We start from the raw sequence: 72,089 nt of genomic DNA, 5'->3' as shown, positions 1-72,089 counted from the left end.
GTCGATAATGTCGTTGATTGGAAGAAGCGAAAATTTTTGTTTTGGGGTTCCTTGAAACACCTTCATCTCCTCCATCTGGCAGTTGTCTTTGTCGTATGTACGAAAAACTCCCGGGGAGGCTGTTGTTACCAGTAAGCCCGTCTTAGTGAGCCTGTAGCTGAACGGCAAACGGGGGCCTCCACCCTGCAGCCCGATATCCAACCTCCACAGCTCGTAACCCCGACTGCATAGCAAAGAAGAGATATATCAGAGGGTAAGAAGAAGAGGAATTCCAAACAGCTCTGTCATTTGGGAATTTGGTTTTTATCATCGCAACCTCAAAGAGTTACCTTTGTACGCTATTCACGTTGTCTAACTTTATCTCGATATTCATCGCTGGCACGATCCCAGCGGTGACACTTGGCAATTTCACCTTGATTGTCCTATCTGAGGAAGGAGAAGAAAAGATATGAACTGTCTTTTCTGCTTCAACATTGATGAGGGGGCTGTGACCCGTAATTCTATGAAATACTCACACGTCACTTTGAGGTCCACCGTGCAGTCCGAGGTCCACCGTGCAGTCGTCTAAACGATAAATCCCAGTGGTCTGGCAGGTGGGATTCTTGATTGCTAGAGATTTCAAACCCGACGACAATTTGTAATTCTCTCCCAAGAAAGAGCTTTCTTGGTCGTTTATTGTCATCCGTGTGACACTGGTCACGCGATCATAATTTTTGGGCCGTATGTAGCGTAATACTCTTTACCCCTATAAACGGGCAGATCCATGGTGACACACAGACAATACCCTGTGAGGGTAGATATTGATGGGAGATATGGTTAGAAACATTACCCTCTAGCGGTACCATGATACATGATCAAGTAACACCACCTTATCAATGAACCTCATGGGTATCAGTTACCAGCTCCCTCTAGCGACCCGAATAGATATACAAATATATTCCAGACCCAACCCCACACATATTTTGTAAAATGTGTAAGATTTTGCTGTTCGGTCCCGATACATCAAGCGTCATCCGGATCACCCCCCTCCTCTGGCATCATTGTACTAAACATTACCGTAACGAACGTCGTCGGGAGAAGGAGAAGAGGACCAAGGTGCAGCGTGGTAAGTATTCATAATACTTTTAATAAATACGAACACTTGAACAAAAACAACAAAGCGACAAACGAACAGTTCTGGAATACACAAAACAGAAAACAACTACCCACCAAGCACAGGTGGGAATGAGGATACCTAAGTATGGTTCTCAATCAGAGACAACGATAGACAGCTGCCTCTGATTGAGAACCACACCAGGCCAAACACCTAGAAATACCGAACATAGAACAAAACATAGAATGCCCACCCCAACTCACGCCCTGACCAAACCAAAATAGAGACATAAAAAAGGAACTAAGGTCAAGGCGTTACAATTACGCAACAATGCGGAAGCGACCATATACTCATCTATCACTCTGGTTAGTACCAATAGTCCCTACATCGTTGTTGTGATTCTTTATCTTCTGTGGAGGCGGCAGCAAGCGATGTTCCCGGAACAGGCTTCTGGCTGGCTGACTGGCTGCCGCCAAACAGCAACAGCTTTTATCAACGACTTGTTTACTCCCCTTGTTCAACAAAAAAAAAACTTGGTCGATGTAGAAGTTATCAAAACTCGGTCTCTCTACAGGACCTTTATCGAGATGACCAACTAGGAGACAATGAACTTTAAGGAACACACACCCCCTTTCCGGTCTCTAAAGTTGGTTTGTAAGGGAGAACAAAAGAAGAGATCTGGTTGTCTTTTTGCAATTGAGTTTAATGCACATTCAAATTTGTTTTTTAACAAACATATATCAGTTTTCATGTCCGTGTGTGCAGTTACGCAAGCCATCGCCCTCTGAAATAGGACACAGTCAAAGCAAAACTAGGCTACATAAACTAGGCTACATAAACTAGGCTACATAAAATAGTAGCGATACATATACATAAAATAGTAACGATACATATATTTATTTGATAATACACCGAAGGCAGGACATTGATGTCCCGGTGTATCTCTACAGGAAAGGGTTCATAGTTTCTCTTTGGGGAGATTTGCTTTTCCCTCGCATTAAAACAACTGCAAGATGAGTGACAGTTATAGGACACACCTAGTCTGCAAACAGGGTGCAGTGAGTTCTCACTTAGAGTGAGTCCCAGGGGAGTCTGCAGACAGGGACAATGGGTTAATATTCAGGCAGAGTGAATCACAGGACGAATACAGAGCCAAGTATATTTCTCAAGAAATGAAAGTGGGGGGACTTCCCCGGAAACACCACACCCCTCTCAACATAAACATGTAAATATAACAGACATACAGTAATAGACAGAACCATTATTATAATATGATTAATAATGTAAGATTAGAAAATGAAAAACAAATGATATCCAGAATCTAGAATGTAAAAATGTAAAAGTAAAAAAAATAATACCGAGAGTAAAACTAGAATATATTTGTAAAAGTAAAGAGGTAAGGAAAAGTACTCTCAAAAATATAAGTTTAAGTTGGAAAATTCCCTTTATGTTAAAAAAAAGACTTAAAGTGTAAGAAAGAAGTACACACCGAGTGGTGTCCACTCCAAGAGAGACCTTGTTATTCTGAGAATCTTCTGTTGAGGAGGCAACTCCTTAAAAAAGCAGGGACTGACCTCCCAACAGGTGATATTAATCCCTGTTGTCAATTATCTAAATCCCATTTCAGATATTTTTTGTGTTTCTGACTGAAGGGGATAATATAATTACCCTGTTGCTCAGTTCAGTTACAATTGTTCATCTGTCACCATGCCAGCAGGCCTTGTTAGTGAAAGCTTCACTGGAACCTCTCTTATATAAAGCTGAAATGGGTGGAGATGAGATTAATTTGTATAAACCACAAGTTTCAATTATTGTTTAGACACCCCAGCAACATCTGTTGCCGGGATAAGAAGCGACCCCACATCAAAGTAGTTTCGCATCATCTTCCTGGTTTCAATATCCCCCTTCTTATCAAGCAAGTGCATTAGGACCGAGATATAGTTGTCTAATCTCGGTCTTCGTACATAGTATATAAAACTGGGGTATCAATACACACTCTGTCTCGATACACAGGTCCCTATGTATAGCCTAGAAACTCAGTCTCGTTGCATATCCTAGAAACTCGGTCTTGCTGCATATCCTAGAAACTAGGTCTTGATACATATACAAGATATCCTAGAAACTCGGTCTCGATATATATCCAACAGACTCGGTTTTGATACATAGCCAAGACACTCATAGCCAAGAGAATCGATCCCGATACATAGCCTAGAAACTCGGTCTCGATACTGTGGCAGACCAGGGGGTTTGGTCAAGACGTTTACGCAGATCAGACACAGACAGAGTAGGATTAGCTCGGTTTCAAGGGTGTTTATTTAAATAATAAATCAAAAGAAAAGGATAGGTCTCCCCATGAGACCCTCTCCGGGATACCGTCTTTTGGACTCCGGGTCTTGCTGTATCCTGTCAGGCACAAAAACTGAACTCCCTCCTTTTAGCTCGGGCACCGTCGCCAACTATACAGAAGTCACCTTTCTTCCCCCAGTCCCTTTCCTTGTATGCTGCCCTTCTGGCAGCTTTATGGGACTCATACAGCTGGTGAGCAATCAGCTCTTGATTACTCACCAACCACAATCAGCCCCAATTAGTCCTGGCCGGAGAGGCCCGTCGAGACCTGGCACGTCCAGCAGAGGGAGCCATCGCCTCGTGATGTAGACTCCGTCTGCCACCAGGCCTCGACGAATCTCCCCCTGGTGGCTGACCTGCTGTACGCCACAATACATATCCAAGAAGACTCGGGTCTAAAAACCCAATGAGACATGGTACATTCAGTGTTTTGTTTTAATTTGGCTTCATTTACAAATACACACGTTTTAACTTTACATCATTGTGTCTCACAGAGCCCGGCACTAAAAGGATAACAATAGACTTCCAATAACTAACAAAAACCCACCACCCAAGAAAACATACACTTGATATGTATGTGATTATTTTCATTATAATACACGAGCTCATGCATATAGTCCGGAGTTCTTCTTCAACCGATTGAAGGCGACTATAATCCCGGGCGACATGCAGAGCCCGGCGTGTAGGGGCCTGCTGAATTTGGCCTCAACCCAGTGCGCCAGGCGAACACATCACTCGTCTCCCGCGTAGAAAAATAGCAGCCCCTTGGCATGGTCCACGTAGACCCCGAGTCTTGAGGCGTTGAACCCCGAGAACACGGCGGAACATTGTCGTGGACGAACCTGTAGAAAAAACTGCTGCCGTCCTCCGACTCAATGCGTTATTCTGCCCGAATAGGCTTGAGTTCCCGTCTTCTGTACCGCCTGCTTCCTTATTTCCCAGTAGTGAGTAGACTCCATGTTCTCCACGCTTAGTAGCTGGGGGTAGCGTGTAAACCGATCGTCTCGGGGGAGCGCCGGTCCGTGACCACTATGTCGCTAACTGGCGGAGGGCCGGTGACCACTATGTGACTGTGAGCTGTGGCTTGGTCGGGCGTGGGCATAAAGGCGTTCTCTTCCGGTTCTACGATGGAGGGACCCAGCGATCCCAGATACTCCCGTACTTGGACAAGGGTCACGTTTGGCGCCGGTTTAACGTGAGAGGATATGGATTCCCGGCATACTGGGCATCGGAACCACTTGCTTTTTTTCTCGATTAGCTTTAAGTAGGCACACGCGACAAAAGGTATGTCCGCACGGCAGAGTGACAGGGTTCCGGAGACTGTCCAGACACATGCAGCACCTGCAAATGGAGAGGAGAAAATCTGCCATCATCCTGATTGACGAGAACTCCATCTAGCCCTGTCTCCTCTTTTTTTCACATACTCTTTTTTCCTCATACTCCTCGCCTCATATCCCTAGAGTGATTATTTTTTGTAAATGCCTTTTTCCTCCTACAACATACCCATCCTGCATTACTCATACGCCAGAATATGTTTTTATGTTTATACCTCAATTGCACATAATTGGGTTATGTTGGTCGACAATACAAACAATCCCATTTGTTAAAAACCGTAAACCAATTATCTCGAAAATGATGTGTATAAATTCTACCTCCATGTACGGAGACTGAGTTATGGTCAACCCGTGTACGGAGACCAAGTTATGCCCCCCGACGGAGGGAGTTTAAGTGTTATATTATGACCCGTGGTGAGTTTAAGTGGAGAGTTTTAAAGTGATAAATTATCAGGTTAGACCCCCCCAGGGCTAAGCGACGCACATTATTAAATTATCACATACAATAACTTTTAAAAGGCAAAATCCTTGAGTATCTCTATGGGGACCTAGTTTCGGTTGCACAGGTATGAGGACCAGATGTTTGCGCAGAAGTACCACCCCATATTGTCCCTGTCGAGTCACCGCCTCGCGTGTATTTAAGTCTCACTTACGCAGAAGTCTAGATCACGCCAGAATCTCGAAGTTGACTTACATCGTGTTAGGATTTATGTTTATGCACTATAGCCTGCTACCATATTGTATGAAGATGAATATTGTTTTGTTACACACACACAAACAATACAGATGTAGGTGTGTAAAGACTGACCAACATCTGTGTGACAGGCCATAAAAGCTGTGGTCAATCTGGAGAGGGGAGGGGTGCAAATCCCTAGGCCAACCAGGGAGGGTAGGGCACTGGACAATACCATATTAGGAACTGTTTCAGTGTAGAATCGACAGACACAAGACGGATCTAATCTACCCAACAACCAGAGGTGGACAGAGGAGAGCACTAAGGGACTTGGACAAGTCCGAGTGCCAGCAAAGGCGGAGCAAAGTCTAAACCGCGCTCAGCCTCTACTATGATAGGCCAACAGACGCGTTGGAACTACGTCATCATGGTATAAGAACAGCTGTTTACGTACTTCCTGCCAGTTCCCTGTTCTACCCTGCGTGGAGATACAGCGAACCCGTATATACGAAAATTGCATTTGCCATTCATTGCTTGCGGTAATTAAACATAATGAAAGAAAGTTAGCAGACCTTGCTTTTTATTTATCCTGATACAGGATTTGTTACACGCAGCGTTCACATGGTGACCCCGATGTCATCCGGTTTATTAAGGACCTCGCTGGAAATAGACGAGCCAGCTAATTGACTTTTACTGTCGTCGGAGGCGTTTCTCACAAAAAGACCGGTCTAATAAAAAGGTAAGCAGATACCTATTGTATAAAATACTAAAGTTCTGCATATTGGCATTATCCAAATTTATTTTGTGAGACGCTTGTTTGATGTAAGTTACCAAATTCCTTATATCCAATATACGAATAGTCTAAAGTACCGTGGACCAGGTAATGGCAAATGCAATTTTATTTGATCAAAATCATTCAAAGATGCAATGTGTAAGTGAAATGTACTGAATGCATGACGTAAGTTGGGGCTTACAAGTATAAGTGAGGGTAATATCATACAATAACGAAAGTAATGTACTAGGCAGAGCCAAGTGTGTATGACGTAGGTTGGGGCCTACATATGAGGTGAGAATGCAAATAAACGGCAATATAACAGTAATAATAGAGGCCAGGGGCCAGTTATATTGGAAATAAGATAAGTTTATAGAATAAGAGTAGTACATTGAGTTAAGTCGGCGTTACTTATACCAAGTTTGAATGACCTGCGGGTTTTAAAGTGTTTGGGGACACAAAGTTTGTATGGAATAATTTTACCGCGCGAATGAAAGTATATTAGATATTGCAGTCGGGGCTGGTATCTTAGGGGACCCACAGTGCATAGTTGAATGTGTTGAGATTAATTTTGTTTATGTAAAAAAATATATATATAAAAAAAAAATTAAAAAAATATTATACGAGAAATAAGATTTTAGTTATTTTAATTAATTTACACACATACGCGAGTATACACACGGAATATATAATGTCTCCAGAAATAGAAAAGGTTTTGAGGAAGTTGAAATCTGTTCTAGAGATGGATAATGATAAGGAGAGGAGTGAAAGAGACAGAGAGTGGAAGGAGGAGGGGCTCCCAGTCGACGGGGAACCCGGTGGAATGTTTGGGTGAATCTAATGCCCAGGGTAGAGAGGGATGTACGCGTTTGAGAGTATGGATGTAGAAAGATTAGAATTAATGATAAAGTTGATACAGCAGACGGTAGAGAGGCTAGACACCGCTAGAGTGTGGTTGTCTGAAGCCAGAAAAAGAGAGGGAGAGTTACGAAGGGGTAAACTTGCAGATGCTATGGAGAAGGCAAGATAGAGAGGCGCATATAGGGTTGGCTATGACGGAGAAGCTTTTTTGACTGCGGCGCGGGAGACTCGGGTTAGTATCTCAGCCTTGGTACCGAGAGACTAAAATACATTCATGAGATATAAATTTAGCGAGGTACATGGGGTTTTAAAAAGTTGGGAGTGGAGAAAGTTGAAAAGTTGATTTTACTTTTACGACAGTTTTTTTTTTTATATTTTATTTTTGCATTTTCCAATTAACAACATTCAAGACAAACGTGAAAAGATATTAGACAACAATAGGACAAAGTGACAGTGACAGATGAGCGTAACAAAGAAAGAAAAAATAAAACAAATTATAGTTATATATACAAACATACAATAAAAAAAATTATAATGAGACATTGGATCATATGGTCACCTGCTGTAGGCTACATATTATACATTACGTGTGAAACATTATATAAGGATAATATAGAGATTCATTCAATGTGATGTGGGGGGAAATTCTCCATATAGTCAATAAAAGGTTGCCAAATTCTGTAAAATGTATTTAACTTATTCCTCAAGCGGTAAGTAATTTTCTCCAGTGGGATACAACTATTAACTTCTGATAGCCACATTGCAACTGGCAGGGGGGAATCCAATTTCCATTTCAAGGCGATACATTTCTTGGCAATCGCTAGCAATATTTCTGTTAGCTTTATAGTATGGCTTTGCCTAAGATTGGTGTTAGTAAAGTTGCCCAGTAGACAGACCTCCGGGTCTAAAGGGAATGCAACCCCATGAATTGAGGATATGGTATCGCTGAACACTGCCAAGTGGAATGGAGGAATGTTCCTTCATCTGAGCCACATCTAAAACATAGGGAGGAGATATCAGGGTTGAACTTGTGCAGTCTAGATGGGGTGATATAGAGCTGATGGAGGAAATTAAACTGGATCAGTCTGTATCTGGAGTTCAATGTGGATGTAACACCATCCCTGCATAGGTCACTCCATAGACCCTCATCAAGATCAATATCCAGATCTTTTTCCCATCTAAGTCGGGGTTTATCTAGCCCAGGCAGTGTTAGTCCTGACATAAGAGCATCGTAAACACGGGAAATGGTCTTGAACAGTGGTTGGTCTGCGTGGCAGAGTTGTTCAATAGGTGACATCTTAGGTAGGTTCCATTGTCCCTTGAGAGACACCCTAATAAAGTTTCGTAGTTGTAGGTAGCTAAAGAAGTCCCTGCTAGGCAAGTGGTATTTCTGTTTCAGCTGATCAAAAGACATAAGAACTCCCTCCTCGTAACAATGTTCCAGAAGCGTGATCCCCTTATCAGACCATGGTCTAAAGTTACTATTCTGGAAAAACATAGGAATCAATCTATTGTTCCATAAAGGGGTTTTAGGGGAAAGGAATCCCCCTCGTCCGAACAGCTCATGCAGTTTGCACCATGCCAGGACAGAATGTATGATTAAAGGGTTGTCTGTGATGGTTTTTATAGATTTTCTGTCCCATTTGTAAAACAATTCTGCCCCAGTGTCATCATTTACCTCAAGCTTTTCAATGTTCAACCATGAGGGAGAGGGACCCTTGTCAAACCTCTGAGCCAGAAACCTAGACTGTGCTGCCCAGTAGTACATTCTAAAATTGGGGAGGTTTAAGCCCCCTTGACTGTAATCCAGGGTCAGTTTATCCAGGCCAACCCTAGGGGTTTTGCCGTGCCAGATAAACCGTCTGGTGATCTTGTCGAGAGAGGAAAAGAATGCTGCGGGAACAGGGATAGGGAGAGATTGAAACCGATATAGAAATCTGGGCAGGACATTCATTTTAATTACATTGATTCTACCCAGTAGAGTGAGAGGTAAGTCCATCCATTTACAAAGGTCACCCTCCACCTTTTGCAACAAACTGGCCAGATTGAGTTTATAGAGGTTGTTCAGGTTACCATCCACCATTATGCCCAAATATGTGAAGCCCATAGGCGACCATCTAAAAGGAAACTTGTGCTTGATGGTATGATGGTCAAAGACAGACAACGGTAAGATTTCGCTTTTATCTAAATTGACCTTATATCCAGAGAAAGAACTATAACACTGTAGTAGGATCTGCAAGTGAGAGAGGGAGTGTTCTGGGTTTGTTAGAAATAAGATAAGGTCGTCCGCAAAGAGTGATAATTTATGGGTATGTGGGCCCACCTCAAAGCCATGTATGTCAGGGCACGTTCTAATAGCCTCAGCCAACGGTTCGATGGCGAGGGCAAAGAGGTGGGGGCTAATTGGGCAACCTTGTCTGTTCCCCCTATAGAGAGGGAAAGAGGAGGAAGTAATCCCGTTGGTAGCAATCCTAGCTTTAGGAGATTTGTAGAGTGATTTTATCAAATTTCCAAACACGGTACCTAAACCAAACTTTTCCAAGACGCGAAAGAGGTATGGCCATTCAACCCTATCAAAGGCCTTTTCAGCGTCGAGGGAGACTGCGACACTAGGTATTTTGTTTTTGTTAGCAAGGTGAATTATATCAAAGAACCTTCTGAGATTATTGGAGGACAATCTATTAATTATGAAGCCAGTCTGATCTGGGTTGACCAACAGGGGAAGACATGACTCCAGTCTCTTAGATAGCATCTTGGTGACCAGTTTACAATCTGTGTTAAGGAGTTAAGGAGAGAGATTGGTCTATATGAGGCGCACTTTAGTGGATTTTTCCCTTTCTTGTGGATTACAGTAATCACTGCTTGAGAGAAAGACTCTGGAAAGCAGTTGTCTTCCCTGGCTTTTTTAAGTACCTCCATAAGGTAGGGGACCAACAGCTCCCTAAATTCTTTATAGAACTCTGGAGGGAAGCCATCCTCCCCAGGAGATTTATTAGAAGGTAAGGATTTAATGGCCTCCAACAATTCAGGAACTGAGAAGTGTTCACTCAGGCGCTCGCTGTCTTCCCCTGACAGGCATGGGAGGTTGAGAGAGGAGAGAAAGGAGTCGATCTCTGATAGATCATCGCTTGATTGGGAGGTGTAGAGGTCTTCATAGTATTTCTTAAAAGTATTATTAATTTCAGTAGGGTCGAAAGATATCTCATTAGTAAGAGTTTCTATAGCATTAATTGTCCTCTTACTTTCCTCTGCTTTCAGTTGCCATGCCAATACTTTGTGAGCTTTCTCTCCAAGCTCGTAATAACGCTGTTTTGATTTAGTGATGGCCCTCTCAGCTTGATATGTGTTCAGAATATTATATTTCAGTTTTTTATTTACCAAAAGCCTGTATAGATCTTTAGTCGGGCCTCTTTGGTAGGTTTTCTCTAGCTCTGAGATTTCAGATTCAAGGGCACTCAGTTCCGCACCGTGTTTTCTCTTCAGCCCTTTAGTATAGGAAATGATCTGTCCCCTCAGATAGGCCTTCAATGTGTCCCAAAGAATGAAACTGTCAGGAGCGGAGGGTTTGTTTGTCAAAGTGAAAATATTGATCTGCTCTTTGATGAATGCACAAAATTCAGGTTGCTTTAGGAGTGTAGAATTTAGTCTCCATCTATATGCTCCATTTACCTTGGTAGGAATGGAGATTGATAATACCAGGGGAGAATGGTCACTAAGTAATCTGGGGAGATACTCGACATCTAACACTCTATGAAACAGTTGTGTCGACAGTAAAAAGTTATCTATGCGTGTGTGTGTCTTGTGTGGGTGTGAATAAAAAGAGTAGTCCCTATCCTGTGGGTGCAACTGTCTCCAGATGTCTAGTAAATTGAGATCTTTCATGAATGACATGGTGAGCTTGCTGGCTTTGGTAAGAAGTGAGGGTTTATCAGAGGACCTATCAAGAACTGTATCTAAACAAAAATTAAAATCTCCTCCAACCAGTAACCATCCTGGTGGTGCTTGAGCAACCTGAAGGAAGACATTCTGAATAAACATATGGTCATCGAAGTTAGGAGCATAGATATTCAATAGGGTCCAAGACTCTGAAAACATATGCCCCTGCACCAAAACAAACCTGCCAGAGGGATCAGAGATGGTGTTGTTGACGCAGAAGGGGATGTGTCTACTTATCAAAATTGCAGTTCCTCTTGCTTTGGAGTTAAAAGAGGACGCAAAAACTCTCACTGGCTGTAAGATGTGTTTCTTGTAAAAACACAATGTCAGCCTTTAATTTCTTAAGGTATGTATAGACTCTCTTCCTTTTAATCGGGCTGTTAAGACCTTTGACATTGAATGTGACATATTTTAGTGGATTAAGCATAGTTGGGTTTCAAATATGTAACTGAATGGAAATCTATCATATGTAGATAGTTAGGAAATGTTTCAACTTTGGTTTGAACAAGGAAGTAATCTACCCAACAACCAGAGGTGGACAGAGGAGAGCACTAAGGGACTTGGACAAGTCCGAGGGCCAGCAAAGGCGGAGCAAAGTCTAAACCGCGCTCAGCCTCTACTGTGATAGGCCAACAGACGCGTTGGAACTACGTTATCACGGTATAAGAACAGCTGTTTACGTACTTCCTGCCAGTTCCCTGTTCTACCCTGCGTGGAGATACAGCGAACCCGTATATACGAAAATTGCATTTGCCATTCATTGCTTGCGGTAATTAAACATAATGAAAGAAAGTTAGCAGACCTTGCTTTTTATTTATCCTGATACCGGATTTGTTACACGCAGCGTTCACAATCGCCGTGTGGATATTGGATAGAGCGGTGTATATAAAAAAAATGGCTCATAAACCAATGACCAGTTGGCTGCAAGAATACACGGAGGGAAGGAATCTCGGAGTACCCGTGTACAAACAATTGCCCTTCTGAGGGCCTTACCATAAGCCAGCTTTTGGCTTCGAGGCGTCTCTGAAAGGCAGTTGGGTGGCTAGAAGCGAGGGTTCTACATATAATTTGAGTCGATGCTTACAAACTGAGCACTCACAAACTGAGCACTCACAAACTGAGCACTCACAAACGAGCAGTCCTGTGATGTACGTCCTATGATGTTTGTTCTGTTTGTTCTAAATGGGAAATAAAAACACATAACTTCACTTGATACTGTTTAACGTTTCAGTACATACAACAGATGAGAACAAACTGGGCGGCTGTACAAAGTATCCTTACAGGCTTCAATGTAGAAGGGAATTGCACAGCAACCGAGGAAACACATCTGGAGGAGGAAGTAGACAAAATCAGACCACCCACACAAAAACACCTGCATGACCAGAATGAGGGTATGATGCCAACCATAGGGTGGGGTTTATACACCCTAGGGTTTATTACCCTGATAGCAGCAGAATGGTGCGGCAAGCGTAAGTGAATAGGCTGCGCTTTGAGTGAGTTTGACAGATAATGGATTGAGGTGGGTGACTGCGCACAGGTTTACGAATACTGATTTAGAAAGCTATGAATGTATTATGGAAATGTTCCACCGGTAGAACAGCCAATAAGCTATTTGAATTAGGGAAAATGTTGCAAGCACTCGAGAACTTTATTAACAGTATATTCTTTATGTAACCACAGGTAACCTCATTGCAAATAGGTCAACAAAGGGAGAGTTATTATCTCTCTAGAGACCACGGTGGGTTATGCAAGAGCTGTTCCAATTTGGCTGTTCCATCCCAAGGGCTGTTCCAATTTGTTTTGGTACCAGGTTTTTTTGAGAAAGAGAGAATTTCCTGCGATCTTAGTCAGTGGATTTTTAGCGAGCTTCTGAAAAACCGAGGCCGCTGCTTGAGTCTTGGCCAACCTATGTGCTATCATTGCGTTGACGGTCTCCGCTAAGTCTATGGAGGCAAAAAACTGGCCAGCTCGTTCCCGAAAAACGACACGTTTATGTAGATGCCTTGATGAACCAAGCTCCCATCGCTCCCCTGACCTTGCCTCCGGACACCCTCCTGGTGACGAGTCTCGAAGGCCACTCGATCCGCAAGGAAGCAGACTTCCGATTCAGCTTAGCCTCCTTTACCAGGGCGGAGAAAGCACCGGTGGCGAGCGTTGCCCGAGATCACCACCTCCAGACTCTGGACAAAGAAGAAAGCTTTCCTGCGAGCTTCCGAAAAACCGAGGCCGCTGCTAGAGTCTTGGCATGCTGAGCTAACCTATGGGCTATCATATTGTTGACGGTCTCCGCTAAGTCTATGGAGGCAAAACACCTGGCCTGCTCATTACTGAAAGCCCGAGAGCGGGCTCGTCCAACGTGACTGTGTACGGAGCTGCCGACACCGCAGTTTTGGTCAAGTCTCACCTCGTCCTTGCCGTGTTGCTCCTCGAGGAAACCGAGGACAGAGATTTTATCCTGGACGAGGCGGTGTTGATACGACAAGCTTTGTATTTCTCGGTGCATACAGCCGATGGACGTGTCGTCCCTTGGTTAGCGTAGCGTGCTCGCCAGCGCCCGGCGGCCTGCCTCCAGCACCTGGTAACCAGTATCCGTTTCAGGTCACCGTACAGCCTGGCGGTGACACGGGTGACAAGGTTCTTGGCCTCCTTCGAGCTCACCACCAAAAAGTACACTCCCCTCCTTCTCACCACCAATGTGCCCCACTTGCTGTTGAATTTGATGTCTCCCGTATCGACTTCCACTGAGTAGCGGCCATTGTCATCAAATCTGCAGACTCCTCTGGTGATGCTTGTTGGTGCCCCCACACGGGCCTATCGCTTTCAGCAGCTCGGATGGACCATCCTCCGACTCTGCATTCTTTTGCTGTTGGTCGTGTCCGAGCGAGCCGTCCGAGAAGGTCTCATCGAAATTGGCCGGCGAGTCCTGTCTCTGGTAGCTGTCGTCGAAATCGGCCATCATCGAGCCCGGCTTCGATCCCCAGTCGCTATCACTGTCGCCGCCGTCGACGATGACGGGGCTCTTGTTAAAAATCCTAGCCATCAGCCGTTCTTTTTCCAACACCTTTCGTTGGTCGATTCTAGTGAACACAGTAATGTCCTCAGTTTTCAGGGGCTGTTCCCCAAACCATGGGTTGGCATCCTGACGAGACACCGCTCTGACCCATTCGGGGTCAAGCGCAGTCTTTGATGAAGTTGTTCAAGCCCTCCGTTTTTCCATAAAGCAACATCGACCGGATGTATATGCCCGTCTTGAGAGAAACTGATCCGTTGATCGGCACATTGTTCTCCACTCGGAATGTGTTAAACTGTTGCTCTAGCACTCTGTCGATCGGGTTTAGGCCGACTGCGCTGATGACATTATTTCTCAGAGACTTGAAGCTGATGGCCTCGTACTTATACGATCAGATTCCCCACAGCAAGTCCTTTGCCGGCATGGCGAACTCATCAGGGATGGGTAATTCTCCCAGCTCCTCAAAAATCAAGTCCAGCTCTCTCTCGTCCAACGTTCTCTCTTCTTTCTGGGACTCCGTGTCGGTTGATAAACCAAGTCCGACGCCCTCTGAGCGCCCTCTTCTAGCTTTGCGTTCTGAGTATCCTCTCCCAGCTTCACAAAGCATGCAGAGTGCAGCTTGGCAGAGATGGTCTTGAGGTGGATCATGACGCAGTCTTTACGAGATCGCCCTAGAGGTATCGTCGTTGTTGTAGTAATCTTTTCTTTGGTCCCCGTTGTCTAGCGGAGTATCTCCCCCACCTTGAACAGAACACAAACTACTGGTTAATTCCCCGCCTGGGTCTCACGCTGGTGCCAAACCGGGTGAAAAGGACAGACTGCTCATCCCGATCTGTACCATCTGGTCGTTCATCAATGTCCGGCACAGACATTGAGGCTCGCCTTGTTCTCTCCTCGGCTTCCGGATGCGCGTGCTGCATCGATTCGTAGGGTCGTCAACGTCGACGACAGGCGTAGGCTCACCGTACTATCGGGGGTCCTGATGATTGCGATCGTCCTGGGAGCCATGGTTCGTTGGATGATGAAGAGGCTGCCATGTCCCATAGATAGACGCAAGGTGGGTTCCGGGATCTGCCCTATGATATACCCTTGGGCTGTGTACAGGAGCACCACTGAACCCGTTTCCCGAGGACGACGTGGAGGTTGTCGTCTCAGAGCACTCCCCTTTGGTCTTGGGAGTGAGGGATACTTCTCTATTGTCATTTGAGCCCGCAGTCTGAGGCTCAGGTGATTATTCGGGGACCGGTTTAGTCTTATGATTCAAAGCTGCAAAAAATCTCGGCTGGCTCCTAACTGCTGATGGTTATTTTCTGGCTAGACATGGCTCTTTAAATGTATGGCATCAAGGAACATCGGAGAAGCCCTGCTTGAACCCAACCTTGCAGCGGATAAGGTTGTGTCTCTAGGTATTTTGTTAGTGTCCAGGCCTCAGGGTACGCTATCAACTCAGACGAAATGCGGGAAGTTCAGAGTGCCAAGAGTCAAAGTGAAGAGACTAGGAAGTTTAAGTCACCATGGTATCGCGTACTATCCGTGCAGGGAGCAGCGTGTATGTACCGAGACTACAGCTATAGTTGGGGTTGGAGATTCTGCCGTGAGGGCGTATGTGGTGACAACGTTGTCGGTAGCACAAAAGCACCCACTGTCTTTCCGCTGACCGGTACCACCGCAAGGGGTAGGCTTCGGGGAGGAAAACTAGGTGACGTCCTCGTGATTCGCGGGCGGGTACCTCAGCTGTCGGTCGAGGTGGCAAGGCGAGTTATGGGTGGGGGGGGATCAACATCCTTCTGGAGGACATAGAAGTTCTGTCTGCCATCGGCAGTCCCACCAAAGTCTCGGTAGGAGGACATTTGGGGAACGCTGCCGTCGGTCCCGACAGCGAGGTACGGGTGAGGACCGAATCGGCTATGAGTCTGGTCGAGGTCAGATCTCGCACGACGGTGACATTCGAAGAAGGCGGCAGGGCCGTGATATCGGCGAGAGCTGGCTCGTCCAACGTGACTGTGTATGGAGCTCCGACACCCCCATTTTGGTCAAGTCTCACCTCGTCCTCGCCGCGTTGGTCCTCGAGGAAACAGAGGATGGAGATTTTATCCTGGACAAGGCGGTGTCGATACGACAAGCTTTTGATTTCTCGGTGCATACAGCCGACGGACGCATCGTCACTTGGTCAAAGCTAGTGGACGGTTGGAGCAAGACCATCTTTTTCAACGCCGCCGCCGCCGATTATGGTCGTTGGGACACTGAGGTGGGGGTGTGGAAAAACGCAATGGAGAAACACAACCTGGACAGCTGCCTATCCATAAACGGATCGCAATCTCTGTTGGTCACCTCGGCGCCGATGCCGATCGATCTCGCTGGAGAAGGAGCTGGCCGAGATGGAAGTGGTCATCAAGGGGCCTAGGCCTGAGGTGGCTTTCGATTCTCCCGAACCACACCAGACCTCCGCCACCGTGACGCTGCGATCGTACGAGGACGGCGAGAAACTAGACGTCAAACTTCACCTTGATGAGTTTACGGTGTTTCTACAAAGACCATGGGCGGCTCTTCCTCGGAGTGGAGTGTCACGGACACCGCCTTGGAGCGGTCCCCTTATGACGTCTTGGAGATTGTCACCGGCGAAGATGTTACTGTGACGCTGGCTGGCAGAGACGGTGAGCCGGGCGTTGAGGGATTCTCTGGCAGGTTGAAATTCAAACGTACTGCCGACGAGGGAGACGAGCTGATGGATCGGATGTAATGAACCTGAATTCGTGTTTCTAAGTGTCATTATTTATTGTATATTTTGTATAATCTCAGATATTGGTATGTTCTGTGTGGTTGACATCTCTCTGATAATAAAAACAACACCTCTGGGGGACACTGGGTCAATGTAGTTCTCTTCCGAATTTAAAATGTTATTATTATCGCACAAAGTATAACATCCCAAAACTATTTTGTACTGTCCTTAAGAAAGGTACACCTTCTCAGATCAGTAGGGTAAATGTTACCACCTTAGGTAGATCAACGTATAAGTTTCGAACACATAAGTTTCTATACGTTTCTAACAAAGCTCTGCCGAGCGGCGGGGTTCAGTTCCTGATGGAAAGAAAGCATCAGGTGTTCTTTTTCGACGGGGTGCCTTTGGTAAATGTACCTGGTAAATGTATGGTTACTTGGATTACCTGTAACAAAAAATAAACCTCGGATTTACTACCCAACAAATAAAATAAGAACCACGTGTTTTGAGATATACATTTCTTTATTTTGGGAACATAACACTGAATAGAATATATGAATTATGGCCACGCAGGGTCCAACATTCCTGGAAAATGAATGTATGAATATTTAGAAAATACATCTCCCTCCAAAAAAGAAATTACCATACATCACATAAACTTGTGGATGCTCTTATTTGAAAGCATTTTATCAAATAGATTGTCCTGAAAAAAAAGAATGGGGTTGTTGAGACATTCCTAGACAATTTTGTGCCCAGCTAACAACTGGGGGAGGAAGCCTTAATTTGGTATTGATCAGCTTGACGATCCGCGGGAGGACTTCGTTGTGAGCTTGACCGGGCAGACTGCACATTTTTCAGCAGGATATCCTCTCCTTTTAGGTGGATGGAGATCAAAAGAGCACGTGCCTTGTCGCTTTCGGTCTGAAAGCGAAGTGTCAGAATATCCAGTTCTTCCTTGTGGTACACACCCGAAGCGTACAGCGACTTGGAAATATCGTCGACCCCCAAATTGGCCAACATCTCCACATACTCGACGTGGGAATCGATGAGCTCTTTCTTGATAGGTCCTGTAAAAAAAGAACACAGAATTAGCAAAATTCAAATGCAAACCGGTCTGGGAATTGAGTTTAATAACCATGGAATTCGAATTCAGGCTCACCGTATCTTCGTAAGAATCGCCGTGTTGGGTGAGTTCTCTCATCAGGTGAGGTTCGTGAGTCAAGAGTAGGATGTAGACATGCTGGTGGAGTGTCGTTTCTTCCAACAGACGAGACATCCCAGCCGTATCCCTCCGCTCTCTCTTTGCGACTTCATGGTAACTCTGACTAGTTAGCAGTCCCTTGCCCAATAAATCGTTGGCCATGGGCAGCTCGCTGTAGGTCACTCTAAAACTGAGTGCTCCGCGAAACGTGTCCACAAAGTCGGCCCTGTCTTGGCTACTCATGTCTGGGTCGGCCTGGATGATAATCGCGGTCGGTGTGTCTCTGATCTGGTCTGTCTCGGGAGAATGTTGAACTTCAATGTCTCTGGAGTATTCGTTCCCAAAGTGCACAGAAGTCTATGTGTGTGTTTATAGGGTCAAGCTGGGGGCTGCATTGTCAGACTCGGGCCCAGAACTCGGTCCACATACACGGTTTACTTGGTCGGCACACATAGTTTAGACTCTCCCTCGGAAACGGAGGAATCTGAGATTGGAACAAGGAAAGGAGTCCTTGTCAGTTCCAACTCGGTCTTACCAAATTCCGACAGATTACATGGTTCGTACAAACTTCGACGGACTCGTACATGAGATACCTTCGGCCTCTTTGTCAGTTTAATCTCCTTCGTTCTCAGACTCCGGGACTCGTTTGGTACAAACTGTCCTCGCCAGACTCCGAAGTTTTACCATCTCTCCCCTTGGAGACGACCAAGTTGGAACTGTCGAGTACGCCTTTCGACCTCTGAGCCGGCCCCCACCTCATTCATACCAGGCTCCGTCATAACAGACTCCACGACGCATTGGCCTCACAAGATCCCAACGGACGGACAAGTTTTCACCCCCACCGAAGAGACAAAAGAGTTTGGTTTGCCTTGTGAACCCGATATTACATTTTTTAAATGGTGTGTGTGTGTGGGGGGGGGGGGGGGTGTAAGAATAGTCAAAGATAAATACACAACGCATAGTAATAGTGGTCAATAAACTATAGGTGAAAAGGGAATTAACAATAACTGGAATTGTTTGGATTTCAGTTCAACATCTGTTTAGATTGTTGTACTTTCTCTCGTACTACGGGCGGCGTGTTGTTGAGCTCGGTTCGATCTTGTTTGTGCAGACCTCAGACTGAGCTCACAATATTCCGACGGACCGTGCACTGTTCAGACAACCCCATGGTATATCAATCTGAGTCAATCTGAGACAGACTCGCTCATACCGGACTCCGACATACTGCACATGGTTAGGGCAGACTCCGACGGACGAATCTTACGAATGAGTTTGGATCGGCTTGGATTCAGAAGGACCTCCGAGACAGTTAAAAACTGTTGTACACCCATCGGAGGGGTTCTAATTAGAGGTCGACCGATTATGATTTTTCAACGCCGATACCGATACTGATCATTGGAGGACAAAAAAAGCCGATACCGATTAATTTGCCGATCATTTTTATTTATTTATATATATATATATATCATACACACACACACATTTTTGTAATAATGACAATTGCAACAATACTGAATGAACAATGAACACTTTTATTTTAACTTAATATAATACATATTAGTAATAAAATTAATAACATAAAAAAAGTAATAACATATTACATAATAAAATCAATTTAGTCTCAAATTACATGAGAACCACTAGCTTTCATGGGTCTTCAATATTCCCAGTTAAGTTTTAGGTTGTAGTGCAGAAAGCAGAGCTTGTCTGCATGGTCCCCTGTCAGTCTGCTCCTCCGCGAAACACAGACCTTATTTGAAGTAGATCAAGACATTCTCTATGGAAGACATGAACGGTAAAATAACGAAGGAACCCCTTTCAAGTTCAGCCGCAAGTTATTACAGGAATTATAACGCGTCGACTATTTCTCTCTAAACCATATACCTTTGACTAATCCGGAAACGATCACCTCGAAAACAAAACGTTTATTCCGTTACGTATTTTATCTAACGGGTGGCATCCATCAGTCTAAATATTCCTGTTACATTGCACAACCTTCAATGTTATGTCATAATTCCGTAAAATTCTGTCAAATTAGTTCGCAAAGAGCCAGGCGGCCCAAACTGTTGCATATACCCTGACTCTGCGTGCAATGAACGCAAGAGAAATGACACAATTTCACCTAGTTAATATTGCCTGCTAACCTGGATTTCTTTTAGCTAAATATGCAGGTTTAAAAATATATACTTGTGTATTGATTTTAAGAAAGGCATTGATGTTTATGGTTAAGTACACATTGGAGCAATGACAGTCATGGATTGATTGTTTTTTATAAGATAAGTTTAAAGCTAGCTAGCAACTTACCTTAGCTTACTGCATTCGCGTAACAGGCAGGCTCCTCGTGAAGTGCAATGTAATCAGGTGTTAGAGCATTGGACTAGTTAACTGTAAGGTTGCAAGATTGGATCCCCCGAGCTGACAAGGTTAAAAATCTGTCGTTCTGCCCCTGAGGCAGAACGTTCGTAGGCCGTCATTGAAAATAATAATGTGTTCTTAACTGACTTGCCTAGTTAAATAAAGATTAAATAAAGGTGTAAAAAAAAAAATACATTTTTTAAAAATTAAATCGGCAAATCGGCGCCCCAAAATACCGATTTCCGATTGTTATGAAAACTTGAAATCAGCCCTAATTAATCGGCCATTCCGATTAATCGGTCGACCTCTAGTTCTAATATCCGTCCACATGCTCGTTGTACTGTTTGACTGTTTGTCTCCCGTGCGTTTGTCTCCCGTGCCTGTCCCAGCCGGCGCCACCAACATCACGCTGTTCACGGTCACACGAGCGCTGCTGACAGTGTCGAGTCGGAAGACGGGCCTCCATTTATTTTGAGGTCTGCGACAGGTCGGAGTCTGAAATACCATTTTATGTATTCATTTTTGCTCAGTGTGGCCGGGAGCTGGAGTTTGAGCTATTCTAGTGAGCCCCTCAGCCTCGGTTTTGTATGTCTCTCTCGTCCCTATTCACTCGTCCCTAAATCAAAAACTCAGTAAACTGTCAAGATAAAAAAAAATCTCGTTACAAATACTTTTTTCCCCCCAGTCCCATGCAATAATACACATCCTTACACATCCTACATTCCCATCCACATTACAACCACATTACAATCCCCAACCCAACCCAACCAATCGCCCAGCAGTCTGTTCCCCAAGGGTGCAGCAGTCAGCAATCCCCAACCAACCAACCAACTAACAAACACCCCCTGTCAGGGACTGTCCATTCTAGGTATCAGTTTAGAGCTGTAGACAGTGGAGATTATCTTTGAAAATCTTTGAGAAGCCAAATTATATTGTTGTGGCATTCGGATCTGTGCTCAAAGGGCTTTCTCCCGCACATGTAGCATCACTCGCCTCCTCCCAGGTTGACGTAGTTCTGCTTCGACATCTGGAGAGACCGGACGGGCCTGCTCCAAGGGTGCGGGTCCGGGGCTTTTATCGCCGTCGGATGAACGATGTGTCGTCGCAGGGCCCGTTCCTGCCTGATCTCGATAACCAGACGGTCCGAGGTATAATTGGCTGCAGGTATGGGCAGTTACCTCTGGTGAAGAATGCGTGCTGATTCAGGAACGTGTCACCCTCAACAAAGTCGGAGACAATCAGGTCGCAGGACGAGCACTTGTGCATCTATCTCCCAGCCAGGCGAACCGATCGGAGGGCAGCCTACCGGCCACCCCGTCTGAGCCTATGCAGCCGGGCAAACCGCGGGGTGTCTTGAGGGTCCAGTTCGGAGCGGGTCTCGGCTATCGACTCAAGGGCCATCTGAGCCGTCGTCTCACTCTCATGACAAAGGGGGAATCGTTGGAAGGCGGAATGTTCCTGCCTCCGTTCGTAGCCTCCACCCACTTGATGCGGGGCCCCATGCTGGAGTCCCAGTATGGATCGATGCCGATGGGGACATACTTTCCGTTTCTAAAGACGATGTCTGGGTAGATCGTGGGACTGCCGGAGCGATCATGCTGGAAATAAATTTTCGCTCCACTTCGCTTCGGCCTGTGGGACCCTTAGTCCTTTTCGTTTTGTAAAAAAAATCTTATCCTGCTGAGGATACTTCTCAGTCTAGTACTGCGGTGCTCAAGACCCTCGGGTTGACATAAATAACTCGAGAGGCGGGTTCATAAAAACTGACCTAAAAACTTGTTCTGCAAACTAGGCAGCTTTACGGTCAAAAACTAGGCTCCGTCTGGCATAAACTTGGTCCCAAAGCATCAAAACCATGTCCGTTGGGCAAAAAAACTTGTTCCCGAAACATCAAACTTCGGTCCGTTCTGCATAATTAAATAACCACGGCTTCCGCTGAACTAATATGTCTAACAAAAAAAGACAGCAGCCATCGAACAAACTAAGAGGACCGAAATAGAGGGGAAGATCGACGACGAGCAACGCGCCGGCAATGGAGACCGAACACAATTACTAATACGTCGCTATGGTCCCCTACTTCGATGCCATATCGGTGGCCCAGTATCGGCAGCTGAAACAGGCGGTAGTGGACATGCAGATTTAGGCCCAGTCTCTGGAGTTGCAAGACGCCGACCCCGAGACGTTCGCCGACATGATGATCTGCAGCGCCAGCGTCGAGGAGATGAGGACAGTCCTGGAAGATCTAGAACACCTCAACGTCTTGACGCACGCAACGCCCAACGAAACACACGGCCTCCGCTGAAGAACCGCGCAGACTACCCGCTCGATCCGTGCGGGCCGAGGCTGTTGCTCTGTCAGATAGAGTCTGTTTCACCAGCGTTCCTTTGCACCAGTTGGAGGACCCCCGGCTCTGAACTGAACAGGTCCCTGGAGAATCTCGACGCTGCGAATTTTGAGAAGTTAAAAAATTACCTCAACGACTTTAGGAGACCCCACGCCACAGAGCTAGGCGTCGTTTCTTGCTCTCGGCTTGAAGGCAGCCGGCTGGACATCTGCGATCGGATGGTATCCAGGTTTTTATCGCAAGCCGTCCCTGTGAGAGTGTGGGTGCTCAGAGAGATAGGTTCCCCGAAAGCGGCTGTGGTGGAGAAGATCCTTGTCTCCCCCAGCAAGCTCAACCTCATCCTGGTCACGATTAGGGATGGCTTGAACAAGATTTCCACGCTTCGGGGGACATCTTCAAGGGCAACTTTGACGAGGCGATTCATAAGAGAAAGATGAGGATTCTCGAGCCGGGCCTCGGCTCCATCAAGAGCAAAGATGCTCTGAAAACCTTCGAGGCGGTGATTGCTATCCTGCAACGTCAACGGTCTCTGATCACGCTGGGCAAAAATCTGCAGCACCAACAGCATAGCATCTTGTATGCTTAAAAAAAACACAAACCCGTTGTTTGATATCTACAAGAAGTTACACGAGGACTGCTTGAAGAAGAGCCCTTCCTCGAGACCCGAAGTCCTCCAGCGGGGTCCGACGGCCTTCACCTTCGTGAGGGGGGGCTTCTCGTCGACCCGCCCCGAAAAGGACGACTAACCCATGACCCCCCCATGATGTGATGCGCCTGCAGACCGTGCAAACGAATCGTATCATTGAGGTTGCAGAGTACAGAGACCCACTGACCCACTGAAAAATTTAAATCTGTCGAAATTAATATGGTCTACATGTACATTAACCTCTCTAGGGTATGTGGGACGGTAGCGTCCCACCTTGTCAACAGCCAGTGAAACTGCAGGGCGCCAAATTCAAAACAACAGAAATCCCATAATTTAAATTCCTCAAACATACAAGTATTTTACACCATTTTAAAGCTACACTTGTTGTAAATCCAGCCAAAGTGTCCGATTTCAAAAAGGTTTTACGACGAAACGATTATGTTAGGTATGAGCCAAGTCACAGAAAAAGACAGCCATTTTTCCAGCTAAAGAGAGCAGTAATAAAAAGCAGAAATAGAGATAAAATGAATCACTAACCTTTGATAATCTTCATCAGATGACACTCATAGGACTTCATGTTAAACAATACATGTATTTTTTGTTCGGTAAAGTTCATATTTATATCCAAAAATCTGAGTTTAGGCAAGACGCTACTGTATCACTTGGCAAAAAGCCTGAGAAAATGCAGAGCGCCAAATTCAAATTAATTACTATGAAAATTACTATAAAATCAAACTTTCATTAAATCACACATGAAAGATACCAAATTAAAGCCACACTGGTTGTGAATCCAGCCAACATGTCAGAATTCAAATAGGCTTTTCAGCGAAAGCATACGATGCTATTATCTGAGCATAGCACCATAGTAAACAAAAGAGAGAACATTTCAACCCTGCAGGCGCAACACAAAACACAGAAATAAAAATATAATTCATGCCTTACCTTTGACGAGCTTCTGTTGTTGGCACTCCAATATGTCCCATAAACATCACAAATTGTCCTTTTGTTCGATTAATTCCGTCGATATATATCCAAAATGTCCATTTATTTGGCGCCCTTGATCCAGAAAAACACCGGTTCATACTTGCTCAAACGTGACGACAAAATAACTCAAAGGTTACCTGTAAACTTTGCCAAAAAATGTCAAACTACTTTTGTAATACAACTTTAGGTCTTTTTTAACGTTAATAATTGATAAAATTGAAGACGGGATGATATGTGTTCAATACAGGATTAAAACGAAATGTAGCATGCCTTCTGTTTGATTGAAGCGCATGTCCAGGACACCTGGAGTGCCTCGACTTCAAGATGGCCGTATTTCTTCATTACACAAAGGAATAACCTCAACCTATTTCTCAGGACTGTTGACATCTAGTGGAAGCCGTAGGAACTGCAAGCAATTAGAAATCGCTTAGAAATCTGGTTTCCCAATGAAAACTCATTGAAAAGACAGTGACCTCAAAAAAAAAAAAAAATCTGAATGGTTTGTCCTTGGGGTTTCACCTGCTAAATAAGTTATGTTATACTCACAGACATGATTCAAAAAGTTTTAGAAACTTCAGAGTGTTTTCTATCCAAATCTACTAATAATATGCATATCTTATCTACTGGGGATGAGTAACTGGCAGTTGAATTTGGGTATGCTTTTCATCCAAATGTGAAAATGCTGCCCCCTACCCTAGAGAAGTTAAGCTTCAAGTCTCTCAAAGATTGCTCTGCGTAAGAATATAAGAACATTGAATTGAGATTAAGCCTGTTGTCATTAAGACTGTTGTCAAGACTAGACTGTTGTGGATGTGCAGTGATATGAATAAAACTGGTCGTCTTTATTATTTATTGTAATAAAAAGCATACGTTTTGAAAGGATAGGTCGAGCTAATTTTACATTCGACCATTTTACAGACCAATTGATTTGAACGATTGCTACAAATTATAAGCCCTCTCCAGAGCCAGCAGCACTATCTTGAACACGGAGCCTATCACATAGCGGATCAGCTCCTCCAGCTCGGTCTGCAGTTTTTTGCAATGGGAGATCGTGTAGACGTGGTACTCCACGGGAGAAGCGGTGTAGTCCCTGAAAATCAGAAAGGCCTTATCGTTGAGCTTCCAGTCCGAGGCAGGAGGCAGGGGGATTTTTGCCGTGAGGAGTTTTGGCAACATCATCAGGTAACCCTGCACCTGAAGACTGTATGTGCTATTCGGGTCCACCAAGGCCTCTCCGTCGGCTCCCTTCTTGTAAGCGCGGCCTACCATCGTTCCCACAGTGCCCTTGTTCTCCACCACAAAGACGTGCTCCGGCCCGGTCCTCTTCTTGACCAGCATCATGTAGTCTATATGTCCGAGCATGAACCATCATTCGACCAGCACCTGGGGTTCGGCGGACACCTTCCAGGAGGGCTTGAACTCGCTGGTGTTTTTCAGAATGTGGTTAACAAACTGAGGCCAGTCGATGTTGTCCCTGTGCCTTATGTCGAATGTGGGGTCTTTCACCCGCTTGCTGAGGTCCTCCTGCTTCACCTGCAGTATGTCCTCGCCGGACATTTTCATACCCTCTCTCTCAATTCTGCCGGTCATGCCATAAAAGACAGAGTGGTCGCTGTCCTCGTAGATGAGATCTGCCCACTCGGGTTCATATTAGAGACTGGGTCTCCGATGAGCGGCCGAGGTGCCCGAGGCTGCTTCCTGTGTTCTTCCTCCTACAGCTGTAAGACATCACACACGCCTATTGTCTCCCAGACAGGTAACGCACTGTAGCGTTACACTGCTGTAGTTCAGGTAAGACCTACAGGACAGTAATAAGACTCAATGCTACACACACTGTATAAATAGAGGACATGGTATTACATCACACTGTCATTAGGTCTACACTTCATGTTATTGGATGTCAAATATGGCATCACAGGAGGTTGGTGGCACCTTAAATGGAGAGGACAAGCTCGTGGTAATGGCTGGAGCGGAATGGGTGGAATGGTATCAAGTACAGTACATCAAACACATTCCACTGGGGCCGTTCCAGCCATTATTATGAGCTGTCCTCCCCTCAGCAGCCTCCTGTGTATGGCATCCTCAAAAGGATTATGTAAGCAGTGGGCACACAGCGCTTCACAGGTCAAAATCAAATAAAGTAGAGTGACTGGGAAAAGTGAAACATGTTAGGTGATTGTACCTGTACTGTATGCTAACAGTGGCGCTCCCGAGTGGCGCAGCGGTCTAAGGCACTGCATCTAAGTGTTAGAGGCGTCACTATAGACACCCTGGTTCGAATCCAGGCTGTATCACAACCGGCTGTGATTAAGAGTCCCATAGGGCGGCGCGCAATTGGCCCAGCGTCGTCCGTGTTTGTTCATAACTGACTTGCCTATTTAAATGAAGGTTAAATTTAAAAAATGTAATAAAAAAGTTGTTATATTGACACAAGGTTGCTTATTTTGTCATATCCGTGGTATACGGTCTGATGTACCATGGCTTTCAGCCAATCAGCATTCAGGCCTTGAACCACCCAGTTTTTAAGTTTATCCTATCCTATATGGTTGTGGACACATTGTGGACATGGAATAAAGATGCTATCAGGCAAGATGTTCAATACCTTTTTGGCTCCCATTCCCTTGTTTTTATTAAATGTGGCATCCTCCTAAATAAGAATGTATTGTTAGCTGTCTCGTCTGGTTAAAAAAAAGTTCAATAAACTCCTGATAAAATGTCTACTTTCCTATCCACAGACCAACAGACCAATCCTCCATGTCTCCATTCTCAGACCTGCCTGAGACCCCCAGCATCCGCAACATCAAGACTATGTGGGAGAAAGGCAACGTTGTAGGGGCCACAGAGTGCCCCAAAGCTATGAATAATGTAAGGGATGAGAGGAGAGAGAGGGGGGGGGGGTGATGGAGAGAGAAAGAGAGAGTGAGGACAGACAGAGTGAGTGAGGACACACACACACACACACACACAGACAGACAGACAGACAGACAGACAGACAGACAGACAGACAGACAGACAGACAGACAGACAGACAGACAGACAGACAGACAGACAGACAGACAGACAGACAGACAGACAGACAGACAGACAGACAGACAGAAAGACAGACAGGACAGGAGGACAGAGAGAGCGACAGACAGAGAGAGCGACAGACAGAGAGACAGAGAAGTCTGTTTTTGATATTTTTAGTTTTAAGCCTATCCCAAACCTTAACCATTCGGAGTTAATGTTTGAACTTAAAAATATGTAGTTAATACCTAAACTTAACCTTAAATATTCAGAGTTAACACCTAAACCTAACCTTAAAAATTCAGAGTTAATGCCTAAACTTAACCTTTAAAATTCAGAGTTAACAACCTAAACTTAACCTTAAAAATTCAGAGTTAATGCCTAAACTTAACCTTAAATATTCAGAGTTAATGCCTAAACGTAACCTTAAAAATTCAGAGTTAATGCCTAAACTTAACCTTAAATATTCAGAGTTAATGCCTAAACTTAACCTTAAAAATTCAGAGTTAATGCCTAAACTTAACCTTAAATATTCAGAGTTAATGCCTAAACTTAACCTTAAATATTCAGAGTTAATGCCTAAACTTAACCTTAAACACTTGTACATTTTGAGAAACATGGATGAACGTCTAATTCTGACATGAGACTGTGAGTTCTGGTAGTGGTAGCTACAGGTACATAGAACTGTCTACTACACTAGTGTAAACAAGTTGAAATAGGATTTGTATACACATCATGTCAAACGTGTCACCTACAGTTCAGAAAAAGACCAAGCGAGCAGTAGAAGAATGATACCTCTGTGGCAGGTGGCATCGAGCCAACATAACTTTCTGGTTCTGCCCTCACCACACCAGCCACTCTGAGGCAATATTTCACCTTGCTTGGCTCCTATGGGTTCAAGGTTATCTTACAGCTGGTAGAGTACATCATGGCATATATAAGTGTGTAAACAGCGTCTCAAGGGGAAGTTGTAGATCTTGGTGACATTGTGATGCTGTCCATATTTGACCAATTAGAGAGCGGCTCCCTCTGGAGTTCTGTTTAAGACCAGAACAAAAGGTCAAGTCCCTGAAATGTTTTCAGTTGACGACCATTTTCATAACAGCCAACTTTTTCTTTCTCAAAACAGTTGATTTGTTTTAAATTCGAATTTAGACCAAAACTAGAGAGTTAAACTAGATCATTTCTGTACACATATCCTAGCCATGTCCAGTGATAGGAAGGTCATTTAAAATAGTGTGATGACAGTGAATGTGTCCTATTCTTTATAGCGAGCTAGCAGGCTAATTTTTCCTGTTCTTTTAGAGACACTCGGGACAGTTTGTGAACCTATTTTCCCACATACAGACCTACTGTTGATTGACAAGGCACATTGTTCTAACCTCAAATTTATGAGGGGATATCTTTAGTCCCATTCCTACCAGCCACAAGAACTTGTAGGAGCCAAATTGCTTTTACGTGAACACTACAAGGCTTCCCTCTCATGGAGAGAAGTTCTATAGCACTCTTCTCTATGTAATATAAAATCTTTAGGTTAGATTTGTATTTAGCCTTTGAGGTATTTAATTTCTATATATCTATCATTTACTGTTGCTTAGCAACTTATTGTCTTCTCTTCTACTTTACTAGTTCTGCAGTTTTCCTCCTCTTGGTCTTCCACTTCAACTTTCCTTCCTGCTGGACTTTTCTGTTCTGTCTTCTGCTTCATTTTAACTGTGGGACAGGTACTGTATGGTCCAAAGCGTACTTTACATTAGCGAGATGCATTTAATATCTTTAAAAAGTACATTCTTGAATGCACCATTAATAGAAACATTAACCTCCAGTTAGCCAATAGATTATTCATAATTTACTCATGATCATTCACCAAACATTAATGCACTTGTTAGCATCCAGCGTAGTTCCATCCAAGCTTTAGTTCAGATTAAATGCACTACAGCCTCACTATGTCTCCTTCCCCACGGCACGCTCTACGCTCTGTTGCAGGACCTGAAACCCGTGGTTGTCGGCAACAAGCGCAGCCTATGGGAAAACAAAGGGCTCCTCCCCTTCTAAGGTGAGCTAGTAGACCAGACGATGGCCCTGTCCCAAATCAACCCCTAGCCCCAGACACTTATGGTGACCTGAGAGGATTTGACGGGTGTTAACAATGTTGTGATAGCTTCACCTTGCCCTTTTATAAGCTAGGTGGAATTTTTCCATAGTTATTGCGAACGCCTGTCCAATAATTGTGTGTTGGGGTTAAGGGGTAAATTAGAGATTGGACCACAATACTGTTGTAGCTATCTACAGAGTGACAATGATATCAAATGCTTCTTTGGGTGTCCGGTACAATAACAGGATTTTGTGATCCCTCCCCATTTGTAGCAGTCCTCTTCATTGACTGCACCTTTAAATCTCGATGAGCGGATGAGGTAATTGGTATTGAGCATAAGTCAAGTTTTACAGATTATACCACCTGGGACTCAGTCTAGTCTGATCCCAGATCTGTTTTTCTGTCATACCAAACAATGACCATGGGAGATGTCAAAACAGCAGGCTACTGAGTTATTGTAACTTGCAGTAATTATTCACCTACGTATTCTCCGTCAAACACCAACACCATGACACAGAATGGGTCAGCTGCACCTCTATAGGAAGAAAACTATCAGAACAGAAACAGGTCTGACTCATGTGGGTTGGATTCCCACTATGTCCTATCAAATCAATCACCATATCGCCTTCTCACATGCAGTATATCTGTTTGTACAGTATGTGGCCATCCTTAGTTTCCATAGTGGCTTTGACTAGAAGAATGGCATTTTGGGAACTGTAGTCTTCTGATGTGGCTTTTCACCATTGATATTTAAATACTTATTTAGAGAAATGCTGTAGATGTTATGTGAAGGGACATATGGATTGCATTGCTCAGCAGTTTGGTGCAAAGGCAAAATACATCTGTGCCAGTCAGGACATACAGTGGGGTCCGAAATTATTGACACCCTTGATAAAGATGAGCAATAACGAGGGAAAAAAATAATAATTCAAATACTGAGCTATATTGTCTGCTCAAAGAATTGGGAATTAATATATTTTTATTCTAATACAATTGCTCAGAGAAAGAGATTTTGTTTAACAAGTAATATATTTGTTAAGAATATAATATGTTTCTAAACACTTCTACATTAATGTGGATGCTACCATGATTACGGATAATCCTGAATGAATCGTGAATAATGATGAGTGAGAAAGTTAGAGGGTCAAAGTTCTTTTGACCCTCTGTAACTAATAAAAGTGACCCCAAAATGACACAATACATTATTTACACAATTCCTGGAAGCTGAAAATGTCTCAGTTCTTCCATGGCCTGCATACTCCCCAGACATGTCACCTACGGAGCATGTTCGGGATGCTCTGGATTGACGTGTACCACAGCGTGTTCCAGTTCCCGCCAATATCCAGCAACTTGCACAGCCATTGAAGAGGAGTGGGACAACATTCCACAGGCCACAATCAACAACCTGATCAACTCTATGCGAAGGAGATGTGTCTCGCTGCATGAGGCAAATAGTGGTCACACAAGATACTGACTGGTTTTCTGATCCACGCCCCTACCTTTTTTTTAAGGTATCTGTGACTAACAGATGCATATCTGTATTCCCAGTCATGTGCAATCCATAGATTAGGGCCTGATGAATTTATTTACATCGACTGATTTCCTCATATGAACTGTAACTCAGTAAAATCTTTGAAATTGTTGCATGTTGCTTTTACATATTTTGTTCAGTTTGTGAATCTGAGCTCCACAAATAAATGTTAATAAGTAATAAGGATTGGCCCCTGGTACGACAGGATACAGCCTGAAATAAGGTCACGCTGGTAAAGGTCACATGGCTTAGTAACAAGACAGGATACAGCCTGAAATACAGTCACGCTGGTAAAGGTCACATGGCTTAGTAACAAGACAGGATACAGCCTAAAATACAGTCTCATTTGTTTTCACAGGAGACAGTCAGAGGCAAGAGCAAATCTGTCACAAATGGTAAGCAAGTTCTCTCACCATGGTGTCTGTGTGTGTGTGTTGAAACAGGGCCTTTCCGAACCTGTTGTGTGTGACATCATCACACATGAAAAGGAGGTGAGACTAAGAAAAGTGTCTCTTCTGAAGGACGGACACACGGACACACACACACACACACACACACACACACACACACACCTCGAATTGATTTACGACCCCCTCCCGTGGAAACCAGGTGTCCACAACTCCTACAACCATCGTCCTGTTTGTGTTCCGCTGGCCACCGTAAATCAAATCTGCTAGTCATCTTGGGCATGGCTCCTTCAAAGGTCCCTGCCTCGCTGCATTGCTGTTCTATATTTAAAAAGAGGCTGTTCCCCCTGACCTTGTTTCCCTGTAGAAAGAACCTTTCACGCTCCTTAGATGGCTACCGTGTCACTGTCCTGCTTCCCAAATGGCTTCCTATTCACTGAATACTGCACTACTATAGACCCTGGTCAAAAGTAGTGCGCTACATAGTGTGCCATTTGGGACGCAGACCCATTCCTTCGTAGTTCATCCCATGCCACCAGGAGCCGCAGAATACCGTGCCGAGCGTCGGCTTGATGCCATGCATGCCACAGAGCAGCTGCTTGTATTGTCCCATTACTGTTGCATTACACCTGTGTGCTGTGGAGGATTACCAGCCGGTTAAGCAGCAAAGTCACCGGGCTTATACACTCAACGTTAATGTTTTAAAGGCTTGTTCTCTCAGATCAATGGCTGTTGAGTGAGACTACTAACATAGTATTTACTGATGCAGTTGTACTGACACAGAGCAGAAAGACTTGGCACCTACTGTATGGGCATCAAGTTGATATGTTTATTACAGTACGCCTTTCTGCCCAAGTATCTTTCACCCGACAGTGGTACTTTTTCTAGTTCCCCAATACAGTATACACTGTATAATCAGTAGCACCCTCAGCCCAGTCCAAGCCCAACTAGGGATATCCTCTCAGGATGCTACCACTGAATCAGACTTGGGGGAATGGAAAAGCTGTCGCAAGTCCTTTTGAGTGTCACCCTAAATAGCGCCCCACCCTTGAAACCTTCGCAATTCTTCAGCTGAAATAGCCCCATGGTAATGAATTGAAGGGCAAATGACAATGGTACAGCTATTAATCCCTCTAGTGTCACTGCAGAAACCTCAGAGTATGTGTCAACAGAGGTGTTGTACTGGGTCTGACACACAGCTACACACGCATTCACACACAAAGCAACGCTCACATACACAAACGCACGCTTGTACGTACACACACACACACACAATTTGATTAACAGCTCTTACATTAGATGACTCGTTTATCAATCAGTGTCTCTATTAACACCTAATAAAGTTTGATACGCTATGCCATTGTCTGAAGGAGTGGTTAGATTTGATTAACTATGACTCACTTAGTACTAGAATTACCTTACTGCTTTATTTTAAAGTGATTTATTGATTTATTTTTAAGAGTTTGGCTGTTCTGGTTGTTTTTCTGTTTTCTTGCAACATTTTGCCACTTTCTGCACAGTTTTTCCATTTTATAAGACTTTTGTGTCTTTTGTCCGCTTTTTGTTGGAGACATTTCTTCGGGACTAAATTATCTTTTCCTTTTTGTCTCTCAGCAGGTGTTATTAACAATACAAAGGAAAACCCCTGAGGAAGAAGCCCCAACTGATGAAATGCAAGACTCTACTATGTGTATTCATAACACAAAATATCTCCATAACAACCACACACAAAATATCTCCATAACAACCACACACAAAATATCTCCATAACAATCACACACAAAATATCTCCATAACAACCACACACAATATATCTCCATAACAACCACACACAAAATATCTCCATTACAACCACACACAAAATATCTCCATAACAACCACACACAAAATATCTCCATAACAACCACACACAAAATATCTCCATAACAACCACACACAAAATATCTCCATAACAACCACACACAAAATATCTCCATAACAACCACACACAAAATATCTCCATAACAACCACACAGGGTTCATGTTAGTTTTTAGGGGGAGGGAGTACAGGTTATTCATTTTGGTTGGTATTAGAGTTGAGATCCTCACGTTTAAATCATTAATTGATGTCAATGGGAGACATGCGCCATAATTTGAATACCATCTCAAAATACATATTTGTACTGTATTTAAAGCCCTTTATATTATGTGGTATTTCAGATTCTTTATGAAACAGCGTTTGCACAATCCCTTGTACGTCCTAATAGAATCAATGCTGTGAAAATGAAATTTGATCAACCACATTTGTAGGAAATAAATGTATGTTTGTAATTAAATATATTTTAACCCCACCCCTTTGGCTTGACTTAATTTCTTTGATAAAGAAAATAAATTCAAATAATAGATATGAAACCTTCAAAATAATTCAAAAAGTTTAAATGTTATCCAAAACGTAATGTGTCTTCTGAAGAGATACAGTAATCATTTAAATAGGTAATGTAACTGTCCAAATAGCCATAGTGAAGTGAAAGCTTCCAGTTGGATAAGGTTGACATTATCGGGCAGTCTGATCATATACTACCTACACCAGACGAGGCTGGTGGGAGGAGCTATAGGAGGACGGGCTCATTGTAATGGCTGGAATGTGTTTGTAATGTTTGTAGTTGCAATGGAATGTCATTGTAATGGTCAAACATGTAGTTTCCATGTGTTTGATACCTTTCCATTTATTCCATTCCAGCCATTACAACGAGCCTATCCTATAGCTCCTCCCATCAGCCTCGTCTGACATACACTGAGTGTACAAAACATTAGGAACACCTTCCTAATATTGAGTTGCACCCCCTTTTGCCCTAAGAACAGCCTCAGTTTGTCGGGGCATGGGATCTACAAGGTGTTGAAAGCGTTCCACAGGGATGCTGTCCCATGTTGACTCCAATGCTTCCCACAGTTGTGTCAAGTTGACTGGATGTCCTTTGGGTGGTGGAACATTCTTGATATACACGGGAAACTGTTTGAGCGTGAAAAACCCAGCAGCATTGCAGTTCTTGACACAAACCGGTCCGTCTGGCATTTACTACCATACCCCGTTCAAATGCACTTACATTTTTTGTCTTCCCATTCACCCTCTGAATGGCACACATAGACAATCCATGTCCCAATTGTATCAAGGCTTTAACCTGTCTCCTCCCCTTCATCTACACTGATTGAAGTGGATTAAACAAGTGACATCAATAAGGTATCAAAGCTTTCACCTGGATTCACCTGGTCAGTGTATGTCATGGAAAGAGCAGACGTTCCTAATATTTTGTTATCTCAGTGTATATGTCATATTCACATTATTCAGACATACAGTAGGCCTATGTATGGGGTATTATAGTTATGAATTAGCAGTAAACACTATAACAGATTTCTTTTAGATGTCTTCACATTTTGTACTCAATTTGGGGAAATTACAAAAATGTGTATTATTGCATCACAGCTGTTTTATCCTCCCTAATATACTTTCATTTGATTGATACTTTGGTGTTGTCTTGCTCCCACTAAGCTGGATCTGGGCTGATGAGCCTATACATACTTTACTTATTTTATGAGTACGGTGTCCATATTCGTACTGCTACCTAGTCATAAGAAGGCTGTCCTAATATAGACACCATATAAACTTAGCAAAAAAAGAAGCGTCCCCTTTTCAGGACCCTGTCTTTCAAAGATAATTCGTAAAAATCCAAATAACTTCACAGATCTTCATTGTAAAGGGTTTAAATACCGTTTCCCATGCTTGTTCAATGAACCATAAACAATTAATGAACATGCACCTGTGGAACGGTCGTTAAGACACTAACATCTTACAGACGGTAGACAATTAAGGTCACAGTTATGAAAACTTAGGACACTAAAGAGGCCTTTCTACTGACTCTGAAAAACACCAAAAGAAAGATGCCCAGGGTTCCTGCTCATCTGTGTGAACGTGCCTTAGGCATGCTGCAAGGAGGCATGAGGACTGCAGATGTGGCCAGGGCAATAAATTGCAATGTCCGTACTGTGAGATACCTAAGACAGCGCTACAGGGAGACAGGGCGGACAGCTGATCGTCCACGCAGTGGCAGACCACGTGTAACAACACCTGCACAAGATCCGAACATCACACCTGCGGGACAGGTACAGGATGGCAACAACAACTGCCCGAGTTACACCAGGAACGCACAATCCCTCCATCAGGGGCTCAGACTGTCCGCAATTGGCTGAGAGAGGCTGGACTGAGGGCTTGTAGGCCTGTTGTAAGGCAGGTCCTCACCAGACATCACCGGCAACAACGTCGCCTATGGGCACATACCCACCGTCGCTGTACCAGACAGGCCTGGCAAAAAGTTCTCTTCACTGACGAGTCGCGGTTTTGTCTCACTAGGGCTGATGGTCGAATTCACGTTTATCGTCGAAGGCCTGAACTCTGGAGCGGAATCGATTTGGAGGTGGAGGGTCCGTCATGGTCTGGGGCGGTGTGTCACAGCATCATCAGACGAGCGGCGGAGCCAGTGTAGTACGATTCAATCTTGACCCTTTGACTGTTTGATGGTTCGTTGGAGGGCATAACGTGATTTCTTATAAGCTCCCAGGTTAGAGTCCTGTTCCTTGAAAGCGGCAGCTCTACGCTTTAGCTCAGTGCGGATGTTGCCTGTAATCCATGGCTTCTGGTTGGGGTTTGTGCGTACGGTCACGGTGGGGACAACGTCATCAATGCACTTATTGATGAAGCCAGTGACTGATGTGGTGTACTCCTCAATGCCGTCGGTAGAATCCCCGAACATATTCCAGTCCGTGCTAGCAAAACAGTCCTGTAGTTTAGCATCTGCTTCATCTGACTACTTTTTTTATAGACTCACTGGTGCTTCCTGCTTTAGTTTTTGCTTGTAAGCTGGAAACAGGAGGATAAAATGATAGTCAGATTTGCCAAATGGAGGGTGAGGGAGAGCTTTTTATGCATCTCTGTGTGTGGAATAAAGGTGGTCCAGAGTTCTTTTCCCACATTGCACATTTTTTCCCACGTGCACATTTAACATGCTGGTAGAAATGAGGTAAAACGAGTTTCAGTTTCCCTGCATTAAAGTCCCCGGCAACTAGGAGTGCCGCCTCTGGATGAGCGTTTTCCTGTTTGCTTATGGCCGTATACAGCTCATTGAGTGCGGTCTTAGTGTCAGCATCGGTTTGTGGTGGTATATAGACAGCTACGAAAAATACAGATGAAAACTATCTTGGCAAATAGTGTAGTCTACAGCTTATCATGAGATACTCTACCTCAGGCGAGCAAAACCTTGAGACTTCCTTAGTTTTCGTGCATCAGCTGTTGTTTACAAATATACATAGACCGCCACCCCTTGTCTTACCAAAGGCCGTTGTTCTATCCTGACGAAAAAGCTTACAACCCGCCAGCTGTATGTTATTCATGTCTTCGTTCAGCCACGACTCGTGAAACATAAGATATTACAGTTTTTAATGTCCCGTTGTTAAGATATACGTGATCGTAGTTTGTCTATTGTATTATGATTGATTGTACGTTGGCTAATAGGACCGATGGTAAAGGTAGATTACCCTCTCGGCGTCGGATCCTAACAAGGCACCCGGTCCTTCGTCCCCGATACCTCCGTCTCTTTCTCCTGCGAATGACAGGTATGATGGCCTTGTCGGGCATCTGAAGTAAATCCTTCAGACGCCCGAAAAAGTATTCCTCCAGTACGGGGTGAGTAATCTCTGCCCTGATATCTAGAAACTCTATTTAGCTCTATTCAGTAGCACAATTGGTTACGGGATCGTAAAATGGCAGCCATCTCCTTCAGCGCCATTCTCATGTCCTCTCAAGTTGGGCTTGACTTCAGTTTTGATCCATGAGGATGTAAAGGGCTCAGTGTATAACAAGGCTAATGGAATTAAGGACAATCCAGGAAAAGTGTGACTAAAGCAAAAAATGTACACCTTTTTTGAGAATGCCCTATTTATGTTGTTGTTGTAATAATTGCTAATCATTCATTCTATTTTAAAGGTTAATGTTTTCAAATTATATTTGCATCATTTTGAAACACCATTGAAAAGTAACATTAGATGATATTTGCAGCATATTGCAAGTTGAGGGGAAAAGTAAAAGACCCATCTGTCTAAAATACAGCATACTTCACTGATTTATACCACAATAGAATCCTGTACTAGGCTTCTAATTAACATACAGTGCTATACTCACTGATGTTTCACTGTGGCATTCTGAATATGAGGTAGTATCCGTCTCTGAATGGTCCTTGAGTAAATGGAGAGTACTGTAAGTAACTCCTATAATTTAAAGGACTGTCTCGTTTGAAGCTTGTTCATTGTCCCTGCTACAGCAATAAAATAAATATAACAATATTGAGAATGTCTTGTGATTTGTTTTGATGTTTTGTCTTTCATGAGATTTTTAAAAATATATTTGGATGGATGAAAAGTTGACAGACCTGTGCCGATTTTCATGGAGGGGAGTGTAGGGTAAGAATTTCAACAAAACCTTGTGTGTAAAGTGCTTGCGTGTGTGCATGAGTATTGCCTTCTGATATGTTGGGGTTCAATTGTCTAAGGTTCTAACAATAGCTGGACAACCATAGGGCAGTGTAGTCACATGAGTAGGAAGGGAACACGCTATGTAGACTTGATGGCCAAACCTAAACCTGTTTGGATTCTGAACCCCAAAGAATTGCAGCCTCTGTATCGGTATCCCTCGTCTCCCTCTATCTCTGCCTTGGGCTCAGGTAAGGGATATTACTTCATACTAACATACCTCTATACATAACTGCTTTGGTATTCATCACAGACATACCGTTACATTGTCTTGAAATCAAATCAACTTTTGATGGTTCTTTGCTTGAAGATGATTGGTTTTCTGCTGCAATATATTATAGGCTAAATGGGATGGTTATTAACTATTGACTTAATGAACTGAATTGTGAATACCGTTTAGAAAGACAATGAAGCAATGTTAAGGAAATAGTAAAATGATAATAACAAAATCCTCTGAATGGTCATAAAAGTTGCAGACAATTTATTCCCTCTACAACTGAGCCTAGGGGAAGGGGGGGGGGGGCTTCACCCATTTAGTTCATTCTTTATTTGAAGTGTACGTACATAAGGACTTCATAACACTTTCAACAATTCTACTGCTTATGAATGTGTTATGAATGTGTTATGAAGCCCTCATGTAGGTACTCTTAAAATAAATAATGACCTACATTTTTATTATGACCAATATTTAGACTTTTTTAAAAATACAACAACAGAATCCAACAAATACAACGTAATAAGACCCAACAAATACACCGTAATAAAATCCAACAAATACAACGTAATAAGACCCAACAAATAAACCGTAATAAGACCCAACAAATACACCGTAATAAAATCCAACAAATACAACGTAATAAGACCCAACAAATAAACCGTAATAAAACCCAACAAATACAACATAAAAAGACCCAACAAATACAACGTAATAAGACCCAACAAATGCAACGTAATAAGACCCAACAAATACCAATTAACTCACTACCTTGGACAACAAAAATCTAAAAACATCAAACCAAAAGCAACAGAAAACTGGACTACATTCAGATAGCATCATTGGCTAATCACAACACATTGAGCAAGAATATGCCAAGAGGGTTAGGCTTATTGCTTTAATGTAACACAATTTGAAGAATTACAGACATTTCTAAAGCCACTGACAGGGTTCTGGCAAGCCGTTAGACATCCCCAGACATGAGGATCAATTTCATGAGTGGTGAAGGGTCTGGCACTGCCCAACAGTCCTAAAGCACATGACTGACAGTCCTGTTCGTGCGCAAAGCAGACAGTGGCCTTGGCCACCATTCCCAGTTTAGACTCAGTTACAAAGGTTTGTCTCCTTTTCCACTGGTCAGAAGAGATGCTGTAGACCCTTTATATCTATAGTAGGGAGTATGGATGAGTGAAATTTTGTTTGGATCAAGCCCTCGTTAAATAAACAGCTCAGGCATATATAGATAGTGTTCTTCTAAGACGAGCTAAGTAACTGATCAGACCGACAATGTCCTCTGAGCCAATCAACAAGCCAGAGCCAATACCTCAGATGTCAAGAGAAGAGTGCTGATGTCAAGAGTGCTGTGAGAAGGAGATTGACTGAGTGCTGTGCGATAAAGTTTTAGTACTGTGTGAGAAAGATTTAGTACTGTGGGAGAGAGATTTAGTACTGTGTGTGTGAGAAAGATTTAGTACTGTGTGAGAGAGATTTAGTACTGTGTGAGAGAGATTTAGTACTTGTGTGTGAGAAAGATTTAGTACTGTGTGAGAGAGATTTAGTACTGTGTGAGAAAGATTTAGTACTGTGTGAGAAAGATTTAGTACTGTGTGAGAGAGATTTAGTACTGTGTGAGAGAGATTTAATACTGTGTGAGAAAGATTTAGTACTGTGTGAGAAAGATTTAGTACTGTGTGTGTGAGAAAGATTTAGTACTGTGTGAGAGAGATTTAGTACTGTGAGAGAGAGATTTAGTGCTGTGTGAGAGAGATTTAGTACTGTGAGAGAGAGATTTAGTACTGTGAGAGATAGATTTAGTACTGTGTGAGAGAGATTTAGTACTGTGAGAGAGAGATTTAGTACTGTGTGTGAGAGATTTAGTACTGTGAGAGAGAGATTTAGTACTGTGAGAGAGAGATTTAGTACTGTGAGAGAGAGATTTAGTACTGTGAGAGAGAGATTTAGTACTGTGTGAGAGAGATTTAGTACTGTGAGAGAGAGATTTAGTACTGTGTGAGAGAGATTTAGTACTGTGAGAGAGAGATTTAGTACTGTGAGAGAGAGATTTAGTACTGTGTGAGAGAGATTTAGTGCTGTGAAAGAGAGATTTAGTACTGTGTGAGAGATTTAGTACTGTGTGAGAGAGATTTAGTACTGTGTGAGAGAGATTTAGTACTGTGTGAGAGAGATTTAGTACTGTGTGAGAGAGATTTAGTACTGTGAGAGAGAGATTTAGTACTGTGAGAGAGAGATTTAGTACTGTGAGAGAGAGATTTAGTACTGTGTGAGAGAGATTTAGTACTGTGTGAGAGATTTAGTACTGTGTGAGAGAGATTTAGTACTGTGTGAGAGAGATTTAGTACTGTGTGATAAAGATTTAGTACTGTGTGAGAAAGATTTAGTACTGTGTGATAAAGATTTAGTACTGTGTGAGAGAGATTTAGTACTGTGTGAGAGAGATTTAGTACTGTGAGAGAGAGATTTAGTACTGTGAGAGAGAGATTTAGTACTGTGTGTGTGAGAAAGATTTAGTACTGTGAGAGAGAGATTTAGTACTGTGTGAGAGAGATTTAGTACTGTGTGAGAGAGATTTAGTACTGTGTGAGAGAGATTTAGTACTGTGAGAGAGAGATTTAGTACTGTGAGAGAGAGATTTAGTACTGTGTGTGTGAGAAAGATTTAGTACTGTGAGAGAGAGATTTAGTACTGTGTGAGAGAGATTTAGTACTGTGTGAGAGAGATTTAGTACTGTGAGAGATAGATTTAGTACTGTGTGAGAGAGATTTAGTGCTGTGAGAGAGAGATTTAGTGCTGGGAGGTGATGATAGTAGCCTAGTCTACAATGTGTTTTTATCCCGTATGGCTTACTCTTATAGCCATATCATGTACTCAAGTAAAGGTGTATCTTGTATTTTAGGGTTCAAATAAGACAAAATGTCAGACACAGAAGAAGTGGAGGAAGTGCAGTGAGTATCATCTGTATTATTATTACTACATATATTTCATGTTTCAAAACCTTCCACTATATCAAACTAATGAAATATTTATTTCGTTTTCACGCCACTTCTTTTGTGAAGGGAAGAAGAAGGTAAGATTGCTTTGTCTGAAAGTCTGTCGATAAATGGAGATTTTACTCATAGAGGCGATATGAAAAATGTTTTGTCTTTTTTGTCTATTTGAAAGATTTACTGCTTGTGTATATGCCAATGCACTGTATATTGTATTACACAATAATACTTTTATGACCCCACCCCATACAGCTTTAATAAAGGAGTATTCTATCCTGATTATCATGACATCCTTCTAATAATACTTACAACCTTTTGTATGATATTATCAAGCTAAGAGTGTCACTTTCCTTTATTACAGATGGAGCCAAGCCCAAACCAAAGTAAGTTTTTAGATTGAATTTGACAGACTGTGATTCAGGGCTCTTTTCAGTCTGTGAAGCTGAAGCGTTAAGGATTCAACAATAGAAATGTCAAGGTCGTTTCCGATTGAGCCGACATATGCAGCTTCTTTGTTGTTGTCATATCGCAAAACAGACGTGGCCATGTCACCGCTACGGATTCCAGCTTTAAGACCGTGGCTCTTGTAAGGATCATAGGCCGTTGACGAATATCCTCCATCTCACTCGGTACGGGGCAAGTTTTTCCAGGTCACACCAGTTGAGGCCACTCTTAGTCATTTCTGCCTGGAGGACGCTCCTCCAAGTGTTTCTGGGTAGCCCATTTTTTATTTTCCCCTGACAGATGATACGTTATATCATAAGTGATCTTGAAAGATCACGACATTTACTGAAATGCTCAAATTGAGATTATATATACACATTAGACACGCAATTTTAATTTCCATAGGTTTGTGCCAAACATCTCTGCACCAAAGATGCCTGATGGCGAGAAAGTGGATTTTGATGTAAGTTGAATCACATAAACACACACACCACAGGTGGTTGGTGGCACCTTAAATGGGGAGGACGAGCTCGTGGTAATGGCTGGAGTGGAATGGTATCAAATACATCAAATGCGTGTTTGATGCCATTCCATTCGCTCCGTTCCCTCCATTATTATGAGCCGTCCTCCCCTCAGCAGCCTCCACTGACAAACACATCATGATAAGAAAACTAACTAACCATTTGTTACACACTTGCCTCCAACTGTATCCTGTTAAGATGAAGCAAATGAGAGGTACAGAAAGTCAAAAGATGACGTCTGTCTAAGGAAATTACTATTTTCAGGGTGTATTACATGTATGTTGTCTTACCAAAACAAACTATTCTTATTACTTAATCTGATTCTTCTGTGTGGTGGTCAGGACATCCACAGGAAGCGTCAGGAGAAGGACCTGTCTGAGCTCCAGTCTTTGATCGAGTCTCACTTTATCCAGAGGAAGAAGGAAGAAGAGGAGCTCATCAGTCTCGTCAACAGGATTGTGAGTCGGCCATTTTAGAATCTGGAGTTAATGTTCTTTCACTGTTCCTAGAACCATTGCAATGCGACACCTGACAACTTGGTCACTGAGTGTGCGTGTGTGTGCAGGAGAAACGTCGTGCAGAGAGGGCAGAGCAGCAGAGGGTTCGTGCAGAGAGGGAGAAGGAGAGGCAGGCCAGGGTTGCGGTGAGTCTTCTCCCCATTATGACACCTAACTAATGTGTGTTCTATGCTGGAATTGAACCCACAACCTGTGTGTTGCATACTCTTACCAACTGACAGGACCACATATGACTAATACAATATAACTTCTAATGGCTAACGGGGAAACAGATTGTGGATGTAATTTCTATGATAGATCTTGATTCCCTAATGTTTTGTGTCTTTCTTCCCTCATGCTCTGTGGCTTTCTTCCCTCATGCTCCGTGTCTTTCTTCCCTCATGCTCCGTGTCTTTCTTCCCTAATGCTCCGTGTCTTTCTTCCCTAATGCTCCGTGTCTTTCTTCCCTCATGCTCCGTGTCTTTCTTCCCTCATGCTCCGTGTCTTTCTTCCCTAATGCTCTGTGTCTTTCTTCCCTAATGCTCTGTGTCTTTCTTCCCTAATGCTCTGTGTCTTTCTTCCTTAATGCTCCGTGTGCAGGAGGAGAAGGACAGGAAGGAGGCAGAGGATCAGCGTAGGAAGCAGGATGATGACGCCAAGAAGAAGAAGGCTCTAACCAACATGACCCACCAGTATGGAGGTATCCAGCAGAAGGTCAGTGGAATATTGTATCTTCAAAAACATTTTAAAAAACAACCCCCAGCGTATTCTTTATCATATATTGACAATAGTGTAACGGAAGCATCAAGTAATGTGAGGCAATGAACATTTCCTCCAAAATATCTTTGAGAACAATGGTATTTGTGATGTTTCAACGCTCAGAGTGAAAACCGCAAAGGAGCCAAGAAACAGACAGAGAGAGAGAAGAAGAAAAAGATTCTTGCTGACCGAAGGAAACCTCTCAGCATCGACCATCTGAGCGAGGACAAACTCAAGTATGACGTCATCGTTAATATTCAAAATCAGCCCATCCTCAGAAAAGCTGAGTGTTATCATATTTATTTATGATGGTTTATGTCTGATTTTTTAAAGTTTATGACTGAACACATGACTATGTGAACGGTTCGAATGATGAACATTCTTCAGTGAGACCAGGGTTCTTTGGGGAGTGTTCTGATCCACTGTTGCCCAACAGGGAGAAGGCCAGTGAGATGTGGCAGCGGATGATGGAGTTGGAGGCAGAGAAGTTTGACCTCAGTGAGAAACTCAAGAAACAGAAGTATGATGTAAGTCACCTAGACAACACATATGACAAACTCAAGAAACAGAAGTATGATGTAAGTCACCTAGACAACACACATGACAAACTCAAGAAACAGAAGTATGATGTAAGTCACCTAGACAACACACATGACAAACTCAAGAAACAGAAGTATGATGTAAGTCACCTAGACAACACACATGACAAACTCAAGAAACAGAAGTATGATGTAAGTCACCTAGACAACACACATGACAAACTCAAGAAACAGAAGTATGATGTAAGTCACCTAGACAACACACATGACAAACTCAAGAAACAGAAGTATGATGTAAGTCACCTAGACAACACACATGACAAACTCAAGAAACAGAAGTATGATGTAAGTCACCTAGACAACACACATGACAAACTCAAGAAACAGAAGTATGATGTAAGTCACCTAGACAACACACATGACAAACTCAAGAAACAGAAGTATGATGTAAGTCACCTAGACAACACACATGACAAACTCAAGAAACAGAAGTATGATGTAAGTCACCTAGACAACACACATGACAAACTCAAGAAACAGAAGTATGATGTAAGTCACCTAGACAACACACATGACAAACTCAAGAAACAGAAGTATGATGTAAGTCACCTAGACAACACACATGACAAACTCAAGAAACAGAAGTATGATGTAAGTCACCTAGACAACACACATGACAAACTCAAGAAACAAAAGTATGATGAAGTCACCTAGACAACACACATGACAAACTCAAGAAACAGAAGTATGATGTAAGTCACCTAGACAACACACATGACAAACTCAAGAAACAGAAGTATGATGTAAGTCACCTAGACAACACACATGACAAACTCAAGAAACAAAAGTATGATGAAGTCACCTTGACCTAACACAGAAACAGGTATACAACAGTCACCCTCAATGAAGTACAATATTTTCCAGTATTTCTCAACAGCAGCAAGATTTTCATAAGTTGGATGGGATCTGGGTGGTCTTACCTTTAGTATTGACTATCGTCTCAGGTCGTGTAGTCCCGTCTCAGTGTATTCTCTCACCTTGAGATGCAGTCTCCTCTTCTTTCGGTTGGCGATGTGGGAGGTCCCAGGCAGTGGCTACATCAGAGGTGACCTACAGGTCAATTCTGAAGTCTACAGGGTCATCGGCAGGTTTCTGGGTTCATTTCTCCTCTCAACCTTACTGGGTTCTGAGGAATACTGTGATATAGTCTTGTCTTCTTTCAGATGGCAATGAGAGTTCCCAGGCAGTGGGTACCAGGGTTGGGGTCAATTCCATTTCAATTCAGAAAGTAAACGAAATTCCAAATACACATTTTCCTCATTGAAGACACTTGGAATTTCAAATTACTTCCTGAATTGACCCCAACCCTGGAGGGTACATGAAAGGTGAACAAGTTAAACTAAAAGTGAATTATGTGGTCTATAGTATCATCACGTTCCTGGGTTTCTCTCCGATGGACTCCACCTGTACAGGTTTCCACCACAGTAACTAAAAGGTGTTGTTAATCAAAGCTTACAGCAAGTCTTCGTTCCTTACAGATTAACCAGCTTCTCACCCGGGTCCAGGACCACCAGAGGTAAGTAACACGGAGGTTCAGAATTTTGGACTTTGAGGGACAAAGAAATTCTGAGTCGTGTTTATTAGGGTACAAAATGAAAACACGTAGACTAATAAACAGACAAGCATCTCTTATTGGACGAGTATAGAGTACAGTTTAGAACAGTTTCTTCCATGTTGTGCCTAATGAACAAGACCCAGCATTGTGGTTTTCATTTTAATTGGGCTGAGTCACTGGTTTCCATTCCATCAACAACTCCATTTCCCATCATTCCTTTCACTCTCAAGCAGGGATGGTCAATTAATGACCAGTAGAACAAACATTGATTGAAACAAAAGAAACAGCCATGACTATCACTTACACCGCCTATGTCCGTCTGTGTGTGCGCATTGCGTATAGCATGATCACTGCACGATAGCTTGAAGACATTGTAAGTGGTGACAATGCAAATTGCCAATATGGTCTGGCCTGAAATTACAGCACAAAACTATTTAATGATAAACATCAAGCCAAAAGAAGTAAAATCCTGTGTAACTGATGGACTGACAAACCATTAAAACCTATTCACACTTGACCCAGAAGTGGACCACTTTTTCCACCAGTCTCTTGCATGAGAGGGAGTGAGAACAAGTACACACTTCTGGGTGAAGCATTAGACTCAGAATGCAGTGAAGTGCTGCAACAGAGACATTCACTACTGAGCTTACTACCTGGCTGCCAAGTGATTCAGATTTCTTAACCCTGTCCTGCCCCTCAGTGCCAAAGGTCGAGGCAAGAAGATGGGCCGTGTGAGGTAAAGGAGCAGCCGCCATGGTCGAGGGCAGACAGCCGTGACTGGCGATCGGCCCATGATGATAATGTGTGTGTATACGTGTTGATAAACATATTTGATGTTTATTGTTCCGTCTGGTATAACAGCAGACTGGATCACAAGTCAATAAATGACTCATTCAACCCTGGTACCACTTTTTGAGAATATACAGAATAAACCTGCCACTTCAAGTTAGACGTTGCCACACAATTCTGCCCTGCCTTTACTACCAATAGTTTACCACATGGTATTGTGGGTATGACAACAAATTATCATTATCCATATCAATATAGTAGGACAAATGACCTCATCAATACACTAGATATCTTAAACACATTTAGCGACAGACGTACGGTAGAGTCAAAATAACACACAAGACGGTGTAGCATTGTTTGGTGAAAAGACATGAAATCCCATTCAGAGAACATGGAAGTGTACGGTTTGCAGCTGCATTATGGTGCATTCAACCAACAAATAACACTTATTCTACATCAGAGTGGCATTTCTCTGCGCTTTGTAAATATCAGCAACACAAATGAGAGATTGTTACCATGTAAGGACATTTTCTGCAGTAGCATAGACATGTGAGACAATAGATCAGTAACCATGATGAAGACAGACAGCATTTACAAGTCGCAGCATACATTCCAGCAAGCCAGAAACTAGAGTAAACATATTTAATGTAACTCCACATTATTCAGTAGGTAGACCTCACACATTCATCAATATAATACTTACATATGAAAGACCATTTGGTGTGCGATGTGGTGCAGGTGAAGACTGATACTGTATAGGTCAAGTCCATATAATACAATCTACAACTATATCCAAATGTGCGTCCCCATTCTCCACTCATCACCAGAAGTGTGTTGTTTTACACTCCCGGTCATGCATTTAACAAATGGTTGAAACTCCCTTCAGCCAAGGCTTACACCAATCCATTGCTTTTAAAACCATGACAGGGGAGTGTGGAAGTGACAACTTCAGGAGGATGGAGCATTGATGATACTCAATAAACACAAATTGACACCAGTGTATTTCCAAGTTGGCCGTCTCTGCAGTCCAGGTAGGTTTGAGACAGAACAGGGTTCAGTGCTTAGGGTCCATGGGGAGGGAGAGCGTATGGAGGTAGAGGCCCTCACCACAGGTGTGTTTCTCGGATCTCAGCTATCACCTGACTGGCTTTCTGCAAGGCCTGCGGACACAGAGTGGAAAAGACAGTTTAGATGAGCAAATTCATACACAAACAAAACACCCCCAGTGACGTCAAAGCCAGAGGCCACAGTTAGTCCCATTAGCTGCTACATTCAAGCAGCAGTTAGATCACGTTTGAAAAGGGTTAAAACACACTACCAAGCTTCTCATTTGTAGTGCTGTGGGTTACTGCCCCAAAAACACATGTCATATTTCAAACTCCCATTGTTCTGTAACTAATCCCAGGCCTGTACCTTGAGCATGTCTTCAGACTCGGTGAGCACGTTCTACACACACACACACACACACCTGTACCTTGAGCATGTCTTCAGACTCGGTGAGCACGTTCTACACACACACACACACACACACACACACACACCTGTACCTTGAGCATGTCTTCAGACTCAGTGAGCACGTTCCACACACACACACACACACACACACACCTGTACCTTGAACATGTCTTCAGACTCAGTGAGCACGTTCTACACACACACACACACCTGTACCTTGAGCATGTCTTCAGACTCAGTGAGCACGTTCCACACACACACACACACACACACACACCTGTACCTTGAACATGTCTTCAAACTCAGTGAGCACGTTCTACACACACACACACACCTGTACCTTGAACATGTCTTCAGACTCAGTGAGCACGTTCTACACACACACCTGTACCTTGAACATGTCTTCAGACTCAGTGAGCACGTTCCACACACACACACACACACACACACACACACACACACACCTGTACCTTGAACATGTCTTCAGACTCAGTGAGCACGTTCTACACACACACACACCTGTACCTTGAACATGTCTTCAGACTCAGTGAGCACGTTCTACACACACACACACACACACACACACACACACACACACACACACACACACACACACACACCTGTACCTTGAACATGTCTTCAGACTCAGTGAGCACGTTCTACACACACACACACCTGTACCTTGAGCATGTCTTCAGACTCAGTGAGCACGTTCCACACACACACACACACACACCTGTACCTTGAGCATGTCTTCAGACTCAGTGAGCACGTTCTACACACACACACACACCTGTACCTTGAACATGTCTTCAGACTCAGTGAGCACGTTCTACACACACACACACCTGTACCTTGAACATGTCTTCAGACTCAGTGAGCACGTTCTACACACACACACACACACACACACACACACACACACACACACACACACACACACACCTGTACCTTGAGCATGTCTTCAGACTCAGTGAGCACGTTCTACACACACACACACACACACACCTGTACCTTGAGCATGTCTTCAGACTCAGTGAGCACGTTCCACACACACACACACACACACACACACACCTGTACCTTGAGCATGTCTTCAGACTCAGTGAGCACGTTCCACACACACACACACACACACACACACACACGTACCTTGAGCATGTCTTCAGACTCAGTGAGCACGTTCTACACACACACACACACCTGTACCTTGAACATGTCTTCAGACTCAGTGAGCACGTTCCACACACACACCTGTACATTGAACATGTCTTCAGACTCAGTGAGCACGTTCTACACACACACACACACACACACACCTGTACCTTGAACATGTCTTCAGACTCAGTGAGCACGTTCCACACACACACACACACACACACACACACACACACCTGTACCTTGAACATGTCTTCAAACTCAGTGAGCACGTTCTACACACACACACACACACACACACACCTGTACCTTGAACATGTCTTCAGACTCAGTGAGCACGTTCTACACACACACACACACACCTGTACCTTGAGCATGTCTTCAGACTCAGTGAGCACGTTCTACACACACACACACACCTGTACCTTGAGCATGTCTTCAGACTCAGTGAGCACGTTCTACACACACACACACCTGTACCTTGAACATGTCTTCAGACTCAGTGAGCACGTTCTACACACACACACACACACACACACACACACACACACACACACACACACACACACACACACACACACACACACACACACACACACACACACACACACACACACACACACACACCTGTACCTTGAACATGTCTTCAGACTCAGTGAGCACGTTCTACACACACACACCTGTACCTTGAACATGTCTTCAGACTCAGTGAGCACGTTCCACACACACACACACACCTGTACCTTGAACATGTCTTCAGACTCAGTGAGCACGTTCCACACACACACACACACACACACACACACCTGTACCTTGAACATGTCTTCAAACTCAGTGAGCACGTTCTACACACACACACACACCTGTACCTTGAACATGTCTTCAGACTCAGTGAGCACGTTCTACACACACACACACACACACACACACCTATACCTTGAACATGTCTTCAGACTCAGTGAGCACGTTCTACACACACACACACACACACACACACACACACCTATACCTTGAACATGTCTTCAGACTCAGTGAGCACGTTCTACACACACACACACACACACACACACCTATACCTTGAACATGTCTTCAGACTCAGTGAGCACGTTCTACACACACACACACACACACACACACCTGTACCTTGAGCATGTCTTCAGACTCAGTGAGCACGTTCTACACACACACACCTGTACCTTGAACATGTCTTCAGACTCAGTGAGCACGTTCCACACACACACACACACACACACACCTGTACCTTGAACATGTCTTCAAACTCAGTGAGCACGTTCTACACACACACACACACCTGTACCTTGAACATGTCTTCAGACTCAGTGAGCACGTTCCACACACACACACACACACACACCTGTACATTGAACATGTCTTCAGACTCAGTGAGCACGTTCTACACACACACACACACACACACACCTATACCTTGAACATGTCTTCAGACTCAGTGAGCACGTTCCACACACACACACACACACCTGTACCTTGAGCATGTCTTCAGACTCAGTGAGCACGTTCTACACACACACACCTGTACCTTGAACATGTCTTCAGACTCAGTGAGCACGTTCCACACACACACACACACACCTGTACCTTGAACATGTCTTCAAACTCAGTGAGCACGTTCTACACACACACACACACACACACACACACACACACACACACACACACACACACACACACACACACACACACACACCTGTACCTTGAACATGTCTTCAGACTCAGTGAGCACGTTCTACACACACACACACACCTGTACCTTGAGCATGTCTTCAGACTCAGTGAGCACGTTCTACACACACACACAACTGTACCTTGAGCATGTCTGCAGCTTCGTTGCGTCTCTGGGCCATGTCTTCCGACTCAGTGAGCAGGTCATCCAGCAGACCAGCCTTATACAGCTGACCCACCAGCTCACTCTGCAGGCTGTCCTTTACATGGTTCACCAGGAAGTGCATCACCGCCTTGGGCACGCTGCAGAAGGAAGTGCAGAGGGAGAGAGAAGTACACTGTGTACTAAACATTAGGAACAACTGCTCTTTCTATGATAGACTGACGGGGTGAAAGCTATGATCCCTTATTGATGTCACCTGTTAAATACAGTGTCGATGAAGGGGAGGAGATGGGTAAAGAAGGGTTTTTAAGCCTCGAGACATGAATTGTGTATGTGTGCCATTCAGAGGGTGAATGGACGAGACAAAATATTTAAGTGCCTTTGAACGGGGTGTGGTAGTAGATGCCAGGCGCACCGGTTTGAGTGTGTCAAGAACTGCAACACTGGTGAGGTTTTTCCACGCTCAACAGTTTCCTGTGTGTATCAAAAAAGGTCCACCACCCATCAACATGGGCCAGCATTCCTGTGGAACGCTTTCAACACCTTGTAGAGTGTGTGTCCTGGTGAATTGAGGCTGTTCTGAGGGCAAAAGGGGGTGCAACTCAATATCAAGAAGGTGTTCCTAATGTTTTATCACTCAAAAATGATGACTTTATAAATTTCTTCGAAGCAGGTGAAAAGGAAAAGAGGACAGATTCAGATTGAGAGTGAAGTAGAACGACAAATAAAAGAGGAAAACCATTTCAGCATATTATTTCTAGAAATCACATGGAGTCTAACAACAGGAAGTAGAAACACAGCGGGCACCATACCTGTCCTGGATGTTTTTCCTGACGATGAGGAAGTAGGACTTGATAAGCCTCTCGATGACCTCACAGTCCCTCTGCTCTCTGGCCGACAGCTTCCTGGAAACGGGAACAGGCTGGGGGGGGTACAAGGACACAAACAGACCAATCACTGACAACTCAAAAAGTTATGTGGTTGCTTAGCATTAAAATCTTCTCTCAAACAGCCTAGAGATAATTCTCTTAGAATAAGTTTTACTCCTAAGAATTAAGAGTTACGTTAGATTTGTTTTGTATTATTATGTGGTAAAGCAGGCTAAACATTTCTGTCTGGATGCTACTACCCACCACATCCAGCAGGTTGACGGCGTGGCCCCTCTGAGGGCTGCCAGGGTTAGAGGTCTGGAGCATGGACTTGTCTCCGCCCACCCCCTCCTCTCCCTTCTTCAACATGCCCCTCCAGTTCCCTGTCCCTACATCCTGGTCTCCCTGGAAACCACCACCTGCAGCCTGGAGACCAGGAAATAGACAGACAGAACGGTTAGAGGTCATTTATACAGTCTCCTTGAGATTAAAATCTCTTTTATAAGAGATAACTTTTCAGTAGAGCCGCAATCATACACGTGTGACCATGCATTTCCAAAAAGCATGCCTCTCTCCAGGCTATTACATCAGCCTGGCTGGTATGACGGAACATCTACAGACTATACAGTTATGTCTGCACATATACTGACTTTCTGGAAGAAATAGCATTCTGACAGTGGCAGAGTCACATATTGTACGAAGACTTCCCTCCAGGGACCCTTCCTCTGTACAGAAGCACACATGCCGGGAGGAGGTATCAGATGGGAAATGTAGTTCACCCTCAGAGGGGTGGAAGGGGAATAGAGAAGGGGAACACAGAATTGCACCATACACAAAGTAGGGTCTTCAGTCTACAGGCTTGGAGTCAAGGGAGAATGATGGTGGCTTGGGGTCAAGGGCAATTCCATTTGAATTAGTTCTGAATTGACGACCGCCAATTTTACTTAAAGTTAACTTCCCAAATTAACTGAATTGAAATTAAGCCCAACCCTGGTTGAGGTAGGATGCAGACAGGCATTGAGTGACACAGGGACACACCTTGGGTCTTTCTCCTTCTGGGGGAGGAAGATCAGTGGGGGAGAGAGACTGACCCCCTGGGCCCTTAAAGGACTAGAGAGAGCGCGAGCGAGAGAGAGAGCAGAGAGAGTGAAAGACGAAGGAGCAATGGACAGAAGACTAGAGGAAATAAAAATAATCGGACAGACAAGACACAGGGACAGACATATGGCTTCTAGCGCTGCTCTGAAGAGTAGACTGGCAGCCGTAAAGACATATGGCTTCTAGCGCTGCTCTAAAGGATAGACTGGGAGCCATAAAGACATATGGCTTCTAGCGCTGCTCTAAAAGGATAGACTGGGAGCCATAAAGACATATGGCTTCTAGTGCTGCTCTAAAGGATAGACTGGGAGCCATAAAGACATATGGCTTCTAGCGCTGCTCTAAAGGATAGACTGGGAGCCATAAAGACATATGGCTTCTAGCGCTGCTCTAAAGGATAGACTGGGAGCCATAAAGACATATGGCTTCTCGCGCTGCTCTAAAGAGTAGACTGGGAGCCATAAAGACATATGGCTTCTCGCGCTGCTCTAAAGGATAGACTGGGAGCCATAAAGACATATGGCTTCTAGCGCTGCTCTAAAGGATAGACTGGGAGCCATAAAGACATATGGCTTCTAGCGCTGCTCTAAAGAGTAGACTGGGAGCCATAAAGACATATGGCTTCTAGCGCTGCTCTAAAGAGTAGACTGGGAGCCGTAAAGACATATGGCTTCTAGCGCTGCTCTAAAGAGTAGACTGGGAGCCATAAAGACATATGGCTTCTAGCGCTGCTCTAAAGGGTAGACTGGGAGCCATAAAGACATATGGCTTCTAGCGCTGCTCTAAAGGGTAGACTGGGAGCCATAAAGACATATGGCTTCTAGCGCTGCTCTAAAGGATAGACTGGGAGCCATAAAGACATATGGCTTCTAGCGCTGCTCTAAAGGATAGACTGGGAGCCATAAAGACATATGGCTTCTAGCGCTGCTCTAAAGAGTAGACTGGGAGCCATAAAGACATATGGCTTCAAGCGCTGCTCTAAAGGATCGACTGGGAGCCGTAAAGACATATGGCTTCTAGTGCTGCTCTAAAGAGTAGACTGGGAGCCATAAAGACATATGGCTTCTAGTGCTGCTCTAAAGAGTAGACTGGGAGCCATAAAGACATATGGCTTCTAGCGCTGCTCTAAAGGATAGACTGGGAGCCATAAAGACATATGGCTTCTAGCACTGCTCTAAAGGATAGACTGGGAGCCATAAAGACATATGGCTTCTAGCGCTGCTCTAAAGGATAGACTGGGAGCCATCAAGAAACAGTGAGAAAACTATACCTTTTGTAGCAATCGAACAAATCCTAACCATATGACGGTCTGTTACCTTATCCCGAGGAACAGACGAGGGCAGCTCTCTCATTCTGTTACGTCTTTGTTCCTATGACACACAACCACATGATATCATTAAGTACAACACTTCATATACTGTAGAATAGAATTTAAAGAAGCAATTTCCAACTCTGAACAATGTTTCATACCTCTATGTTGTTGTTCATGAGGCCACAGGCATCAGCAAAGTCAGGGTGTTTGGTGTTAATGTAGGCCAACTCAATGGCCACCAGGTTATGAACCTGAAAAGAAAGACAGGAAATGTGATTTGGTACACTTAAATCTATGGGGTTTATGGGTTATTGTAGTGAATCAGAGAGCATTTACAAACATTTATAATGGCTTATTCATGCAAATGATTCTAAAAAGTGTAAGCGAAAACACTCACCATCTCATTGGTGACTGGTAACCTTTTCCTGAGGAGGGATGTGACCACTTCTACTATGGCATCATGGAGCTTAGGAAACCTCAAAAGCTCCTAGAGAGATACAACACAAATTCAACAAATTAACAAGGCACACCTGTTACTTGAAATGCATTCCAGGTGACTACCTCATGAAGCTGGTTGAGAGAATGCCAAGTGTGCAAAGCTGTCATCAAGGCAAAGGGTGGCTACTTTGAATTCTCAAATATATTTTGATTTGCTTACTTCATGATTCCATGTGTTATTTCATAGTTTTGATGTCTTCACTATTATTCTACAACATAGAAAACAGTACAAATACAGAAAAACCCTAGAATTAGGTGTGTCTACACTAGTACCACTCAAAAGTTACACACAGAACCACTCAGAAGTTACGCATACATAAACTCAACAAAAAAGAAACACCCCTTTTTCAGGACCCTGTCTTTCAAAGATAATTGGTAAAAATCCAAATAACTTCACAGATCTTCATTGTAAAGGGTTTAAACATGGTTTCCCATGCTTATTCAATGAACCATAAACAATTAATGAACATGCACCTGTGGAACGGACGTTAAGACACTAACAGCTTACAGACGGTAGACAATTAAGGTCACAGTTATGAAAACATTGGACACTAAAGAGGCCTTTCTACTGACTGAAAAACACCAAAAGAAAGATGCCCAGGGTCCCTGCTCATCTGCGTGAACGTGCCTTAGGCATGCTGCAAGGAGGCATGAGGACTGCAGATGTGGCCAGGGCAATAAATTGCAATGTCCGTACTGTGAGACGCCTAAGACAGCGCTACTGGGAGACAGGACGGACAGCCGATCGCCCACGCAGTGGCAGACCATGTGTAACAACACCTAAACAGGATCGGTACATCCGAACATCACACCTGCGGGACAAGTACAGGATGGCAACAACAACTGCCCGAGTTACACCAGGAACGCACAATCCCTCCATCAGGGGCTCAGACTGTCCGCAATAGGCTGAGAGAGTGATAATGGAATTTACGTTTAAATTAATGATTAGAATATTCCACCCTGAAACCATATAATTGTATGAAATTGATTAGAATCATAAAATTATATTCTGATGTGTGTAGTTTTAGTCAGAATTATGTTAAAACAATGTATCTGTATAGTGGAAAACCCCAGACTGTCTGAGCAAGGCGTAGCTCAGGATTTTAACGTGTGTGTGTGTGTGTGTGTGTGTGTGTGTGGGGGGGGGGGGCAAAGAAAGATACCGAGAACAGTTAGACTGTGTTTGAACCCACCTGGCAGGAACTGAGAACTTATGAGGACAGGGAGGACTTCTCAAGGTTTCCCTAATCTCGGGGGAGTGGAACTGCCGGTAGTCCACGCGGCTTGGTAGTGATAAACAGTGATACAACTCACCTACTGTTCGTGTGTATGTGCGTATGATATCTACTGTTTGTGTGGAAGTATGTGCGCAGCTATAAAATGGATGTTTTTGTATTCTTGACTTCAGAGCGCTCTCATGAATAAACATTTGACTATTGTAGGCTGGGCCTCTGTTTTCATTTCAACCAGTATCTTATAAATTCTGTGTTGCAGACTGAGTAGTTAAAGTTCAGTTTATGAACATTGAGAACATACTTCTCTTAACAGAGAGGCTGGACTGATGGCTTGTAGGCCTATTGTAAGGCAGGTCCTCACCAGAAATCACCGGCAACAACGTCGCTGGACCAGACAGGACTGGCAAAAAGTGCTCTTCACTGACGAGTCGCGGTTTTGTCTCACCAGGGGTGATGGTCAGATTCACGTTTATCGTCGAAGGAATGAGCGTTACACCGAGGCCTGTACTCTGGAGTGGGATCGATTTGAAGGTGGAGGGTCCGTAATGGTCTGGGGCGGTGTGTCACAGCATCATCGGACTGAGCTTTGCAGGCAATCTCAACGCTGTGCATTACAGGGAAGACATCCTCCTCCCTCATGTGGTACCCTTCCTGCAGGATCATCCTGACATGACCCTCCAGCATGACAATGCCACCAGCCATACTGCTCATTCTGTGCATGATTTCCTGCAAGACAGGAATGTCAGTGTTCTGCCATGGCCAGCGAAGAGCCCGGATCTCAATCCCATTGAGCACATCTGGGACCTGTTGGATCGGAGGGTGAGGGCTAGGGCCATTCCCCCCAGAATTGTTCGGGAACTTGCAGTTGACTCCTCTATGAGGAGGAGATGCACTACAGAACATAGGGGTTACTTTTGACCCCCCCTTTGTTCAGGGACACATTATTCCATTTCTGTTAGTCACATGTCTGTGGAACTTGTTCAGTTTATGTCTCAGTTGATGAATCTTGTTATGTACATACAAATATTTACACATGTTAAGTTTGCTGAAAATAAACGCAGTTGACAGTGAGGACGTTTCTTTTTTTTGCTGAGTTTACATACACACGGGCCAGTTTATTTAGGTACACTACCCCGTTCACAAAAATGGATCGCTCCTACAGACAGTGAGACAGGTGGCTGTGGCTTGTTATATAAAGCAGGCAGACATCGAGGCATTCAGTTACTGTTTGATTAACCGTCAGGTAACTCTTTTTGACCATTCTAAGGGACTCAGTGTGGTATAATCATCGGGCCCAGGCACGCCGGACCTAGTATCTCAGAAACGGTCGCCCTCCTCGGATTTTCACGCACGACAGTGTCTACGGTTTACCGAGAATGATGAGGTAAAAACATAAAACAATTCCAGTCATCGACAGTCCTGTGCGTGAAAACAGCTTGTTGATGCGAGGCCGAAGGAGAACGGCAAGAATCATGCAAGCTAACAACGGGCCACATACAGACAAATAATGGTGCAGTACAACAGTGGTGTGCAGAGCAGCATCACGGAACGCACAACTCGTTGGTCTTTGTCTGGATGGGCTATTTCAGCAGACGACCACACCGGGTTCCACTCCTATCAGGAAGAATCGGCTCCAATGGGCACGCCATCACCAACACTGGACAATTGAGGAGTGGAAAAACATTGCCTGGTCCAATGAATCTCAGTTCCTGTTGCATCATGCTGATGGCAGAGTCAGCATTTGGCCAAAGCAGCATGAGTCCATGGACCTATTCTGCCTGGTGTCAACAGTACAGGCTGGTGGCGGTGGTATACGGCTGTCCAATCTGCAGCAACTGCGTGATGCCATCACATCAGCATGGAGAAACATCCCTGTAAACGTTTCCGACTTGTAGAATCCATACCCCAAATAATTCTGGCTGTTCTGGAGGCAAAGGGTGGGGGGTCCGATCCGGTACTAGATGGGTGTACCTAATAAATTGTCTGGTGAGTGTAATGGTGTGTATGGACAGTATATGAATAAAAAAGGTGTGTACAGCAGTAGTTATATAGGATGAGCAATGATTAGGTTACAGTATATACACATATGAAGTGGCTAAAACAGTGTGTGTAAACATTATTAAAGTGACCAGTGATCAATAACTATGCACATGGGGCAGCAGTCTAAGGTGCAGGGTAGAGTATCCTGTGGTAACCGGCTAGAACAGTGACTAGGATTCAGGGCACTAATGCGACTAGCCCTGACGCTTCTCGCTGTTTTTCCCCTGCCCCGCTACCAAGTTTCACCCTGCAGGCGGTCACTGTCCGAGGTGCTAAAGGAGCTCCTTTAAACTTGACCCCGAAAAAAACATCTGGGTTGGATGGATTAGATCCTTTCTTCTTTAAGGTTGCAGCCCCTGTCATCGCCACGCCTATCTCTGACCTTTTTAACCTGTCTCTCCTCTCTGGGGAGGTTCCCATTGCTTGGAAGGCAGCCACGGTTCGTCCTTTATTTAAAGGGGGAGATCAAGCTGATCCTAATTGTTATAGGTCTATTTCTATTTTGCCCTGTTATCTAAAGTGTTGGAAAAACTTGTCAATAATCGACTGGATATCTTGATGCTATAGTATTCTCTCTGGTATGCAATCTGGTTTCCGCTCAGGTTATGGATATGTCACTGCAACCTTAAAGGTCCTACATGATGTCACCATTGCCCTTGATTCTAAGCAATGTGGTGCTGCCATGTCTCTGAGGGGTCTTTGGCCTGGTTTGCTAACTACCTCTCTCAAAGAATGCAGTGTATAAAGTCAGAACATCTGCTGTCTCAGCCACTGCCTGTCACCAAGGGAGTACCCCAAGGCTCGATCCTAGACCCCACGCTCTTCTTAATTTACATCAACAACATAGCTCAGGCAGTAGGAAGCTCTCTCATCCATTTATATGCAGATGATAGTCTGCATATAAACTCATAAACTTATACTCAGCTGGCCCCTCCCAGGATTTTGTGTTAAATGCTCTACAACAAAGCTTTCTTAGTGTCCAACAAGCTTTCTCTGCCCTTAACCTTGTTCTGAACACCTCCAAAACAAAGGTCATGTGGTTTGGGAAGAAGAATGCCCCTCTTCCCACAGGTGTTATTACTACCTCTGAGGGTTTAGAGCTTGACGTAGTCACCTCATACAAGTACTTGAGAGTATGGTTAGATGGTACACTGTCCTTCTCTCAGCACATATCAAAGCTGCAGGCTAAATTTAAATCTAGACGTGGTTTCCTCCATCATAATCGCTCCTCTTTCACCCCAGCTGCCAAACTAACCTTGATTCAGATGACCATCCTACACATGCTAGATTACGAAGACATAATTTATAGATCGGCAGGTAAGGGTGCTCTTGAGCGGCTAGATGTTCTTTACCATTCGGCCATCAGATTTGCCACCAATGCTCCTTATAGGATACATCACTGCACTCTATACTCCTCTGTAAACTGGTCATCTCTGTATACCCGTCGCAAGACGCACTGGTTGTTGCTTATTTATAAAACCCTCTTAGGCCTCACTCCCCCTATCTGAGATATCTACTGCAGCCCTCATCCTCCACATACAACACTCGTTCTGCCAGTCACATTCTGTTAAAGGTCCCCAAAGCACACACATCACTGGGTCACTCCTCTTTTCAGTTCGTTGCAGCAAGCGACTGTAACGAGCTGTAACAAACACTCAAACTGGACAGTTTTATCTCCATCTCTTCATTCAAAGACTTAATCATGGACACTCTTACTGACAGTTGTGGCTGCGTTGCGTGACGTATTGTTGTCTCTACCTTCTTGCCCTTTGTGCTGTTGTCTGTGCCCAATAATGGTTGTACCATGTTTTGTGCTGCCAACATGCTGTGTTGTCATGTGTTGCTGCCTTGCTATGTTTTTGTCTTAGGTCTCTCTATAGTGTGTTATATACAGTGGGGAAAACAAGTATTTGATAACCTGCAAAATCGGCAGTGTTTCGCAGGTGTCTTTTATACAGGTAACGAGTTCAAACAGGTGCAGTTAATACAGGTAATGAGTGGAGAACAGGAGGGCTTCTTAAAGAAAAACTAACAGGTCTGTGAGAGCTGGAATTCTTACTGGTTGGTAGGTGATCAAATACTTATGTCATGCAATAAAATGCAAATTAATTACTTAAAAATCATACAATGTGATTTTCTTGATTTTTGTTTTAGATTCCGTCTCTCACAGTTGAAGTGTACCTATGATAAAAAATTACAGACCTCTACATGCTTTGTAAGTAGGAAAACCTGCAAAATCGGCAGTGTATCAAATACTTGTTCTCCCCACTGTATATTTAATTTAATTTATTTTGAATCCCAGCCCCCGTCCCCGCAGGAGGCCTTTTGCCTTTTGGTAGGCCATCATTGTAAATAAGAATTTGTTCTTAACTGACTTACCTCGTTGAATAAAGGTAAAATACAAATAAATTAAAAAAAACTGGGCAGAGGCCTGATAGTGGTGACTATTTAACAGTCTGATGGCCTGGAGATAGAAGCTGTTTTTCAGATGCACCTGTACTGTCTCCGCCTTCTAGATGATAGCGGTGTGAACAGGCCGTGGCTCGGGTGGCTGAGGTCCTTGATGATGTTCTTGGCCTTCCTGTGACATGGGGTGCTGTAGATGTCCTGGAGGGCAGGCAGTGTGCTCCCGGTGATGCGTTGGGCAGACCTCACCACCCTCTGGAGAACACTGCGGTTGTGTGCGGTGCCGTACCAGGCGGTGATACAGCCCGACAGGATTCTCTCAACGGTGCATCTGTAGAAGCTTGGCTGTGGTCAATGAACAGCATTATTACATAGGTATTTATCTTGAGGTGGGATAGGGGCAGTGTGCAGTGCAATGGCGATTGCGTCGTCCGTGGATCTGAAAATTGTTGTGGGACTAGGGTGTCTGGTAAGGTGGAGGCGATATGGTCATTAACTAGCCTCTCAAAGCACTTCATGATGACAGAAGTGAGTGCTACGGGGCGATAGTCATTTAGTTCAGTTACATTCGCTTTCTTGGGTACAGGAACAATGGTGGACATCTTGAAGCAAGTGGGGACAACAGACCGGGATAGGGAGAGATTGAATATGTCCGTAAACACTCAAGAGGACACGACTTGGGATGCCGTCTGGGCCTGCAGCCTCGTGTGGGTTAACATGCTTAGTCCAGGGACTGAACGTTGGCAAGTAATATACTGGGAAGCAGTGGATGGTATGCACGCCACCTGAGTCTGACTAGGGCACAACTCCTATCTCTTCTCCCACGTGGGCGGTTCGGTGCAGCTCCTGGGATGATCAGAACTGCCTCGGGAAGGTCAAAACAAAGGATCCAGGTCAGGGAAGTCCAATTTCTGGTAAGTGACCGCCGATCTAATATCCAAAAGTTATTTCCGGCTGTACATAATAATACAAGAAACATTCTGAGTAAATAATGTAAGAAATAACACTGAAAAAAAACGAAATACTGCAAAGTTGGCTAGGAGCAAGGCGACCGTGTCTGTCGGCCACCATCTTTTTAAAATGTATTTATTTATTTTACCTTAATTTAACTAGGCAAGTCAGTTAAGAACAAATTCTTATTTTCAATGATGGCCTTGGAACAGTGGGTTAACTGCCTTGTTCAGGGGCAGAACAACAGATTTTTACCTTGTCAGCTCAGGGATTCGATCTTGCAACCTTTGGGATACTGGTCCAACGCTCTAACCACTAGGCTATCTGCCGCCCCACAAATGTACTGCCAAAACAGAGTGTGTGTGTGTGTGTGTGTGTCCCTCTACCTGTGTGCTGTAGTTGCTGTGTGTGTGTGTGTGTCCCTCTACCTGTGTGCTGTAGTTGCTGTGTGTGTGTGTGTGTGTGTGCGTTCCTCTACCTGTGTGCTGTAGTTGCTGTGTGTGTGTGTGTGTGTCCCTCTACCTGTGTGCTGTAGTTGCTGTGTGTGTGTCCCTCTACCTGTGTGCTGTAGTTGCTGTGTGTGTGTGTGTGTGTGTCCCTCTACCTGTGTGCTGTAGTTGCTGTGTGTGTGTGTGTCCCTCTACCTGTGTGCTGTAGTTGCTGTGTGTGTGTGTGTGTGTGTGTGTGTCCCTCTACCTGTGTGCTGTAGTTGCTGTGTGTGTGTGTGTGTGTGTCCCTCTACCTGTGTGCTGTAGTTGCTGTGTGTGTGTGTGTGTGTGTGTGTGTGTGCGTGTCTAGTCTACCTGTGTGCTGTAGTTGCTGTGTATGCGTGTCTAGTCTACCTGTGTGCTGTAGTTGCTGTGTGTGCGTGTCTAGTCTACCTGTGTGCTGTAGTTGCTGTGTGTGCGTGTCTAGTCTACCTGTGTGCTGTAGTTGCTGTGTGTGCGTGTCTAGTCTACCTGTGTGCTGTAGTTGCTGTGTGTGCGTGTCTAGTCTACCTGTGTGCTGTAGTTGCTGTGTGTGCGTGTCTAGTCTACCTGTGTGCTGTAGTTGCTGTGTGTGCGTGTCTAGTCTACCTGTGTGCTGTAGTTGCTGTGTGTGCGTGTCTAGTCTACCTGTGTGCTGTAGTTGCTGTGTGTGCGTGTCTAGTCTACCTGTGTGCTGTAGTTGCTGTGTGTGCGTGTCTAGTCTACCTGTGTGCTGTAGTTGCTGTGTGTGCGTGTCTAGTCTACCTGTGTGCTGTAGTTGCTGTGTGTGCGTGTCTAGTCTACCTGTGTGCTGTAGTTGCTGTGTGTGCGTGTCTAGTCTACCTGTGTGCTGTAGTTGCTGTGTGTGCGTGTCTAGTCTACCTGTGTGCTGTAGTTGCTGTGTGTGCGTGTCTAGTCTACCTGTGTGCTGTAGTTGCTGTGTGTGCGTGTCTAGTCTACCTGTGTGCTGTAGTTGCTGTGTGTGTGTGTGTCCCTCTACCTGTGTGCTGTAGTTGCTGCAGTGCTGGATGATTCTCTGCATCTCCTCGTGGACCAGCTCCACACAGCGCAGGCTGGGCTCCTCCAGTCTCTTCACCTGTCTCTTCACCAGCAGCTCAAACGACACCTCAGGCACAAACAGGGCTGGCCGCGGGCCCTACAGAGAGAGAGAGAGACTACATTACCCAGCAGTCTCTGGCTAACACACAACTCACAGTTTAGAAGAACACTTTATTGTTCATTGACTTGAGAGAAGGTAAATGTGTCTTTTTCTGCTTTGAACTCAAGTTAAACAAACAAGCTTACGCCTTAAACAGATGTGTCAAACTGATCGTCAAAACACTGAACATTGCATCATTATACTTGAAATGAACATGGACCCCAACAAATGTGAGGCTGTACATAACCAGTAGCATACAACTCACTGTAGCGTTCCTAATAGCTGTTAGCACGTCTATGGTGGTCAGACCTCCCAGTGGGTCGACGGACTCCAGCGTCCGACCAAACGTCTCATGGAAAATATAACAGATTCGTGCTCCACCACACCTGGAAGAGAACAACAATGTCATTTCGAGAGCTTGGGATTATAAGGTTCTATAGGCATTTGTCAAAATTGAGTTGACAGCCTTGTTCTACTATATAGTACTCTAAATGCCCCAATTGTTATGTAAAATAAACACACATAAATTTGCTGACACCATTCAAACCAATGAGGTTTCGGAACTTTAAAGCCAATTATCTCAGAATCCTCTTTTAGTAGATAGAACGTTGAAGTCCCAAGCTCTCGCTTTGTAACTGAAAGATCAAAGTAGTAGGCTAACTAATCTACCTCCTACACAGGTGTATGGGCTCCCGAGTGGCGCAGCGGTCTGAGGCACTGCATCTCAGTGCAAGAGGCGTCACTACAGTCCCTGGTTCGAATCCAGCCTGTATCACATCTGGCAGTGATTGGGAGTCCCATAGGGCGGCGCACAATTGGCAAAGGTTTGGCCGGGGTAGGACGTCATTAAAAAAAACATTTGTTCTTAATTAACTGACATGCCTAGTTAAATAAAGGTTAAATTAAAATTGAACTGCAAAAGCTTCCAATTGTTTGACTTGTGACGCTCAATTTGTACTGGTGCCACCTTCTGGCAATTAGTAGAGGTGCTCGGATGTTTGAAAGAGGTTATTTCCATCCTTCCTATTTTCCTCTTCAAATAAATGAACAAAATACTAAAGAGTAGGAATTCACACCTTTTTGGGGGAGAGGGGGGGGAGTATAAGTTGCTCACAGTTCTGTTGTCTCTATGTACTTAGCGGTGCCCTCGATAGTGTGGCAGTACTCTGCGGCGAACTTGGTGATGAGCTGCAGCAGAGTGGAGCTCTGGTCCTCTACAGGTTCACCGTAGCTACTCAGCAGGGACTGGTACTGGGCCGCCAGCACATTGATACGAGTCTTCAGCTCCGGGAGACAGTCTCTAATGTGATGCATCAACAACCTGGCAACGAGGAGGAGAAGAATGTGAAGTTAGAAGTAAGAAAAGGGCAACAGACAGCATGATAGTCGTCCACAACGAAAGTGACTTGCTAGTTGCTTAGAGTGACATTACACTTCAAAATCAAAAGTTGGTCAAATGTTTTCAAACCTCAAAAGTTGTCTTCTGTTGAAGACTTGTTTGCTGAATAGATTTCTATTTTCATACCTGTTCAGCGTTCTGGCTAAGTATTTGGTTCCATTTCTGCTGGCGAGGGAGGGGTACTTCTTCTGTAGGAAGGCATATTCATCACGGATGGCGTCGGCCACTGACTTCTTATTGTTGATGTCGAGCTGACTCCTTGGAAAGGGAATGTAGGTGGTACTGTGTCAGGTTTTTTAATGACATTGTTGTGTTAAAGAACATTGTAAACAAAACGTCAAAAGGAATGCTGGCCCTTTCTCCATTTTGATCTTGAGGGACTGTTGGCTTCTTGAACCCTTTGATGCACGAGGAGAGGCAATCCTCTCCCTTTAAAATATATACAGGATTTTCAAGAAGGCTGAAGTCTTGCTCTATTCAACATGTTAGAGACTGAAGTGTATTGTGTAAAGGTGCAGACCTGTTGACCACTCCTATGAGGCCCAGTTTGACAGGGATGACCCGACCCATCAGTACGTCCATGGCATCTGTCCCAGCATCCATTAGGTCCAGTTTGGTCACCACAGCCAACGTCCTCCTGCCTACACACAGCGACAGAAACAGCAGAACCCATATTCATAAAATAATCAAGAGTAGGAGTGCTGATCTAGGATCAGGTCCTCCCTGTCTGGAGAAACTACAGGTAAAAAACAGGTAACCAAGGGGTTTATAGTAGAGGGTGTATCCTACACCCAGGTAACCAAGGGGTTTATAGTAGGCTGTGTATCCTACACCCAGGTAACCAAGGGGTTTATAGTAGAGGGTGTATCCTACACCCAGGTAACCAAGGGGTTTATAGTAGGCTGTGTATCCTACAGCCAGGTAACCAAGGGGTTTATAGTAGAGAGTGTATCCTACACCCAGGTAACCAAGGGGTTTATAGTAGGTGGTGTATCCTACACCCAGGTAACCAAGGGGTTTATAGTAGGCGGTGTATCCTACACCCAGGTAACCAAAGGGTTTTCAGTAGGCGGTGTATCCTACACCCAGGTAACCAAGGGGTTTTCAGTAGGCGGTGTATCCTACACCCAGGTAACCAAGGGGTTTTCAGTAGGCGGTGTATCCTACACCCAGGTAACCAAGGGGTTTTCAGTAGGTGGTGTATCCTACACCCAGGTAACCAAGGGGTTTTCAGTAGGTGGTGTATCCTACACCCAGGTAACCAAGGGGTTTATAGTAGGCGGTGTATGCCATGGCATGTCTGATATAAGGATTAAAGGACTTTGAGAAACCACTGTAGGAGACAACCAATTGAGATTAACAGAGAGAGAGCAGGAGAGAGCGTACGGAACAGAGACAAAGAGCGAGAGAGACAGACAGTCAGCTACACACAAAAGAGAAGAAATTGAGAGCGGGAGAAAGGTGTTTACCGTCAGGGTCGACCTCGCGAGCCACTTTGAGGGCCTCTGAGGTGGCCATGTCTGTGTTGGCAGCAGTCACAGCCAAGATGATGGAGTTCGGGTTAGAGATGTGCTTCACGATCAAGTCTTTGATCTGCACCTCTATGTCTTTGGGCTGGTCTCCCACCGGCACCTGGGTGGACATACAGACTGTCAACGTAGCCTGCCCCTTTCATATTTCAAACCATACTTGGGGTTCTGTCTCCTTCAATGTTCAGTGAACCATGCTGGCAACATGAATAACCTCACCTGAGCTCTGAAGACTTTAATTAGCTCCCAGAGATAATGCCTTGGCTTTAGCTCAGTAGACTAAGTACGTTTTGAGGCGGGTTCAAACCAACTCGATCCCACTTGCGCAACTCAATTAGCATTTTGATTTGAAATAAAAACATACCTTCGTGATACCTGGCAGATCCACCAGTGTGAGGTTGACTACGTGAGGGGAGAAGATTTTCAGGTGTATGGGTTCATCCGTGATTCCCTGGAACAAGACAAACAGAAACGTCAGTTCAGTAGTTGGTAATGATAACACGTGTTTGACATTGTTTGGGACGGTCTTCGCACTAAATGATTTTGTTGATATTTGTATTTATTATGGATCCCCATTAGCTGTTGCCAAGGCAGCAGCTACTCTTCCTGGGGTCCAAACACACCAAAGCATCCACATGACATACAAAACAGTGAACTGTTTGTACTGAATGGACTAAAGATAAAACAGTACATCATATAATATCTATACCACCACATATCCACAGCATGTTCAATACCACCATACAACAATATCACAGTGTGTGCTGATGCGTGTGTCTGTACCTTTGTGTGTCTCTTCACAGTCCCTGTTGTTCCATAAGGTGTATTTAAAAAAATTAAAATCTGATTCTACTGCTTGCATCAGTTACCTGATGTGGAATAGAGTTCCATGTAGTCATGGCAGTGAGTAGTACTGTGTACATCCCATAGTCTGTTCTGGACATGGGAACTGTGATGAGACCTCTGGTGGCATGTTTGTGGGGTATGCATGGGTACCATACCTTGTTCTTGTTATCGCCATACCCTGTTCTTGTCCTTGCCCTACCTTGTCCTTGCCCTACCTTGTCCTTGCCCTACCTTGTCCTTGCCCTACCTTGTCCTTGCCCTACCTTGTCCTTGCCCTACCTTGTCCTTGCCCTACCTTGTCCTTGCCCTACCTTGTCATTGCCCTACCTTGTCATTGCCCTACCTTGTCATTGCCCTACCTTGTCATTGTCATACCTTGTCATACCTCGTTATTGTCATACCTTGTTATAGCCATACCTTGTTATTGCCAGAAACTCTTTCCGTTTCAGCTTCGATCTCGAGACGGATTTCATCGAAGTCTGTGTAAATCTAAAAACAAAACAAATTTAACCTTAAAATGGAATAACACATTATTACATTAGGGTTTATATAGCTGCACATGACATCAATGTAAATATGATTTACTATGATCTGGTTCCAACATCAAAAGGCTACTGCAAAAATCTAAATATAATTTTACAAATAAAAGCATGAAGAAAATAATAATCTTGTATCACCCACAGCATCCATTTACAGCACGTCACAAGGCCTTCTCTGTTCCTGACCATAAAGGAGACATCTAGAGCACCAGAGCAGTTCGCTGCACACGTCTCTACTATATATAGACCTATTCATCCCCATTTCCTTCCCTCTGGTGTATATTCAGACCTATTCCCTCTACTGTAAGACCATTCTGGGTCACTTTCAGAGAGGGGGGGGGGGGTGATAGAGAGGGGGGGTGAGAGAGAGAGAGGGGTGTGACAGAGCGAGCAAGAGAGAGAGCGGTGTGACAGAGCGAGAGAGAGCGCGCGAGAAAGAGGGGTGTGGCAGAGCGAGCAAGAGAGAGAGAGCGAGAGAGAGCGGTGTGACAGAGCGAGCGACAGAGAGAGAGGAAAGAGAGAGCGAGAGAGAGGGGGCTTGTGTGAGAGAGCGAGAGAGAGGGGGCTTGTGTGACAGAGAACAAGAGAGAGGGGGCTTGTGTGACAGAGAACAAGCAAGAGGGGGGGTGTGACAGAGAGAGAGAGGGGGGGGGGTGTCAGAGAGAGAGAGGTACAGAGAGGGGGGGGGGGGGTGGCAGAGAGGGGGGGGGGGGGTGACTGATCATGTGACTTAGAGATAGTTCCTCTCCTACACAAAACATCGAGTTATTCCAATGTGAACAAATCAATACAATAGCCAAGGGTTCCCACTTGGCTCTGCGAAAGCCTACCGTGTGTGTTTATATCTGCTTAGGTTAATCAAATGTTTAAGCTGCGTGTCTATTTATGGCAGTGAAAGGGAACTCTATGGAGAAGAACAGAAAGCTGAGGGAGTGCTTTGCTTGGTCAGCAACCTGCTTGCTTCGAACCAACATAGACTAGCTCGGAGGCATTGTTAGTACTGAGACATAGCCTACCTTGTTTTTGGTGTGTAGAAATTTGCCCCATTCCTCTCCGTCGACACCTGTGGGAATATGACAAGGCAGTCTCAGTCCCATTTCCCAGTCTATCTGGCAGATGTCATTTGAAGTGGGCCTAGCAGCCTACTCTTAGGGCCAGTTTCCCAGACACAGATTAAGTTTAGGACTAATTTACATCAACAGGGACGCTACATTGGACCTGATTTTCAAGGTCTAGGCTTCATCTGTGTCTTGGAAAGCAGCCCATTGTGTTGTAATTAAACTGTCATGTTGACTGGTGTCTCAAGGGAGGATGTAGACCTATTTATTCGTTTGTTCAGCTGGGATGGGAATACGTTGTGCAGGCCAATAACCCAGAGGGATACGGACAGAGATCTGAACAAACAATACAGTGAGAAATGTGTTTTTTGACAAAAGCAAAAACAATATAGCTGCTGTGAGAAAAGCATGGTTGGTGCGTTATGGGAAGCAAAGGAATAGGCATTACTACTACCTAGCTACCAAATACCTTTCATATAACAACAATGTTATTACTTAAACTATAATACATGTATTAGTTGGAACAATTTAACTGAAATAATTACCTACCAAACTATGAAATAAATTAAACAAGATGGTGGGTCAGCTGTTAGTTAGCTACAAGCAGCTATTTGAGGACATTTTAAGAGGTGTTTGTTTTTCAGCATGTTTAGAATTGGTGTGAATTAAAACAGAACATTTTATTTGCCCTTAAGGGCCCTACTTACCACCAAATAAGTTATCACACTGTGACCATGCACTCCAAAATAGTTTTTCTTATGATGTCCTTTCCTTATACAGAATATAAAGTGTTTTGTCTGAATCAGAGTTTGACCTTCCTGGGCTTGATTCGCTGAATCAAGCTAAGCCACAGGGTTTGTCAGCTCAAAACCAACAGGCTAAAAGGCAGGATGGGAGAGGGGGCTAACAGAAAGGGGTAGGCCTAGACTAGAGTAAGAAGCTGCTGATTGAACACAGACAACAGGCAATAAGGGAACAAGGAAAAGGAGACCTTTGTAAAGGCGCATGTTTCTCCAAGCATTGGGGTCTGTGGTTCAGAAGAGATCAGACAGGAGAGAGGGGTTAGTAGTTATAGATGCAGCTCCTGCATCATGGCCATCTGCAGCAGTGCAGTGGTTTACATCATCCTTCATGTGACTATTCCCTGCAGCAGGGCAGACTCAAGCACTCCGCCTATAGGGCAGAATGTCTCATAAACCACACAAGGTTTACTACATTTGTCATTCTATTGGGGGAAGCCTAATAGTGGCATATCTCATAAGCTGGTTTTGCGTTCAAATGTCTTGGATGTCATTGTGGATGGAGTATCATGACATTGCACGCTGTTGTGACTTGGTGGCTATGTAAGAACAATCAGGTGCCTGTAGAACTTTGATAGATAAGGGAAACCCCGTTAAAGCTTAAGTGCCTAATTTACGGCTAGAACTTGCTAGCTTGTCCACTGCTGTGAATGCAGACTTCTATATCTGCTGAGGTGACATGGCACTTCTCACAGTCCAACTGAATAATGCACTGTGACATGACTTGCTGGTGCAGTCATTCATACAAGCATGTCCTGGCCTAAGAAACTCTACCACACTTCTTCTAAAAAGGCTGGCCAATCAGAGTCAGAAACACAGGCACACAGAGCGTCAAAACACAGCATGTCACAGACACACAAACAGACACAATAAACGCACAGACACACAAACCTAGGACACACACTCAACTTAATTGGTTTAAATAGTAATCTGAGGACTGTAGACATGAGGGACAGGAAGGATGAAAACCACAACACCATCCCCAGTCAACTGCCAAGAGACACAGAGCAGCCACCAGCAGAATGTCACTTTGTCAAAGTTCACAGATTTTTCAGAAACTCTGGTTGGAGGATTTCCTTACAGAATCAGAAGGTAATAGCCTAAGCAGAGAGGAAATACTCCAACCCCGGCTTCTGAAAAACCTGGGAACATTGATGCGAAGCATCCCAGAATTGTACAATCCTAGAGCAGTGATGGTGTCGTGTTTCACAGTACCATTCTCCTCACTGGTCTTCCTGCGGTCCTCTGGGTCCACATGGACCAGCTGGAGGATGAGGGGCCGACGGGTGACAACGCCAGTACCACGGGGCAGAAGGTCTCTCCCCACCAGAGCCTCTAGCACTGAACTCTTCCCACTGCTCTGGAGACAGAAACACGGCCCAATCAGTAACAACACAAAAAGTAAACGTGAGATAGTAAACAACACAAGTCAGCATCACTTACAAAACAAAAGAACTGACGCAATGACAGAGTTAAATCTTTCCACAACAACATTGATTTTAACCTACCTGGTCTCACCTCAGCTGCGCCTGGCTGTAGTTGACCTATTTTAGTTTGCACTCGGTCATGTGGAAAATAGAAAAATCCCTGAAATCACTGTCAGTTCTAACAAACCCCTCGGAGTGAATCTGTCCTTTGAAAAGCAGTAACAAGACAATGCAGAAACACTCTGGAGGCCAGATAATTGGGGAAACATCCTATGGCTGCCTTCTTGTCGCCATGGCACCTTCAGATCAGAGGTTTCCAAAGGGCTGAGACAGTGACATCCTCTTAGCAAATCAGTGGAATTATGTGTGACTGGGAGGGGATGGCTGCTACTGTAAACATGTTATGTAACACCTACAACAGCTGTGTGGAGGGAAGGGTACAGGTGCCGCCTATTTTGGTACAGGTATAGCCTATTTGAAGTATATCATCTATGTTCATCTAAGCAGATGGAAGGTAATTCTAGAAATCAAACAAAGAGGATGCCTTGGAAGACTTCAATTATGTTCACATTCATTGAAAAATATTCAAGTCTTCCAAGGCAAGGAGAAGAATGGATACAAGTGAGTGTAAACAAACCACAACACTGTAGCGTGTCAATTTAATGACGTGATTGCGTTTCAAAATCACCTGTAGTTAGTTGTTTGCTTTACTTTGGTCACGGCTTATGACACCTGCTGCTGAACATAGTAGTATGTTACAAGGATAGTTGGCCATGTTGCAATGCTTGTCAAATTCGCTCTAGTTATCGGCTCACAATAGTGCTAACTAGCTAGCTAACAAGTTAATTAACGTGATAGTGGTTAGCTACAGCTAAGTAACTAACGTCAGATAACCTTCCCTTGAAAACAGAGCACACGAAGCTACATTTCTATGTTCCATGAGTGGATCTGCGTGATAGACAACAGTAGCTAGCTAACGTCGTAAGAGTGAATGAAACTCTGTGGTGAGAGCATGCTAGATAGCTAAAGTTCGCTAGCTGGCTGATTCTTACCTGCGTTCCAACAACAGCAATCTGCGGCAGTTGGATAATGTCCGCGCCAACTGTATTAAACACATCTTGTAATTTGTTGATGACCGGGATAAGGGCCTCCATAGCTCTGAAAAGGCTGTACCTGTCAAATAAATGGACTAACTAAAAAGCAACCCTGCTAACCACAGACACAAAGTCATCCAATGTCCCTCACACGGTCACAATGTATACTGCCCTGAAAACTGCGCAAAAAAAAAAAAAATCGGCGTTGCATTATGGGACTTGGCGTTTTTACATAGGGAAACGGTCAAAGGAACAGTAAAAAAAAAAGTTTTATAAACAAGTACAAAAATAAACTACATTTACAAGCGTTGACATCATGATGCACCAATGTTACTGTAGCTTGGTTTCCATCCAATTGGCGACAGATTTTCAGTGGCCAGAAAGAACAATGAGACTGAGATTTAACCGGATGAATAAATGTGAAGCATCCGGTTGGCGTTTCCACTCACTACCAAATATGGTGGTGAGAGGAAGAGCAGTGGCCGGCGGTGGGAGAATATAGATTTTGGCCGACAATTTCCTCAATGGAACATTTGATCTCAAAAAAGTTTTCGGTTTCTAAAACGATGATATGTTACGAACAGAGTGGACTGATTTTTGTATACGTTATCCTTTGCCAAAGTTTACAAAAATC

The 72,089-nt window shown here is 44.1% G+C and overlaps 2 protein-coding genes across 2 annotated transcripts; one reads left to right on the top strand and one right to left on the bottom strand.

Moving 5' to 3' along the window:
• The first annotated feature begins 41,013 nt into the window (after window positions 1–41,013).
• On the top strand, window positions 41,014–46,202 carry LOC120066469 (troponin T, cardiac muscle isoforms-like). Its single transcript, XM_039017863.1, has 11 exons — window positions 41,014–41,045; window positions 41,157–41,167; window positions 41,455–41,470; window positions 41,937–41,994; window positions 42,394–42,510; window positions 42,618–42,695; window positions 43,150–43,263; window positions 43,432–43,544; window positions 43,745–43,835; window positions 45,386–45,423; window positions 46,163–46,202. The coding sequence occupies exons 1-11, from the start codon at window positions 41,014–41,016 to the stop codon at window positions 46,200–46,202; spliced, it is 708 nt and encodes a 235-aa protein (XP_038873791.1).
• On the bottom strand, window positions 45,608–71,627 carry LOC120066468 (dynamin-1-like protein). The gene is made up of 18 exons (XM_039017862.1): window positions 71,414–71,627; window positions 70,150–70,294; window positions 68,093–68,139; window positions 66,955–67,026; window positions 66,056–66,142; window positions 65,632–65,794; window positions 64,683–64,803; window positions 64,289–64,420; window positions 63,878–64,084; window positions 63,029–63,149; window positions 62,605–62,760; window positions 54,405–54,494; window positions 54,166–54,258; window positions 54,012–54,065; window positions 51,862–52,023; window positions 51,541–51,650; window positions 50,709–50,868; window positions 45,608–47,411 (listed from the first exon to the last, which is right to left on the bottom strand). The coding sequence occupies exons 1-18, from the start codon at window positions 71,513–71,515 to the stop codon at window positions 47,355–47,357; spliced, it is 2,079 nt and encodes a 692-aa protein (XP_038873790.1). The 5' UTR covers window positions 71,516–71,627; the 3' UTR covers window positions 45,608–47,354.
• Between the last annotated feature and the right edge of the window lie 462 nt (window positions 71,628–72,089).

This window comes from Salvelinus namaycush, chromosome 21, assembly GCF_016432855.1.
Source record: "Salvelinus namaycush isolate Seneca chromosome 21, SaNama_1.0, whole genome shotgun sequence".
In the NCBI taxonomy this organism is placed as follows: Eukaryota; Metazoa; Chordata; class Actinopteri; order Salmoniformes; family Salmonidae; genus Salvelinus; species Salvelinus namaycush.
The sequence above is the reverse complement of the archived record's forward strand: the minus strand, read 5'-3'. Positions and strand labels throughout refer to the sequence as shown.

Coding starts and splice junctions, on each gene's coding strand:
- LOC120066469 (XM_039017863.1), top strand. CDS start 41,014: ATGTCAGACACAGAAGAAGTGGAGGAAGTGCA. Junction 42,511..42,617: donor TCAGTCTCGTCAACAGGATT/GTGAGTCGGCCA, acceptor GTGTGTGTGCAG/GAGAAACGTCGTGCAGAGAG. Junction 43,545..43,744: donor CTGAGCGAGGACAAACTCAA/GTATGACGTCAT, acceptor GTTGCCCAACAG/GGAGAAGGCCAGTGAGATGT.
- LOC120066468 (XM_039017862.1), bottom strand. CDS start 71,515: ATGGAGGCCCTTATCCCGGTCATCAACAAATTACAAGATGTGTTTAAT. Junction 66,143..66,954: donor GAGTTTCTGGCAATAACAAG/GTATGGCTATAA, acceptor GTCTTGTTCCAG/GGAATCACGGATGAACCCAT. Junction 64,421..64,682: donor CTCATAGGAGTGGTCAACAG/GTCTGCACCTTT, acceptor TCCCTTTCCAAG/GAGTCAGCTCGACATCAACA.